At 35.6% G+C, this 72,089-nt stretch overlaps 3 protein-coding genes across 11 annotated transcripts; all 3 read left to right on the forward strand.

The window, feature by feature from the left end:
- The first annotated feature begins 3,219 nt into the window (after window positions 1-3,219).
- Window positions 3,220-11,320, forward strand: LOC120254922. 3 transcript variants are annotated; one of them, XR_005534813.1, is made up of 8 exons: window positions 3,220-6,349; window positions 6,829-6,879; window positions 7,380-7,683; window positions 7,770-8,011; window positions 8,111-8,311; window positions 8,392-8,483; window positions 8,631-8,732; window positions 11,141-11,320. XR_005534813.1 is itself a non-coding variant. In XM_039262887.1 (7 exons), exons 1-7 carry the CDS (start codon window positions 6,170-6,172, stop codon window positions 8,653-8,655), a joined length of 1,095 nt encoding a protein of 364 aa, XP_039118821.1. In that variant the 5' UTR covers window positions 3,220-6,169; the 3' UTR covers window positions 8,656-8,752. The 3 variants fall into 3 exon arrangements, 2 of the variants coding, with proteins under 2 accessions (XP_039118821.1, XP_039118822.1); XM_039262887.1 differs by lacking the exon at window positions 11,141-11,320 and having other exon boundaries at window positions 8,631-8,752; XM_039262888.1 differs by lacking the exons at window positions 6,829-6,879; window positions 11,141-11,320 and having other exon boundaries at window positions 8,631-8,752.
- A 22,749-nt stretch (window positions 11,321-34,069) lies between these two features.
- On the forward strand, window positions 34,070-34,638 carry LOC120254924 (glycine-rich cell wall structural protein 2-like). The gene is made up of 3 exons (XM_039262893.1): window positions 34,070-34,091; window positions 34,162-34,171; window positions 34,272-34,638. Exons 1-3 carry the CDS (start codon window positions 34,070-34,072, stop codon window positions 34,636-34,638), a joined length of 399 nt encoding a protein of 132 aa, XP_039118827.1.
- A 979-nt stretch (window positions 34,639-35,617) lies between these two features.
- Window positions 35,618-41,779, forward strand: LOC120254923. 7 transcript variants are annotated; one of them, XR_005534816.1, is made up of 6 exons: window positions 35,618-36,075; window positions 36,276-36,764; window positions 38,874-38,952; window positions 39,089-39,165; window positions 41,259-41,303; window positions 41,406-41,779. XR_005534816.1 is itself a non-coding variant. In XM_039262890.1 (5 exons), exons 2-5 carry the CDS (start codon window positions 36,576-36,578, stop codon window positions 41,661-41,663), a joined length of 603 nt encoding a protein of 200 aa, XP_039118824.1. In that variant the 5' UTR covers window positions 35,618-36,075; window positions 36,249-36,575; the 3' UTR covers window positions 41,664-41,779. The 7 variants fall into 7 exon arrangements, 3 of the variants coding, with proteins under 3 accessions (XP_039118824.1, XP_039118823.1, XP_039118826.1); XR_005534815.1 differs by having other exon boundaries at window positions 36,276-36,487; window positions 36,605-36,764; window positions 39,089-41,303; XR_005534817.1 differs by having other exon boundaries at window positions 36,276-36,370; window positions 36,605-36,764; window positions 39,089-41,303.
- Window positions 41,780-72,089: the final 30,310 nt, after the last annotated feature.

Genomic DNA, 72,089 nt, shown 5'->3' on the forward strand with positions numbered 1-72,089 from the left:
TAAATGGGCTGCGTTTACGTCGTGGATCGCTTTCTTCTTTAATATACGGACATGTTGGTGGAGATCTTGTTCTATATGCGACAAGTCGGAATGCTTGAATGTAGCGCCCTTGTCTCTCCAAATGGTTATACTAACTTGAATCTGAGGAGGTTGTAGCAGCATTGCCGCATCTCAAACCCAGACTGTGTCTTGGCGTTTGAACCTTTAATGAATTTCCTCCAAATTGGTGCATTCGACCCACATTGGCGTCTTTCTTTCATATTCGGCCTCACAACCTACTGCATGAAAGTAACATAACTACACACATATTAGCATTAAAACCCGAGAAAAGTAATGCTCAACATAAGGAAAGAACACTTCGTATTCTTATCGCACAAGCACTTATCAGATATTCCATATCTAATTACCTTTTTCTAAGCTAACAATTTTATTATATTCTTATCTTTTATAGTAAAATAAACTATATGCCAAACATCAGAGGAAAACAAATTGCTAAATGCCATATACTTTATCTATGCATGTCCATCATGCACATATCAGTATGTATATGTGCATGCTTGGTTTTAAGTTAACATGTGAAACATGTATGACCATCACAATGATCTCGTTTATCTTTAAATATTTATGTTAGAAAAGGAAGCATTATGGAATAATTGTAATTTCCTTCATCATTAATGTATATCTTAATGTGTTAAGGCGAAATATGCTTTAATTTAGAAGATTGTGAATAATTTTGTAATATATTAAGTAATAGATGGATAAGAGTTGGATATGTAAGTCACGATTGAGTCAAGAATACGAAGATAGAGTCAAACAATTCATCAAATTTACATTTGCCAACTCAAGTGAAGATGATAGGATCATTTGCCCTTACATAAAGTGTGTGAACATCCATTGGCAAACACGTGAAACAGTGCTTGAACATTTAGTATGTGATGGCATTCTACAAGGTTACACATGTTGGTTTTTTCATGGAAAGCATGTACCGTCACCTATCCATGAGACAACAAACACGTTTACAGCTCCATCAAGCTCTAATCCTCACTTCCAAACTTCTGGTATAAGACCAGATAGCATGGAAGAATTATTGCGGAATGCTTTCAACATCCATCAAGTTGATAACGAGGGCCTACCATCTACTGCTGATGAATTCAATATTGAGGTGAATAATGGAGGTAAAGCTCCTAGAGAATTTGAAGAACAACCTTCTAAAGAAGCGTCAAAGTTTTACAAGTTGCTTGAAGATATGAATGACAAACTTTTTGAGGGATCATAGCATTCTAGATTGTACTTTTGCATTTGCTTTTTCATCTGAAATGCATGTGCGAGATGACTGCTAAAGGCCTTGACCACTTATTTGAATTTTTAAAAGAATTTTTTCTCGCCGCAGCTATTCCTGAAAGTAGTCGTGAGTCGAAGAAAGTTATTAACGATTTGGGTCTTGGGTATGAAAAAATTCATAGTTGTCCAAATGATCGCATGCTATATTGGGAGCATAATGAAGGTCAGCAATCTTATCATATGTGTGGTCATTCTCTCTGGGTGTCCACTGATTTTGGTCAACATTTGAATGATGACAATGAAGTGGTTCACAAGCGACCTGCGAAGGTGTCACGGTATTTTCCTTTAATACCATGACTGTAGAGAATTTTCATGTCGACTTAGACTTCTGCTGATATGATCTGGCATGCTAAAGGTTGGGCCAATGATGGACTGTTACGACACCCTGCTGATGCTAAGGCATGGAAATCATTTGATACAAGATATCCTGACTTCGCTTCTGATCATAGAAATGTTAGGCTTGGTCTTTCTTCTAATGGGTTTAACCCATTCAACTTATTAAGTACTTCTTACAACACTTGGCCAATGGTGTTGATTTCTTATAACTTGCCACCGTGGATTAGGATGAAACAAACTTCTTTCCTTTTGTCAATGATTATTCCTAGAAACAAAGGTCTTGGAAATGATATTGACATCTACTTACAACCTCTTATTAAATATTTAAAGCAATTATGGGTTAGTGTAGAGACATATGATGCATCTGTAAGGAGAAATTTCAATATGCGGGTTGCCTTATTATGGACTATTAATGATTTCCTTCCTTACACAAATTTATCAGATTGGAACACTAAAGGAAAATATGCTTGTCCTTGTTGTGTTGAAGAAACTTATTCACAATGGTTAACTAATGGCCAGAAGTTTTGTTAAATGGCACATCGGCTGTGGCTAGAACATAATCATCCATACAGATCTCAGAAACATCTCTTTGATGGTAATGTAGAGATGTGTGGAGCGCCTTCAGTTACTTCTGGGTCTAATATTTTATTAATGTTGAAAGAGTTGCAATTTTCTTATGGAAAACAAGGCACAAGCAAACTAAAAAAATAAAACACTAATAATGAATCAAAGAAAAGACCACGACAAGTATCCAATATTGACTTGGATACTGATGATGATGTAGTACAGGAAGAAGAATCAACTGAAGTAGCTTTGTGGATGAAGAGAAGCATATTCTTTGATTTACCATATTAGCAGCACAACCCTACTTCACTATAATTTAGATGTGATGCACATTGAGAAGAATGTTTGTGAAAATATTGTTGTAACACTTCTTAATGTTAATGAGAAATCAAAAGATAATCTGAATTGCAGACTTGATTTCGTTGACATGGAAATTTGTCGAGAGCTTCATCCTCAATATCTTCCCAATGGCAAAATAAGACTACCACCCACTTCTTTCTCCATGACCAAAAAAGAAAAAGACCTATTTTGTCAAGTCTTGAAGACTATAAAAGTCGGATGCTTACTTTTTCAAATATATCAAAATGTAAATGCGTCGGAAGAGGCGAAAACTTGGTCTTTAAAATCACATGATTATCACATATTCTTTGCATGATTTGCTTCAATTGCTTTGAAGTCATCCATGTCAAACAAAGTGACTCATGCCATTTTGAGGCTTTGTAACATATTCAAAATTATTTGCGATAAAGTTCTTAAGGTGGAAGAAATCTTGACAACCTTCAATGTCGGTAGCAATAGCTTTTGTGTCACCCTAGAAAAGATTTTTCCAACCTTCATTCTTCAACTTGTAATACGGTGCACTTGGTTGTTCATCTACCGAGTGGAGGCCAAAATCGGTGGACCTATGTACTATCGATGGATGTATCTAATAGAGAGTATTATTTTTGCTAAAACATCAATTTATTATAATGTCTTGTCAATCAAACTTCTATGGGTTAACAATCGCAGCAATTCTGTTGTAGGTTTTTGCTCAAGTTAAAATCATATGTGCGAAATAAACGATATCCTGAAGGATCTATTGCTGAAGGATTTTTAGTAGAGGAATGTGTCACTTTTTGTTCTAGATATTTGGTTGATGTTGAAACAATATTTGATAGACCTGGGAGAAATTTAACATAAGTGCAACATGAGCTACTTGCAAAGTCGTATTTATTTGAAAGTATTGGATAACCAATAGGGAAAGTGGAAGTAGCAGAGTTAGATGATAGATCATGGGTACAAGCACATCGTTATGTATTATTTCACTATAAAGCTATTAAATCACTCCAAATGTAAGTTAAACACTTCACATTTCTTATTTAGTGTGTTAGAATTTTTTAACATTTTTTATCATTACTTGTAGTTAGTATAGAAATATCTTGAAAGATCAAACAAGAGGTCGATGTTCAAATGCTCGTGATCTCGATAGGAAATTTACGGAAACTTTTCATGAATGGTTGGGAGAAACGGTAAGCAACTAGAAAATATTATAACTTGAACAATTCTCTATTGGTATTGTTATAATTAGATTCATGTAACTTGTATAGGTTTCTCATGGAAAAAATGTGTCAGAAGAAATTAAATTTCTTGCGCAAGGTACAAATAAGATTGTTAAGAGATATAAAGGACTTGTCATTAATGGATTTCGATTCAATACTAAATCTCGAGAAGAATTTAGGCGAACCCAAAATTCTAGGTGTCTTGTTACTTCTTTAACTATGAGCTATGCTAGTGCTAGGGATACTAATCCATTGGAAGGAAATGTTGACTACTATGGGGTGCTAAATTATATAATTGAGTTAGACTACTTTAACAAGTTCAAAGTTGTGTTATTTCATTGTGATTGGGCTGATGTGAATAATAGTAGGGGGGGTCAAGAAAGATAGATATGGATTTATAATGGTAAAAATCTCTGGTATGATTCACCCTGGCAAACATATCCTCGATGAGCCTTATATGTTTTCATCACAAGTGAAGCAAGTTTTTTATTCTGAAGATCCCAAAGAACCTAGTTGGTTTGTTGTGATACGTAATCAACCAAGAGAAGTGTATGACATGGGTGATGAAATAACAGATGATGGACCTCGGACTGAATTTTTCCCTTCCTCTCATGAGAGTATCTTCAATGATAATGAATTTTTCCCTTCCTCTCATGAAGCTTTTTCAATTTTTTTTCTGGAATATATAATTGTAATAGTTTTTATGTTTAAGGCCAACAAGTATGGACTATATGTGCCCAAATTTTATCTTTTGGTGGGAAAATATTTTTTTGAAGAAATCCAGAGTGTTAATGGAGTTTTATGTACGGACTACAAGGCTCTTTTAGCTCATTTTAGTGTAACATATCCAATCATCTAATAAAGTGAGCATCACATGACATGCTGATCAAGTTCTTTTTCTTTTGTATGGTTACATTTATGGTTCAAATTCCAATATTTCAGTTTTTTTGGGAAAATACATTAATATAGTAGTTTTTTGAGTCATGATTCTATGCTACAATTAGTGAGCATCAATATTCTCCACAAGCAACTAGTAATTGATTATGTAAAGCATGGATGGAGTAATTAACCTTTACCTTTGTATATTTAACTTTAGCTGACACCGGGGGATTTTGGTGAGGTTTTGAACGATCAGATATCCAAACATGCAAGTTAAACATCATGTTTAAGAAGTCCTTTGATGTGAAATCCCACCAACGCTTGTCTGGAGCTGATAATAAACAAAAAAATCAAAAGAAAATTCATCATCACAAATCTTCCTCTATTTCTTCAAGTCTATAACCAAACAAGTACCAGCTTCCAAGGATGCACCTACTAATGTTTCAAGATCAAGGAATTGCATATATAAAGTCTTAGAACAACTTTCATTACGCAACTCATCCTCTTAATATTTGGCCTATTGTCAAAAGAAATAAAGAGACTAATATTAAGAATGAGTCTCTGCCTATTTAAGATTGTCTGCATCATGGATAAAAAGAACTTTATTTCTTCTTCTCATTATGCTTTGCTTTTATCAGAATCTTCCTTTAATGACTTAAAAGCATGGTCTTAATTATGTTAATTAGTATTTAAGTGTTCTTCATGGTGGACAATGCATTAATTTTTATGTGTTTCTGATGATGATGCTTGGATTATTGTTAGTTGGCATTTGAATTGCTCCACTGCCCTAACATTAGTCTGAAAATGATGGTGCTTGCTCTCAGGGTCCTACTAACATGGATGTCTTTTTCTAACTCACATAATGTAGTTGATGCTACAAGTGACCATTCCATGAATAAGTATATGATGATTACTATAAGGAAAGAGGATGACATAAATATGATATATTTATGCTACAAGTGACCATTCCATGAACTCAAGTTTTTGTGGGAAATGGCCTCCTGTGTGTGATGGTGAAAGCAGCTGGTTGCTTGAAAGATTTATGAGTGGAAGACAAGGAATGTGTAGATAGTCATAAAACTGGTGTGGAGACTACTTTTGATTAGAAGAAACAAAGTAGGATACTAATTATTTCTTACCCCCATCTACTCCTCCCTAAAGATTGGAAATCTTCATAGCCTGTTTAATCATTTTTCTTGCATCTATTATTTGATATACGACACAGATTAGTCATTTTGGCACTGTGACTTCTGTTTTGCATCTCATCTCTAATTTGAATCATTGTGTGAAGATGATTTGTAATGTTTCTTTTTCTCGCTAACTGTTTAAAAACTATCTACATATTTTTTGTTGTCTTGCATTACAAAAGCAACCTCCGTATTTTTGTTTTGTTTTGGCAATTCTGATTTATTGAGATATGTATGTGGTGGTGATGTACATTTAGAAAAGATGATGTATGATTTAAATGTCCTTATGAAATAAGTTGTCAATTTTGTTTTCGATAGAAACATATGCTTTATATTGAATGCTCTGTTCTATTTGTTGTGATAATGATTAATGAGCATATACATGGCCTTATCAAAAACTTAATTACTTCGTATTCATTATATCGTATTCATTTTGGCTATGTCAGCATTCAGATAATGTTGTTGTTTTTTGATATCAGGTGTGCATATAATGGTGTTCTTGTGGTAAGTTTGGCACAATGAATTGTTCTGCATTGAAGGCTTATTGGTGTCACTGTAGTGGAACTCCTTCACTGAAGAAATTGAACCCATTTACTACTCATCATGTCGTGAAAATTACTTAATCAAACTGGACTAACTTTATTCAGTTTTATCCATTAATTGTTCAACATCATATCACATTAACTTTGATATTGTATTTGTTTGAATGAAGTGCTCTTGAAGTTAGAACTAGAGATGTCCAGCTCCTCCAAGTTAATCATTCTGTTTGTGAATTTGATTAAACATATCCATATCTTATAACTTCTAAGACATAAACAACTCCAAATTATTAAAGATATTAATCTCTCCATCAGCCTAATTATGTCATTCTAAGATTTTAGGGTGGCATCACAATCACATTAATACAAGAGCCATAGAAATATCAGCTTTCGAATTTTTTTACAAAGTTTCTGATAATTTTTCTCTTATCCTTGTGGAAATAGGTTTTGTTGTTCTCATTCAGCTTATTTGCATTAGCTCCTCTTGCCAAGCGTGTGAGTTTTCTCAGTGAGTAAGTTTCTTATTATATTTCTATTGCAATCTTTTAGATTGGCTTAATGTCAAGGCTTATCACTCTAGATTTTTTTAATTTGCCACTAGATTTAGGACAGAACTATATTGTGCATGTTTGTGTGTGTGTGTGTGTGTGTGTGTGTGCATTCTTTGATATCAGTTAATAGATGTATAATTTTTACATGAACTTCATTTAGTGCCAATATTGTATAAAGATGCTAACCATGCAAGGCTTTCATGTATTTCATCATCTTACCTATGAAGTTATTCTTTTCTTATTTTCTAAGTCTAAATACTTGAGATGCTACTTGTTGAGAGTGGATACTACCAAAAAGAAACCATTTTGCATTGGAGCTTGTGTTGATGCTTCTACTTTAGTTTCGCAATGTAGATTTACTATGTATAATCTTCTATGTATAAACTTCCAAAATACATTTACTTGGGCTGAATTTTGTAACATGTTTTTGTTTATATGATGTAGATAAGAGAAAATATGCCGAAATTAAAATTGAAGTGTATGAAAATGGTCGTGTCAGAACCTGCTCCAAATAATGGTACTAGGTGTGACGCTGGTGTGGGTGTTAGAATGAGCAACACTAGCAACTCCAATTCATCAGCCTCTCTTGGTTCTAATAGATCTGCTCCAACACTTTATGTTGCTACTCATTGCTCGGTCCCATCATCTTCAGCTGATTCAAATCATAATGAACAAGTGTCAAACCAAAATAATAGTACCAGAATAGAGAATGTTCCCGCAGTTAATGAAGCAGAAAATTTAAACGCAAGTTCATTTCATATCTTAAATTTTAATCACAATTTGTTATATTTGCATTAATGTTCTTATTTTCTACTAATATGTAAATTATTGTAGTTGATAGAAATGGACAAAAAAAAAGAGGCTTAACTACTTTGAAAGACTTGTGGTCATTACCACCAGAAGAGAGGATTATGGTGAGTGCAAATCATTTGGGACAACCAATTGGGCCCGAAGCACAACTACTAGCTGGATTTCTCGGCATGCTTGCTCGAACTGGTCAACAAATTGGCATCCAATATGAGAGTTGGCATAAAGTGCCAAAAAAATTAAAGGATAAATTATTCAAATTTATTGAGGTAAACCCACATAATTAAATTGCTCAAATGTTGTTTCTATAAATATACAAAAATCAAGTTACATTAATAAAAAAAATTGTTTATAATGTCTTCAACTAGTTACGATTTGCTCTTGATATTTCAAAAGAGTATGTGCTTAAGTCTTTGGGGAAGAAATGGAGAGATTACAAGCATGATTTGAAAAAGTGTCATTTCAAACGTGAAGATGGTTTGCAAGTGAACAAAGATAAACATCCAAACACAACCATTCGATGGCAATGGGAACAATTAGTCGATTATTGGTATTCAAATAAAGGAGTGGTATGATTTACTTATTTTACTAAAATTATCATATCTTTCATATTTCTAAGTTAGTATACATGTCATTATGTACGATTTAGAAAGACTTGGAGTTGCTAGCAGAAAACAACAAAAATATACTCATACATCTGGATCAAAGATCTTTGCTAGAAAGGAAAAGGAAAAGGAAATGGTAAGCAAATATATATTAAGAATTAAATTGTTAGTGTGAATTAAAATTCTTGTTTTTTTTTTACTTTTGTTTGTATTTTAATGATGTCTTCAAGTTTATCTCTTAATGTTTGTGATTCAAACATTTTTTTTGTTTAAACACTTGTAGGAGGTTAACAATGGAAGAAAAGTAGGACGCCTCAAATTTTTTAATGCAACTCATACCAAAAAGGATGGTTCTCACATGAATGTGGAAACTGAACAAATTATGGTAATAATTATGTTCTCTAATGCATGAATGTCTACTGTTAATTTTGGTCTAATGGTTCCTAAAACCTAGTATTACTGGTAGCTTGTGCATCTTATCAGGCCTACCTGTGCCGGAATGTGTAGGTGACAAATGACTGATAGAGTCTATGATAAAGCTTTACTGTTATTCTAGATTCCAATTGTTTGGCCAACCATAGAGTCCTGGAGATGATCTAGTAGGCTATGGTGATGACCTCTTGTGTTGTTTTTAAAATAGCAGAGTAATTGGGTTACTAGATAGAAGTTTCAAACTTAGAGGCTGCTTAGTTGGTTGCAAATCTAATAAGTTATTTATTCTGAGAGATGGGTCTAAGATCTGTTCTATAACTAGAAAAGTGACTAGGTTTCTTAATAAGATCTTGGCAGTAAACAAAGGGAGGATTGTCGCTTCATAAAATTAGCTGCAACTGGAGTTGTTCCCAACACAATTACCTAGCCTAGCTTCTCATGACAATGTAAATATCCTTTTATATACACTCTGGACCCAATTGATTAGACCAAAATTCATGCACCAAATTCTCACCATTTCTTAAAGTTTCAACTCACAGACTTAAACTTTCTCTATAAATTTCACTTCCAGACTAAGATGCAACTAATACAGATGATTTTCTCCAACAATAGTTAACAGTTTCTGATTGTATATATATATCAAAGGTTTTCTTTTGATCCTTTTGATTTGCCTTTATTATTATTCTAATTTTTCTGTAGCAGAAGTCTTCATATATGTATATATATATATATATATGTATGTGTGTGTGTGTGTTTATGTATGTCATGTGTGAAAGAAACTTAACAACCGAATTGGATATGTATCAAATGAAAGTGAAATAAAGAATTAAGCTTGAGAGAGACAAGAATGTTATTGGTAAATGAAGCTTTGTACACTAGCACTGAATGCTATCATTTATATACATACAACTTGAGAACATGATGTAAACTAGTGTTCATTCAACCAGTGTTTCAAAAAGTCTAACTGTTAGCACACATATGGCACACTGAATTAAATAACTTCTCTTCAATGATTTACATGAAATAAAGCTATCTATAATCTCAAGTTCATTAATTCATCTGAGTTTCAATTAATATGTTTTTGCACCAATAGTATAAATTTACAGACAAAAATAAACATGCAGATGCACAAAGGTATATACATACAAGCATGAAGAACATTGATTAATGCTAATGTTACAAAGATAAACAACATGAGTCCAAACAGTAAGGAGTGAAGAATTATTACTAGACTAGATAAATCTTGTTTTCCCCTAATTAATAAAAATGGCATGATTAGATTTTGTTTAATAGTATCTAACTGGTATGAAAAATTCAGTTATTTCTAAGAAAATGGTTATGATTTTTCTGAATGTTTTGTTTTACTTCAATAACATATATGGCTCCAGTTTCATTGCAGAAATAGAGTATATCAATAATTGAACTTGTTATCATATGAAACTTTTGTGAGTGTTCTAAAATAATTTAAGCTTTATCTTGCCATCATCTTTATTTCAATTGGACTACAGTTGCATGCCCAAATTAATGATGCAGAGGAAAAGTAGTCAATTAATCCTCATGTCAATTGATTTAAGTATTTTGATAGGAATTATATATATACAGTGAGTGAGGTAGAGGTATGGTAAGGAGCACATCTGGCCCATGTCAGCCTAACCCTGTTGCAAGTTAACTTGATCTTGACTTGTTGGTTGAACATGTTGTTTGGGATCTAATCTTTTTGGTTCCTTTCATGATGCCGCACCATCCGCCTAAAGAGCATCCGAGCTATGAAACTTAAACTCAAAGACATTGATGTAATATTAGTCCACTTAATTATGCCTCAAAATATATGACTACTTTAAAATAATTTTTTCCATTATATACAAGATAAAGCAAATGAGAAGTTAGTTGAATGTGAAACAATAGATGAGGATATGCAAATGGTTGAAATTGAAATTCTGAACCAAGTTATTGGAAAAGAACGATGTGGGCGAGTAAGAGGGCTTGGATTGGGTCCAACACTCAAAACTTATTATGGGGGTACGACTGATAGAACTTTTACTGCCTCAAGCGCCCAATCAAGTGAGTTTGTTGAGAGGTTTAATCAAATGGAACAACAAATACAACAATTGAAAAGAGGAGCGAGAGCAAGAACCTGCACAACGTGAGCAAGAAAGTGCACAAGAATGTGCTCGATATAATGCTCTTCTTGGGTTTTTACAAACTCGATTTCCTGGAGTTACTATCCCTGAAGTTGACATAGCTGGCTCAACTTCTCAGTCACAAGTATTTCGAAAGTGGCAATGTTACTGTGTTTGTATCTATTTGTTATAATTTTAAAAGCATTGTGGAATCTTTTCTTATATTTTTTTTTAATTGAAGAATCAGCCTTCTAGAGATGAGTTGTGGCATTCATCAAGCTATGGAGGATTTTTATTTATCTTTGATTTCTTTTGTATTATTTGGAGGAAGACAAGAATCACAAACCTAACTGTGTACTAATTAATATCGAAGACTTTTGTGACTTCTAATTGGTTTTAAATTATTAAACATCAACAATTGTGTTTTTGTGCATAGATAATTATGTGTTTGAAGTACCATTGTTTTTGTTAAAAATGCGCATAAATAAAATTGCAAAATGGAAGGAACTATATTCAAAATAAATTTAGCGGCGTTTTTACTCAAAACGCCGGGAGAGCATATCATTTTACTACCGTTTTATTAGGAAAACGCCATTATTTAGTGGTGTTTTATCACAAAAATACCGTTAAAATTCATTTACATTATTTAAAAGATGGGAAAACTAGTGGGGTTTTGCCAAGAATGCCAGTAATTTAGTGGCGTTTAATTAATAAACGCCACTAAATTAGCGGCATTTTTATAAAAAAAAGCCACTAAAGTAGTGGCATTTGGCTTTGAAAATGCCACTATTTTGAAATAAAATGCTAGTAAATTCGTGGCGTTTATTTATAAAAACACCGCTAATATACATTTTTTAAAATTTACTGACCACACATTTGCACGGCATTCATGCTAATGATCACCGTGATAATAGCGGCCTTTACTTTAATAAACGGCAGTATTTGATGCCTTATATATGTTTACTTTGGTACCAATTTTGCCTGCGTTTATTTATTAAACGCCACTAATGTGCCGGAGTTTACCAAATTAAACGTCGCTAAAATATCGATGTTATCTTTAGCGGCATCATACGTGGCGTTTTTTATAAACGCCGGTCATAAATTTTGTGGCGTTTATAAACGCCACTAAAAGCCGATAAACATGCCGCTGATAGCCCCATATGGTGTAGTGAGTGTGGCACTGAAGCTTTTAGGTGAAATATGACTTGATGATGAGATTATAGCATCCTGGGATTTTAATCATAGGTTTTATGACAAAGATAATCTTGCAAAGTTATTTTTATACTGTTATGCCCTTTTAGATAGAATAGTAGGCAAATTAAAAGTTAAATTTGATCTTATGGAAAAGATTGTTTGAGGAGTTGAGCAGTTAACTGTGTATAAATTATGATGGAGTATTCTCTTGTCAGTTACTAGATGATGAATGCTCATATATGGTTGGAAGATGACTTAATAGCTTTAGCTTTGAGCCAGTCTATAATTTCAAGGTATTAATATGAACCTGAAAAACTGTGTATATTGAGTCAAGCATTTAATATCTATTATTTGATTATGATTTATAACCTTTTCAGTTTGTATGTACAATTCATGAGAGTGACCCAAAGTTAGGTAGTCATTGGTGCACTTGTTAGGAAGTTTAATCATATATTTGGCACAATATCCTCTAATAAAGGTTTCTTTTCTTGCGTATACGGAGTGAACCAGAAGCTTGATTCCCTTTTATTCTAAATTGTTCACCCATGAACTTCCTCTTTGTTTGATACTCTGGATCTTTATCATCTTGTCCCAAGATTCTTTTGTCTCATTTTACCTTGGAATTTCCGGTTTAATATGTTGTCTTTGTGAACTAACTTGCTGACTTTATTCTTCTATGAAATTGTACATAAATTGCAATATGGCGTGCAACATTGTAATGATGCTCTGGATATTAATTTTGCATTATCTTATGAAATTTGCATGATATGCAATGACATTGAAGAATCAGCTAAACACTCTCCAATTCCGAAGAGAGCTCGTGTTTCTCTTAAGATGAAGTATAGGGTTTATGATGATGTATAGGGTTATGTTAGATTAGATCTTATTGTTGTAATAATGCTATGATTGTAATAACATTTTGCATATTTTATAAATATTATAATTTATATTTTGATAAAATTAAATGCATGGTCTAATATTAAATAAATTTATTTGTAATTTATTTTATTTTTTCAAATAAAATTGTGCCAAATTTCGTGACAAAAAATCATGTCAATATCATCAGTAAATTCAAAACCGTGAAAAAAATCGTGACAAAAATGTGTCAACAATCATGTTAAATTTAAAACCGTGACAAAAATTGTGCCAAAAATTATCTTTGTGACAAAGCACTACAAGAAAATTATAGTTTAAAAACAACATTTTTCGTTTCTAATCCATTGCTAATTCCATTTAGAAACGGATTTAAAATGGAATTTATTTGTTTCAAAACCCCTTGTTTCTAATTTAAATAGAAACGGTAAACTGTTCCGTTTCTAAATTTAACAATGGACTAGAAACGAAAACCTAACTGTTTCTAACTTTTGAAATTAAAAATGGAATAATTATATTTGTAATTCATTTCTAAATGTCGATTGTAATTTTGTTTCTAAATTTAGATACATATTTGAAACAAAAATGTTACCGTTACAAAAATTAGGAACAGATTTCAAACGAAAATTTTTTTGTTATATTTTCGTTATGCAGCTTTGAAAATAGAACTAATTTTGTTTCTAATCCGTTTCTAAAATTAATTTTTTTAAAAAAAATATTAAAAAAATCAATCCCTTTTTAATCAGTTTCTAAAATTCAAGCAAAATAAAGAAAATTAAATCCCTGTAAATTATACAAAAACCTGCTAAATTATACAAAACCCTACTATGTGAATTCACTAAAATAAAAAGACCTACTTACACTATCCAATCTACACCATTTCTAGCAAACACAAATGAAATTGGGGCGTCTGATTCCATTGAAAGATATGGCACCAGGCCAACAATGACAATAGACACCACCATATACAGTAAGCAGCAAATGGTCAGTGCAATTCCAATACCTAGTGTTAGCAATATAATTGCACGCCTTTGGAGAAAAATCTTCAGTAAGATACACGGAACCGGAGTTTAACTCAGATATTGTGAATAAAGGGTGGAGTTCAGTGTGCAAATATTTTAGTCCACAAGCGATACCAATAGCTATTTTCATTCGTTTAGCCAAGAGAATTGACATCCTCCACCATCTATAATGAATCCACACATATTATTGTAAAGATCATAAAAAGTATCAGTCACTAAAGCAACCATAACAGAACACTTACAGTGAAGATGCTCATATAACGTTCTCTTCGATGCGTATTCGAAGACAAGCATCCTTGAGAATGGTTCACTTTCTCCGCAATATCCCAATAACTTGGCTATGTTCTCATTATTCAACCTTGAAAAAGATGCAACCTAAATTAAAGTTCCCTCACACAATGATCAATTTATTCTTTTCTTGCAAAAACGTGTTAAGAAATAATTACCTCATTTTGAAACTCGAGCTAAAAATATGTTGTCCATTGAATCTCTGAAATACTAAGTGACAGAACAGTGATTTCGGCACCACATTGGAGTATTCATAGCTTTCCTTGGTTGCTTGGCTTTCACAGAGTAACCTAAAGACAAAAACAAAGGCTGTTAATAGAGTATACTTAAAAAAATTGAAGAATGACAAGAAATCCTAACAAAAGGCACCCTACATTGCTCAGTAGAACGCAATTTGATGGACTCTTTATCTTGAAAACAATTCCCCCGAATGTTGAGTCTGTACAAATGATCCTGTAAAGCTGAAGGAAGTTCAGTGAAAACAAGCTTAAATTTAAATTAATTTAACACATTGTACCTTGGCAGATACTTAAGACAAGTAGGTATCTTCCCAACAAAAAAGTTGCATGAAAAATCAACAAATTTCAATTAAGTTTACCCATATAAACCAGTCTGATTATCATAGGAGGAAGTCCTATCACAGAAATACAACAGTATGAAAAAAGAAAAATAAAAGAAAAGAAAAAAAAGCTAAAATAGATAAATATGGCATACAAACATATTAAAAGCATCAATATGTTCTAACATTAATGCAGTGTCATCTGTTTCAAAGTTCATCATGCACTATCACTAAATTTAATTAAACTATATCAATTCCTACTCATAGTTATACTAGTTATCAACAAAAAAAGGCATGTTCCTCACCATAAACCATCATAACCAATAGAATAACCTCAACACTTTTGTCCCTATTCTTTTATTAATGCAATCATGAGTTTTCAACTCAAAAGTTAAATAGTTTGAATTGAAAGAAAATCAATTGCAGCCTGGCCTTATTGCAGTAGTAAATTAAGATTAAAATACACACACACACACACACACATATATATATATATCAATTATTCAGAAGCTAAGGATCTATCACAACAACATAAAGGATCTATCACCATGATCTTCCAAAAAAAAAAAACAAGAAGAATAAGATGCATCTCATAGTTCTCAAATTAAGTGCAATCTAAACAGTTTGGTATTCATGAAAATCAGCATGAAGATTTGGTAAACCGGCATAAAGATCCAATCCCTTTGAGTAGTTCAAAACCAAAACAAATTTGTCACAATCTACAACCAAAATCAATCAATCAAATAAACACAATAATGTTTTTTGCGCTTCTAAAAAATACCAAACAAATATACAGAAAGCAAGGAAAGAACACAAGGAAGAAGGCAAGTGTTGAAATTTTACTAGTAAAGCAAGCAAAAAATCCACCTAGAAAAAATATTTGACGGCCCTAAAAAGCAAAGCATAAATGTCACTATACATTTTTGATGGGTTATCTAAAGATTAAAATGAAACAATATCCCTAATGCTCTCACTGAAGCTTATAAATCCGATGTTGAACTTGCAATAACAATTATCAACCAGAACTACCTATTGGCACACATTAACTAAATAAAGTTGATGAAAACAATGCTAACTCCTAAAAAATAGGCATCATCACCATCAAAAGAACATCCAAAACCCTAGAATTTCAGTAGACACCAGATCATAGCAACTAATAGCATCAATTCTCAAGGAAAAAAGTGTTAAAAAAAACCAGAAGGATTGTTCTCCAAAAACAAAGGGCACGATATATGCAAGCACCAAAGGAAATAGGGAAATCAAACTAGGGTACCTCAGCAGAATGGTCAATGGCCACAGAGCTGCATATGATGGGGATTCGACCGGCATCGGTGCAGTACCACCAGATCTTGTAGATCGACTTGAGGAGGATGCAAGGGTTGACGAAGAAGATAGGAGACGAAAGGATCGGTTGAGCTGGGGTGTGTAGTCAAGACGGATGCAATCACTCTCACTGCGGACTTTGTCGAGGGCTAGGAAGCGGAGGAGGCCGTAACGGCAGATGAAATGGGAGAGGGTGAGGTAGGAGAGGGTGGAGGCTGAGATGAGAGAGAGATCGACGATGGTGTTGAAGGAGCGGTGGGTTGGGGAGTAGGAGAGGAGGAAGTGGGAGATCGCGGGGACGATAATGGAGAGGATCAAAAATAAATCCCAAGATGTTAGGGTTCGCCAAATGCGGAGGCAGAGACGGAAGCTCCAGAGGTCATCACAGGTGGATTGAGACTGGGATTGGGATCGGCCTGGCTTTCTTCTCAGTAGAAGCGGCACCGATTGAAGGTGGTTTGCCATTATTAGGGTTTCTAGGGTTTGGAGTGGGAGAGCATTTTGATGGCGAAGAGGCGGTGGGAATAAAATATGAATTTTATTCATATTTATACTTAAATAAAATATTTATATTTTATATTTATATAAAATATGAATTTTTAAATCGGTTTCTAATCCATTTCTATTTAAAACGGACTAGAAACGGATATTTTGATAATATTAATAATATTTAAATAAAATATCAATTTTTAAATCCATTTTAATCCCTTTCTATTTAAAACCAACTAGAAACAGATATATTTTTATAATATTAATAATACTTAAATAAATATAAATTTTTAAATACGTTTTTAGTGTCTTTGTATTTGAAACGGACTAGAAATGGATATTTTATAATATTTAATAATATTTAAATAAAATATGAATTTTTAAATCCGTTTCAAATCCCTTTGTATTTGAAACGGACTAGAAACGGATATTTTATAATATTTAATAATATTTAAATAAAATATGAATTTTGAAATCCGTTTCTAGCCGTTTGTATCAAAAACGGACTAAAAACAGATATTTTATTATATTTAATAATATTTAAATAAAATATAAAAATCCGTTTCTAGTCCTTTTCTATTAGCAACGGATTAGAAACGGATAATTAGTAATTTTTTAATAAATTATATTTTGAAATGGTCGTTTCTAATCCGTTGTTATTAGTAACACATTAAAAACAAGTTAGTGTTCCGTTTTTAAATTAGAAAGGAAGATTTATTCCGTTTCTAATCGGTTGCAATTAAAAAGGGAAGAAATTCCATTTCTAATGTTGTGTTTCTAAATATGCATATTCTTGTAGTGAAATCAACTGTGCCAAAAACTGTGACAAACTCGACCGTGCCAAAGACGGTGACAAAATCAACCGTCCCAAAAATCGTGCCTAAAACTATGACAATTTTGTCACGGTTTTTACAATTCCATGACATATTACATTTGTCACGCATGTTATAGCCACGGTTATTATTCCGTGCCAAAATCAGTTTGTCACGGTTTTTTGGTTCATTTCCGTGCCAAAATTACCATGCCAAATTCTTGTTTTTCTTGTAGTGATATCTATCTAGCACCTTCACTAGAGTACATAGATTACATAACAACATCTCCTCAAAGTTTTGTAAACATACAAACAATACACCATAGCCCTTGGTATATAAGTCAAGAAGAGTCACAAATTTCATCCCCCGTGATGCAAATAAAGATATTTGAGACAAAGTTCTCATCAGATTATGAACAAAAATTTGTTGGCATGGAACAATGATGAGAGGGAGACTTTTTTTGTTTTACAAATCCCTGCAGGACATGAATTACAACCTTGACGGCAGGACTTGGTTTGCACTGGGGAAGAGGTTCGTAGATGACGAAGGGCGTTAACGTCAGCATCATCGATGATGTGGTCAGCGTCGGCAAGGCTTGGATGGCACCGGAGGGCAAAAAGTTCGGAGATGACGAAGGGCTTCGGCGTCGATAGGACTTGGATGGCATCGAAGAAGAGAGGTTTAGAGATGATGGAGGGCGTCGGCGCCGGCGTTGGTGATGTGGTTAGGCGAGAAAAAGGAATTAGGGCCAAGGTCTTCAGACAAGAGAGAGACGAGTGATTTTTTTTATTTATTTTTTTGTTTTAAAGATGCTGATTAGGATAGAGAGAACATGATCTATGTCAGTCGTGCAACCATTTTTGACAAGAGTTTCGTTTTATATAGCATTACTTAACATAAAATGATGATGTGCACTTTTGTATAAAGAGATAATGAGGTTAAAAGAACAACATATTCACATGTGCTAAGATATATATATATATATATAATGATGATGATATACGTACAAGAGTTTCGTTTTAAAGATGCTGATTAGGAGAGAGAGAACATGATCCATGTCAGTCGTGCAACCATTTTTGACAAGAGTTTCGTTTTATATAGGATTACTTAACATAAAAATGATGATGTGCACTTTTTGTATAAAGAGATAATGAGGTTAAAAGAACAACATATTCACATGTGCTAAGATATATATATATATATATATATATATATATATATATATATATATATATATATATAATGATGATGATATACGTACAAGAGAATATTAGCATTCTAATTACATATCCTACTATTTTTTAATTAAGAATGAATTTATAAGTAGATATTTGTAAGAGTCAGTTGAGACAGTTGTGAGTTGAACTAGATATAAAACAACATTGAATGAAACGACTACATATAAATGGCATGGCCATAACCACTGGAAATTGTTTATAGATGATTAATCAACGATAAATGTATAGCATGGTTAAAGTGGACGGAAGGATTACATGTGTGGTGAGGCCATAGTTCACTGATGGTTACATGTAGATGACATTAGTGAAATTATTTGTTTCTTGTATTTATAATTTTTTATTTTTAAATAAATAATTATAAATTGAGAAAAATGTAGAAAAAAAATAATTAAAACGTTGGAAAACACTAGAACAAGTCCGGTCATGTCTGAGAAGAGTAAAATATAAATGAAAAAGAAATCTCACCTAATGCAACACGAAAAAAAACCCCTACTTTTAGTTATTTATTTGTTTACAATTATTTTTTTTTCTTATTTTGTTTATAAGCATCATTATTTGGGTTTTTATTCGGATATCTATGTTACGGAATTAATGTGTTATTTGTTTTTTATTAAGATAAAATATAGACCATATAAACTGTTAAAGAAAGTAGCAACTAGCAAACAAACAATGCAATATCTATAGCCTTCTGGCCAAAAGTCAAGTTTAACTTGACTTATTAGACCCTAGATTGGCGGAAAATCAGTTAGGTAGCATTGAGATGACTTTCATTAACCTGATAAAAATTCGAGCAGTTGTTGTTCACCAAATAAATGATAAATAAATATGTTGTATAATAATATATAACTGTAGTCTTTAGGGTAATTATGATGAACATTTCTTATATCAAAACATACCATGAGCATATATTGTTGTTATAAGAGCATATGAAAGGCGCTTGTTGAATTAGCTTGAGCTATAGTTGTAATTTAGGCCCGGCCCAAGATTTGTAACCTAAATTAGATTATTCTGTCTGGGTAGATCCATACCGGGCTGTAGTTCGCGGGACTTGGTGAACCCAACACTGTAGCTCGGAGCCAGGTAGGCTCTCGCACTGTATAATTCCAGTATTTCTAGCAATAATTATTATTTAATTATTGCATTGTTTGATAATTTTTATTTATTTGCGTTGTATTTATGTTTATTTATTTATTTTTCTTATTTCCATTATTTATTCAAGAATTCCTCCGTCTCGTATTCCGTATTTTTCAGCGGTTTTTAGTACATCTCCATTTCGGCTCGCCCGACTAGGGAGGAGTAAGTCCCAGCCATGTGCACATGTTTTTCACGTAGTAGCGCTACCCCCGATCGCGGTCGAAGATCCGGCCACGACTGCTGATATTCTATTCCGTTTACGCTCGCTCCGACTTCATAGTCGAAGATCCGACCTCGTCGTTGATTTCTGCTATTAGCCGTGGAGATGTATCTGCGTGTTTTCCGTGTTTTTGGATTATTCCAGATTACTGCGTATTTTTCACGTATTCTGTATGAAGCATGAGCTATTATTCTGCAATATCTGTTATACCTGTTGTTTATCTGCGATCCTACTGGGCCCTTGTGGCTCATGCAGTCTGTGTATTCTGTTTTCGCAGGAGAAGATCAAGTTTAGGTCCGGGGGTGTCGAGAGTCGTATTGTCTGCGTTATCAGTATCCTGTTATTACCTGCTTGTGAGTGTAAGACTTGTATTCTGATTGTATTTGTAATTTGCGAACTGTTGGGTTGTATTTGTATTCGTAGAGGGTCGCTAAAGTCCGTGACTTTGTAGTATTTCAATTTCGAGATCCTATTTGTGCTTTTGTGTTCTGTTCATATCTGCTTGTTAGGGTTGACTCTGACCAGGTTTTTAGCTGAAGCCTTGCATCCAGTGGGGCCCAGTCCCATTGGATGCGGCCGATCTGTCCGCGGGCCCGGCTGTGGGGCTGGGACGTGACAGATTGAAGTGGTATCAGAGCATTTGTTAGATGTCACCCTACTGATTTAAATCCTGTCAATCTTTGAGTGTTCTTTCTGAGAGTGGGTCTGGGTAGTGTAACCTGTTCTAAAGCGTCGTCTGTCTTTTAAACTGGGGCTGTGTCTATCACATCTGATCGTGATTCGAGATTCATCTCAAGATTTTGGAGGAGTCTACAGTCAGCTTTGGGCACCAGATTGACTTTCAGTACAGCATTTCATCCACAGACGGATGGCCAGTCTGAGAGGACTATTCAGATTCTGGAGGACATGCTTCGGGCATGTGCCCTCGATTTTTCTGATTCGTGGGACCGCTATCTGCCTTTGGTGGAGTTTGCTTACAACAACAGTTTTCAGGCGAGTATTCAGATGGCACCGTATGAGGCTCTTTACTGGGCGGAAGTGTCGATCTCCTGTTTGTTGGAGTGATGTGGGAGAACGGAAGCTGTTGGGTCCAGAATTGTTGCAAATTGCAGAAGAGAAAGTGGAAACTGATCAGGGAACGATTGAAGACTGCTCAGAGCCGACAGAAGAGTTATGCAGACAAGCGTCGCTCAGACATAGAGTTCCAGATGGGCGATTCAGTCTTCTTGAGGATATCTCCTATGAAGGGCGTTGTGAGATTTGGAAAACGTGGGAAGCTCAACCCGCGTTATATCGGACCTTTCGAGATTGTGGAACGAGTTGGGGCTGTCGCATATCGCTTGGCCCTACCATCAGATCTAGCTCAGGTCCACAATGTCTTTCATGTCTCTATGCTGAGGAAGTATCTGTCAGATCCATCGCACGTCATTCAACATGAACTAGTGGAGCTTCAGAAGAATCTGTCTTATGTGGAGCAACTAGCGGAGTTTCTGGCCTACAAAGAGCAACAGCGAGGGAACCGAGTGATTCCATTGATCAAGGTCAGATGGAGTAACCACTCGAAGGATGAAGCCACCTGGGAGCGAGAGGCCGACTTGAGAGATCGCTATCCCGAGTTGTTCCCCGACTCTTGATGCGAGTTTAGAGGACTAAACTCTTTTCAAGGGGGGAGATTGTAATGTTTGTAAAATTTCATTTTCTTCAACTTTGACTGGTTGACTGAGCTTTTGGTGAGTGGGCCCCCGTTGTTTGTCTCTTTGCCCTTAAAAACCGGATCTTGATGAGCAATTATTGGCATGTGTTGCTTTGTTTAGTTTTAAGGGGAGCGACTCAAAAGCTTGTTGTTGTGGCATCTTCGGGAGGATGAATTTCCGTGTTTTTTTCTTCTCTTGAAGCTTGGAGTTGGAGGGAGATTCTCTTCACCGGGCGGATCCTAGGAGAGATTAGAGGTAGGTGCCTTGCCTTGTGAACTATGTTTGGTTCTTGAATCTTGGTCGCCCATCTATAGTTTTTTCTAGCCTCTTAATTGTGGAGATAATCTTTCTTGAACTTGTGTTTGTTCATGTGCTTTTTAACCCTGGTGTTAAGCTTGTCTTTGTAAGCTAAGTTAAGTAAATTACGGTATGTGTGGTTTCAACATTTGTTGTTGTAACAATTTATTTGATTTTTTTGTACCTTGTTTTTGCTTGTTGATGATTGTATTTTAATGGTGTTAGTTCACTTTTTAAATTCATGCACTGGGTAAATGCATGTTGGTTTGTCGACATGTTTCCTTAGTGAAAATCGGCATGATGCATTTGTTTTCTTATTAATTAATTTGGTGAGATGAGCATGCAACTAGAGTGTGTTCTTTTGATACGTGTAAACATGATGTCTGCAAGCATGTCTCTTAAACATTGTCCTTTTTAATTAAGTTCTTAATCCCGTTGATCATGAGATCTTAAGTTTTAGTTTGGTTTTTTTAATTGATGTCTTATATATATATATATATATGTGTGTGTGTGTGTGTGTAGTTCAGGTTTTAGAAATTCTTTTTCGTTGAGAATTCATCCATTTCTTGGCTTTTTCATGTCGATGTTTAGTTTATTTTTAGTTTTACTTTTAAAATAAGAAGTTTATTTATAAATGCTTGTGAGTGCATGTTAGAAATATAGATTTATATAATTTGAAACATGTGTTAATGATGATTATTAGTTTTGAAAATTTTTGATGTCTTTGGTGCTTATTTCATAGCCTTCCCCGGAGTATATGTATATGTATAGTTGATTTTGTTGGCTTAACTCCTTATTTCTCCTCGTAAACTTTTTAGTTGCTAGTATGTGCATGATTGTTACATTGTCTTGCTAGCTTTGAACTCTTTTATTTGTTGAATTAGCTTGAGCTATAGTTGTAATTTAGGCCCGGCCCAAGATTTGTAACCTAAATTAGATTATTACATGCGGGTAGATCCATACCGGGTCTGTAGTTCGCGGGACTTGGTGAACCCAACATCGTAGCTCGAGCCGTGTAGGCTCTCGCATCATGATAATTCCGTATTTCTAGCAATAATTATTATTTAATTATTGCATTGTTTGATAATTTTATTTATTTGCGTGGTATTTATGTTTATTTATTTATTTTCTTATTTCCATTATTTATTCATGAATTCCTCATGCGTATTCCGTATTTTTCTCGCGGTTTTTAGTACATCTCCATTTCTAGCTCGCCCGACTAGGGAGGAGTAAGTCCCTAGCCATGTGCACATGTTTTTCAGTAGTAGCGCTACCCCCGATCGCTGGTCGAAGATCCCGGCTCACGTACTGTTGATATTCGCATTACGTTACGCTTGCATTCCGACTTCATAGTCGAAGATCCGAGCTCGTCTTTGTTGATTTGTTATTAGCCAGGAGATGTATTTCGTGTTTTTTTCGTGTTTTTGGATTATTCCAAAGATTCGCATATTTTTACGTGATACTGTATGAAGCATGAGCTATTATTTTGCAATATCTGCTATACCTGTTGTTTATCTGCGATCCTACTGGGCCCACTACAATAAATTTGATGATTAGTGGCGATTTTCTATATGACGTATTTTTCATATGTCACTAAAAGAGCATATAATGTGACAAAAATCAAATATCGTCACTTAATTCCACAAACTGAATATTGTACATGACAATGCTTGATAATGTCACATAGAAGCGTCACACAATGTGTTGCGCCAAATTTTTCCCTTCAACTCGGAGATGGAGGGAAACATTTTTAGTGACATTAATAATATCTCGATAACGCTCTCATTTTTGTCATCAATCTTTTTGCAATTTTTTGTGACGATTATAAAGCACAATTTTTTAAAAACAATTTTTTTGACATTATGTCACTAATACCATTGTATATTATTTGTGACCATTTGGTTTTTGTCATGTATGTTTTTAATTATTTTCGTGACATGTATGTATGTCACTAAAATATAAGTATTTGTGATACTCTCATTGTGTCACCTATATATATATATATATATATAGCATTAATGGAATGAATTACAAAATGTCACATTTGTTTAATTTGTGCATGACATAAAGTTTTCCTCACAAATGAGATATCATTTTTATTCTAATGTGAGCATTTATTGTTGGGATACCTTGAATTATTTCTTTGTGCTTTGCTTTGAATTATGACCTAAATCAAAATTTTAGGAGAACGATGAAGAAAAAAAAATTAAAGGGTGGGTACAAATTAACCCTTTTTTTATTTATTATTTAAAGCAATCCAAACCAGATTTCTTGGGGGTTGTATTATTTATTTTGGCTTTAAGGTCTCTTGTGCTTGTTGCATCAGTTTTTCTCAAGAAAGAATAAAGTAAATTTGCCCCTCTACATGTGGATGCAAGTCACATTGACCGGAGCACGTGAATTTTTGTATGGTTTTGGCAAAGATGGAAAGAGGGGGTCAAGAGTGTGTTTGAGCATCCCATTATCTCACAAGTTGGGTGTTCCACTTTCCCCATCCCCTTCCCCTCTTTTTCCCCCTTTTTTAAAAAGTCAAGTTTCACTGAGGGTACAACACCCTCAATTTATTTTTTTCGAAAATGTTAAATGTTTTTATAAATTAATGCATATAATTTAAAATTTTATATTTTTAACAAAAATATTTTGGAAAATATATTATTACATCCGTTTTTTTGCAAATTTACTTTTGTAGTATAAAAAAATTTTTATTTTTTTAGAAAAAAATAATATTTATAAACATATATTATCTCAAAAAAATTTATATTTTGCAAAATTAGTATATAAAATATTAAAAAAATTATATTTTTTTAGGAAAAATATTTGTTGATAGTTGAGTCTCCCTAAAAAAATTCAACTAAGTCATCTGGTTCACCAGCCCAAATCGCTTAGGTCAACGATTCAGCTCTAGGGTTATTCCAAATCGGGGTTTTCTAGTCGAACAAGATCGGTCTTAAAAATCAATTCACGAGTCAACAAGGTTAGACTAACAAGTTTGGTCCGAGTTTGAAAAATATCGGAAATAATACTTAAAAAAATAATACTTGAAATTTTTTTCTCATTATATTTATTTTTTTATTTTTGTTTTATATTTGTATGTTTAGTGGAATATGATTAAATTATTATAATGTTATAAAAATTTAATTTGAGATTTATATTAAAAATTTATAGTTGATTTAAAACAATCAAATGTTATAAATAATCTAAATCATTTAATATGACAATTATAAAAAAATATAATAATTTATCTTACAAATTATAAATATAATAGGATGCTAATGAAAAAAACAATTTGGATAAATTAATTAATTAATTAACTCACTAACTTATGTAAATCATTTAACCCATTATCTTGTATAAATTACTTTGTTAGATATAACTTATTTATTAGAATATATAAATTAAGATAAATAATGTTAAACTAATAACCAACATTTTAAATCCAAGAACAAGTAATATATAAACTATAAATTTTAAATTTTAGCAAAGTATAAATTTGTTAACCCCAATGTTCAAAAGATTGATTAAAATGCATATTTTCTCCCTTTTTGCCAAAAACGGTAGATAAAATTAAGTACAATTAAGATCCAAAAAATTTGTATCAATTAAAATTTACCTTTGTGGCTCCTCCAACTTTCACCAAATCTCTTCAAATCTCTACTTAATTTTACTATTTTCTTCACTCCCCGCCAAAAAATAGTTTTTAAAAATTTGTACCAATTAGGAGCAATCACTCTCTCTTCCAAATTTCACCAAATCTTCTCACAACTCATTAAAGAAAACCTTTGTCTCCATTGTTCATCTTCTTGATTTACTATCCGAGTGAGAAATAATATATAAATTTCTTCTAAGACGACCATTAGGCTTCTTCACACAAAGAAGACAAGGTATGTATAAAATATATCATTTTGATTTAGAAAAAATATATATTGCATGTTTTAGGTGAATTTAATTTTTGTTTTTTTAATCACGATTGCTTTATTTTATTATTGAATCAATTGACTAAAAGATTCTCTGTTTGGATATATATAATTTTATTTTATTATTATATTAAATTAGTTATTTGAATGTAAATAATGACCCAAGCTATGATTGATTATGAAATACACATGCCTATGCCATAATTTTTTTGGGTAATAGTATGTTTTAGTTTTTATTTTTACATTGCAATGTCATTTTTTTAAATTTACTTATCACGACATTTCTTTTTACTTTTTTTATCAATTATTTATTTGTTTTTATTGAATATTTATTACGGTTTCAAGTGAGCGGGTTCTTCATCAAAGCTGAATCTTTGTCATAAGAAGAATCAGATTGAAAGCTAGTGAATAAGCTGCAACATATGTCAACTAGATTGGTTTTTTTTTGAAAAAAAATTTAAATTTATCAAGATGTAAGGATATTTTATATTTTTCAGGATCACTTTTCCATTTAGATACTTTATGTTTGAAATCTAAGTGTGGAAATTGTATTGAATTCATTTTATTATGTGTTCTTTTTATATTATGATATAAAAATATTATATATTTTTAACAAATGACCGATGAAAAAAATGATATTAAAATATTCATGACGAATGGTAAATGGGTCAAAAAAATAATTATGTCATATTTTCATTTAGCAAACATCACGAAATGTTAAATATTAATAAATATTTGGTGAGTCTATAAATGCCACCTATTTGAGTGACAAATATATTAATGTTACGATCAATTTCACATTTAGAATATTTTTATGACATTATTTTTCACGAAAATCGGTGGCAAAAAAATTACACCACCATTTCATGTGACGTTCATGTTTTTTTGTCATAAATAGATGCACATTTACCTCGTATTTCTTGACGATATAAGTTATCTAGTGACATTATTTTTAAAATAATCGGTGACAAAAAAATTATGTCACTAATTTGGGTGACGTACCATCTTTTTCGTCATGAATTGTTGAATATTTTTCTCATATTGTGTGACAATTCATGACAACTTGCGACGTTGTTTATTTAATAATAGGTGACAAAATATACGTCATCTATTAGTGTGACAAGATAAATTTTGTCATTAATAGTTGAATATTCAACTCATATTTTATGACGATCAATGATTTTTTGTGACATCTTATAATATGTTTTATGACAAAAATAAATGTCACAAAAACATAGCTATAATGTGACATTTGTATATGTCGTCACGTAAATTTTAGCATTTAGTAACGACAATGTGCATATCGTCATAGTATATCTTTAGCTACGGTGCAAAGGTGATGATCGTTGTGACGGGGTGTTTAATGTCATCAAATATTATACATGACGAGAATTTCTCATTTTGTGACACTAAATGGTGCGCCATTAATCATCAAATTTGTTGTAGTGGCCCTTGTGGCTCATGCACTCTGTGTATTCTGTTTTCGCAGGAGAAGATCAAGTTTAGGTCTGGGGGGTGTCAGAGAGTCGTATTGTACTGCGTTATCGATATCTTGTTATTACACGCTTGTGAGTGTAAGACTTGTATTCATCTGTATTTGTAATTTGCTGAACTTGGGTTGTATTTTGTATTCCATACGTACTGCTAAAGTCCGTACTTGTAGTATTTCAATTTCCGATGATCCTATTTGTGCTTTTTGTGTTCTGTTCATATCTGCTTCTTAGGGTTGACTCTGACCAGGTTTTTAGCTGAGGCCTTGCATCCAGTGGGGCCCAGTCCCATTGGATGCGGCCGATCTCGTCCATGAGCCCGGTACGTGGGAGTGGAACGTGACAGATTGAAGTGGTATCAGAGCATTTGTTAGATGTCACCCTCTCGATTTAAATTCACCGATCTTTGAGTGTTCTTTTTCGAGAGTGGAGTGCGGGTAGTGTAACCTTTGTTCTAAAGCGTCGCTGCATCTTTTAAAGCGGGGATCTGTGTCTATCACATCGATCGTGATTCGAGATTCATCTCAAGATTTTTGGAGGAGTCTCGATCGACTTTGGGCGCGGGATTGACTTTCGATGCTGACGATTTCATCCACGGGACGGATGGCGATCGAGAGGACTATTCAGATTATGGAGGACATGCTTCGGGCATGTGCCCTCGATTTTTCTGATTCGTGGGACCGCTATCTGCCTTTGGTGGAGTTTGCTTACAACAACGAGTTTTCGAGGCAGTATTCGGGATGGTACCGTATGAGGGCTCTTTCTCTGGCGAAGTGTCGATCTCCTGTTTGTTGGAGTGATGTGGGAGAACGGAAGCTGTTGGGTCCAGAATTGTTGCAAATTGCAGAAGAGAAAGTGGAACTGATCAGGGAACGATTGAAGACTGCTCAGAGCCGACAGAAGAGTTATGCAGACAAGCGTCGCTCAGACATAGAGTTCCAGATGGGCGATTCAGTCTTCTTGAGGATATCTCCAATGAAGGGTGTTGTGAGATTTGGAAAACGTGGGAAGCTCAACCCGCGTTATATCGGACCTTTTGAGATTGTGGAGCGAGTTGGGGCTGTCGCTTATCGCTTGGCCCTACCATCAGATCTAGCTCAGGTCCACAATGTCTTTCATGTCTCTATGCTGAGGAAGTATCTGTCAGATCCATCGCACGTCATTCAACATGAACCGATGGAGCTTCGGAAGAATGCATCTTATGTGGAGCAACTAGCGGAGTTTCGGCCTACAAAGAGCAGCGGCGAGGGAACCGAGTGATTCCATTGATCAAGGTCGGGATGGAGTAACCACTCGAAGGATGAAGCCACCTGGGAGCGAGAGGCCGACTTGAGAGATCGCTATCCCGAGTTGTTCCCCGACTCTTGATGCGAGTTTAGAGGACTAAACTCTTTTCAAGGGGGGGAGATTGTAATGTTTGTAAAATTTCATTTTTCTTCAACTTTGACTGGTTGATTGAGCTTTTGGTGAGTGGGCCCCGTTGTTTGTCTCTTTGCCCTTAAAAACCGGATCTTGATGAGCAATTTTTGGCATGTGTTGCTTTTGTTTAGTTTTTAAGGGGAGGCAGCTCAAAAGCTTGTTGTTGTGGCATCTTCGAGGAGGATGAATTTCAGGTTTTTTTCTTCTCTTGAAGCTTGGAGTTGGAGGGAGATTCTCTTCACCGCGGATCCTAGGAGAGATTAGAGGTAGGTGCCTTGCCTTGTGAACTATGTTTGGTTCTTGAATCTTGGGTCGCCCATCTATAGTTTTTTTCTAGCCTCTTAATTGTGGAGATAATCTTTCTTGAACTTGTGTTTGTTCATGTGCTTTTTAACCCGGTGTTAAGCTTGTCTTTGTAAGCTAAGTTAAGTAAATTCTGGTATGTGTGGTTTCAACATTTGTTGTTGTAACAATTTATTTGATTTTTGTACCTTGTTTTGCTTGTTGATGATTGTATTTTAATGGTGTTAGTTCACTTTTAAATTCATGCACCTGGGTAAATGCATGTTGGTTTGTCAGCATGTTTCCTTAGTGAAAATCGGCATGATGCATTTGTTTTCTTATTAATTAATTTGGTGAGATGAGCATGCAACTAGAGTGTGTTCTTTTGATACGTGTAAACATGATGTCTGCAAGCATGTCTCTTAAACATTGTCCTTTTAATTAAGTTCTTAATCCTGTTGATCATGAGATCTTAAGTTTTAGTTTGGTTTTTAATTGATGTCTTATATATATATATATATATGTGTGTGTGTGTGTGTGTAGTTCAGGTTTTAGAAATTCTTTTTCGTTGAGAATTCATCCATTTCTTGGCTTTTCATGCTGATGTTTAGTTTATTTTAGTTTTACTTTAAAATAAGAAGTTTATTTATAAATGCTTGTGAGTGCATGTTAGAAATATAGATTTATATAATTTGAAACATGTGTTAATGATGATTATTAGTTTTGAAAATTTTGATGTGCTGGTGCTTATTTCATAGCCTTCCTGGAGTATATGTATATGTATAGTTGATTTTGTTGGCTTAACTCCTTATTTCTCCCTGTAAACTTTTTAGTTGCTAGTATGTGCATGATTGTTACGTTGTCTTGCTAGCTTTGAACTCTTTTATTTGTTGAATTAGCTTGAGCTATAGTTGTAATTTAGGCCCGCCCAAGATTTGTAACCTAAATTAGATTATTCATCGCTGGGTAGATCCATACCGGGTCGTAGTTCACGGGACTTGGTGAACCCTAACACTCGTAGCTTTCGGAGCCGTGTAGGCTCTCGACCCTGTATAAATCCGTATTTCTAGCAATAATTATTATTTAATTATTGCATTGTTTGATAATTTTATTTATTTGCGTTGTATTTATGTTTATTTATTTATTTTTCTTATTTCCATTATTTATTCGATGAATTCCTCCATGCGTATTCCGTATTTTCTGCGGTTTTTAGTACATCTCCATTTTCGGCTCGCCCGACTAGGAGGAGTAAGTCCCTAGCCATGTGCACATGTTTTTCGTAGTAGCGCTACCCCCGATCTAGCGGTCGAAGATCCGACTACAGTCGTTGATATTCCGCTACGTACGCTTGCATTCGACTTCATAGTCGAAGATCCGACCCTCGTCGTCGTTGATTTCATTATTAGCCGTGGAGATGTATTTCGCGTGTTTTTCGTGTTTTTGGATTATTCCAGATTCTGCGTATTTTTACGTATTACATGATGAAGCATGAGCTATTATTACGCAATATCCGCTATACCGTTGTTTATCCGTGATCCCATCGGGCCCTTGTGGCTCATGCACTCTGTGTATTCTGTTTTCGCATGAGAAGATCAAGTTTAGGTCTGGGGGTGTCAGAGAGTCGTATTGTCTGCGTTATCAGTATCTTGTTATTACCTGCTTGTGAGTGTAAGACTTGTATTCGATCGTATTTGTAATTTGACGTATCTGGGTTATATTTGTATTCTGTAGGGCTGCTAAAGTCCGTACTTGTAGTATTTCAATTTCCAGTATCGTATTTGTGCTTTTGTGTTCTGTTCATATCTGCTTCTTAGGGTTGACTCTGACCAGGTTTTTAGCTGAGGCCTTGCATCCAGTGGGGCCCAGTCCCATTGGATGTGGCCGATCTGTCCGCGGGCCCGGCTGTGGGGCTGGAACGTGACAGATTGAAGTGGTATCAGAGCATTTGTTAGATGTCACCCTACTGATTTAAATTCTGTCAATCTTTGAGTGTTCTTTCTGAGAGTGGGTCTGGGTAGTGTAACCTGTTCTAAAGCGTCGTCTGTCTTTTAAACTGGGGCTGTGTCTATCACATCTGATCGTGATTCGAGATTCATCTCAAGATTTTTGGAGGAGTCTACAGATCGACTTTGGGCACCCGGGATTGACTTTCGATCAAGACATTTCATCCAGCAGACGGATGGCGATCCGAGAGGACTATTCAGTTATGGAGGACATGCTTCGGGCATGTGCCCCTCGATTTTTTTCCGATTCGTGGGACCGCTATCCGCCTTTGGTGGAGTTTGCTTACAACAACGTTTTTCAGCGTAGTATTCGAGGATGGTACCGTATGAGGCTCTTTCTATCGCGTAAGTGTCGATCTCCTGCTTTGTTGGAGTGATGTGGGAGAGCGGAAGCTGTTGGGTCCGAATTGTTGCAAATTGCGAAGAGAAAGTGGGAACCCGATCGGGGAGCGATTGAAGACCCGCTCGAGCCGACGAGAAGAGTTATGCGAGACAAGCGTCGCTCGGACATAGAGTTCCGGATGGGCGATTCGGTCTTCTTGAGGATATCTCCTATGAAGGCGTTGTGAGATTTGGAAAACGTGGGAAGCTCAACCCGCGTTATATCGGACCTTCGAGATTGTGGAACGAGTTGGGTCGCGTGACATCGCTTGGCCCTACCATCGGATCTAGCTCGAGTCCACAATGTCTTTCATGTCTCTATCGTCGAGGAAGTATCTGTCAGATCCATCGCACGTCATTCAACATGAACCAGTGGAGCTTCAGAAGAATCTGTCTTATGTGGAGCAACTAGCGGAGTTTCTGGCCTACAAAGAGCAACAGCGAGGGAACCGAGTGATTCCATTGATCAAGGTCAGATGGAGTAACCACTCGAAGGATGAAGCCACCTGGGAGCGAGAGGCCGACTTGAGAGATCGCTATCCCGAGTTGTTCCCCGACTCTTGATGCGAGTTTAGAGGACTAAACTCTTTTCAAGGGGGGAGATTGTAATGTTTGTAAAATTTCATTTTCTTCAACTTTGACTGGTTGACTGAGCTTTTGGTGAGTGGGCCCCCGTTGTTTGTCTCTTTGCCCTTAAAAACCGGATCTTGATGAGCAATTTTTGGCATGTGTTGCTTTGTTTAGTTTTAAGGGGAGCAGCTCAAAGCTTGTTGTTGTGGCATCTTCAGGAGGATGAATTTCCAGGTTTTTCTTCTCTTGAAGCTTGGAGTTGGAGGGAGATTCTCTTCACCGGCGGATCCTAGGAGAGATTAGAGGTAGGTGCCTTGCCTTGTGAACTATGTTTGGTTCTTGAATCTTGGCTGCCCATCTATAGTTTTTTTCTAGCCTCTTAATTGTGGAGATAATCTTTCTTGAACTTGTGTTTGTTCATGTGCTTTTAACCTGGTGTTAAGCTTGTCTTTGTAAGCTAAGTTAAGTAAATTTCGGTATGTGTGGTTTCAACATTTGTTGTTGTAACAATTTATTTGATTTTTTTGTACCTTGTTTTTGCTTGTTGATGATTGTATTTTTAATGGTGTTAGTTCACTTTTTAAATTCATGCACCGGGTAAATGCATGTTGGTTTGTCGAGCATGTTTCCTTAGTGAAAATCGGCATGATGCATTTGTTTTTCTTATTAATTAATTTGGTGAGATGAGCATGCAACTAGAGTGTGTTCTTTTTGATACGTGTAAACATGATGTCTCGCAAGCATGTCTCTTAAACATTGTCCTTTTAATTAAGTTCTTAATCCCGTTGATCATGAGATCTTAAGTTTTTAGTTTGGTTTTTTTAATTGATGTCTTATATATATATATATATATGTGTGTGTGTGTGTGTGTAGTTCAGGTTTTAGAAATTCTTTTTTCGTTGAGAATTCATCCATTTCTTGGCTTTTTCATGTCGATGTTTAGTTTATTTTTAGTTTTTACTTTAAAAATAAGAAGTTTATTTATAAATGCTTGTGAGTGCATGTTAGAAATATAGATTTATATAATTTGAAACATGTGTTAATGATGATTATTAGTTTTGAAAAATTTTTGATGTGTCTGGTGCTTATTTCATAGCCTTCCTGGAGTATATGTATATGTATAGTTGATTTTTTGTTGGCTTAACTCCTTATTTCTCCTGTAAACTTTTAGTTGCTAGTATGTGCATGATTGTTACGTTGTCTTGCTAGCTTTGAACTCTTTTATTTGTTGAATTAGCTTGAGCTATAGTTGTAATTTAGGCCCGACCCAAGATTTGTAACCTAAATTAGATTATTCTGTCTGGGTAGATCCATACCGGGCTGTAGTTCGCGGGACTTGGTGAACCCAACACTGTAGCTCGGAGCCAGGTAGGCTCTCGCACTGTATAATTCCGTATTTCTAGCAATAATTATTATTTAATTATTGCATTGTTTGATAATTTTATTTATTTGCGTTGTATTTATGTTTATTTATTTATTTTCTTATTTCCATTATTTATTCAGTAATTCCTCTGTCTGTATTCCGTATTTTCTGCGGTTTTTAGTACATCACCATTTCTGGCTCGCCCAGCTAGGAGGAGTAAGTCCTAGCCATGTGCACATGTTTTCTGTAGTAGCGCTACCCCCCGACTGCGGTCGAAGATCCGACTACGTACTGCTGATATTACGCTCGCTCGCTACGTCCGACTTCATAGTCGAAGATCCGACCTCGTCTGTTGATTTGCTATTAGCCGTGGAGATGTATTTCGCGTGTTTTTCGTGTTTTTTGGATTATTCCAAAGATTCGCGTATTTTTCCGTATTCCGTATGAAGCATGAGCTATTATTCCGCAATATCCGCTATACCGTTGTTTATCCGTGATCCCATCTGGGCCCTTGTGGCTCATGCACTCTGTGTATTCTGCTTTCGCAGGAGAAGATCAAGATTAGGACTGGGGGGTGTCAGAGAGTCGTATTGTCTGCGTTATCGATGATCTTGTTATTACCGCCTTGTGAGTGTAAGACTTGTATTCGATTGTATTTGTAATTTCTGTGAATCTGGGTTGTATTTGTATTCTGTAGTGCTGCTAAAGTCCGTACTTGTAGTATTTCAGTTTCCAGTATCCTATTTGTGCTTTTGTGTTACTGTTCTTATCTGCTTGTTAGGGTTGACTCGACCCGGGTTTTTTTAGTCGAGGCCTTGCATCCGTGGGGCCCGATCCGATTGGTTACGGCCCGATCATCCATGAGCCCAGCTGTGAAGTGGGACGTGACAGTAGTAGTGGACACGGCGGTGGAGGTGAAGGTGCTGGAGGAGGATATGGGAAGGGAGGTGGAAGTGGTGGTGGACAAGGTGGTTTAGGTGGTGGAGGATATGGAAAAGGAGGTGGAGGTGGCGGTGGACATGGCGGTGGAGGCGGACAAGTTGGTATAGGATATGGAACAGGAGGTGGAGGTGGAGGTGGCGGTGGACAAGGTGGTGGAGGGCATGGTGGGAGTGGGTCTGGGTATAGAAACAGAGGTGAAGGTGAAGGTGGAGGTGGAGGTGGACATCCTTAAAAGTACGTGTAGCTCCATGCATTAGTAGCTCCATGGCTGAAGGTGTTGTGTCGTATTGTTATAATAGTACTACTGTAAGGGCCTTTGCCTTTACGCTCTGTCGTGAGAATGTAACCAGTTCCATCATGCAGCCGCATGATAAATAAAACTACTGCTTTTTATGCTTGCTTTAATATGTATAGTGTGTTTTTCCTCCTCACCAATGCTGCAATACAAACGTTGCACTTAACTTACAGCTTCAACTTAAGTTCATTAAAAAGGGTAATTTTTGTTATGGAAATTAATGAAAGAAATAATTTAATTATTCCAAATAATTGTGATACAACAAACACTACAACAAAAACTGCTATTTGCAACACATAAATTTGCGACTCGTAAAAGTGTTGCAAATTTGTGACACAAATTGCAACAATGGGTGACAAAAAAACCAAAAACGTTACAAAAAGAACCTAGTTGTGTTGCAAAAAAAGACCATACGAGAACGTCGCAAAATATGTTGCAAAATTTTTGGACCTATTATGTAATTGGTTTGCGACACAGATTGCGACACATTATTTGTAATGATCTACTGGCGTTGCAAAATGTGTCGCAAAAGTTTGGGCTTGTTATTTTTTAAAAAATAAAAAAATAAAAAAACTTAAATAAAAATAATAATATAATAGAAATGAAAACAATAATCAGAAAAAGAAGCATTTGTAAAAAAAATAATAATAAAAAAAAGGAAAGAAGATGACATATAAGGAATTTTATCATACCAAACATTAAAAGCCTCCAACTCAATCCATAAATATCCCCCTTTCCATATAATTTTTCTTATATTTAATAATATTCATCCATTTATATATATGTATACATTATTTTTTTAAACAATGTTTAATTAAAACAAATTAGCTATGCATAATTAATTTAAATTAATAATAATTTAATAATATAATAAAAAGATATTATATAATCTCCATCTTCTCAATCTCATCTCAAGCTTCATCAACATCCTTGTCTTCCTCCTCTTCGATCTCGCTTTGCTACTCTCTGCCCTCCACTCTCAGTTCCATTCTTGGAGATCTGAAGCTCTCCATCTGTGGCCTCTCCCCGTATCCTCCCTTCTTCTCTTATTCAGAAGCTCGTCGCCTTCAAAGACCCTACCCCGATTCTTCCGATCTCATCCTCCTCCCCTCTCGACTCCTTTGCCTCCGATCCCATCTTCTCCGCCTTCCTCTCGCCGGACTCCGACTACGCCCGCTTCTAATCTAAGGCCCACAGCTCCGGATCCACGACGCTTGCGCGAAGTCCCTCCACAAAGCCCATTATCGACTACATTATCAACGTCCTCGCTGACGATGATTTTGACTTTGGCGTCCACAGCGATGGCGCTTTTGAGTCATCGGTGACCTCCTTGTTGATTCCGGCTGCGTTGAAGACTATGAAGAAGGCCGATTGGTATATCCCTAGCCATCATGGATTTTGATTCTTGATTTTCATGATTCTTGTTTTTGATTTCATATTGAAACTTTTTTTGCTTTGCTTTGCTTTCTTTGAATTTTGTATTAGGGCTTTAGAAATTCTAGAATCAGAGGTTTTTTGTAACAGAAATCCAATAATTGGAGGTTTAGTTTTGTTTTGGTTGTTTGGAAATGTAGGTTTGCAGCAGAAGCCTAAGGAAGCCGTGTAGAGCCTAGCGACACCTCCGCGGATGTTTGATGGGATGGATGATGATGAGGCTGTAAAGGAAAAGGTTAAGTTGTTGGATGGTCCTGTGCTAACAAAACATGATAGAGTGAAGCTCGAGAGAAGAAAGCAGAAAGAGGAGAGACAGAGAGAAGTTCGCTTGTGCCATACTGATTTTTTAGTGGTAGCAGTTTATCTAGATGGGAGGATGATATGGAATGCAAATTTGATTTTCTTTGGATGTTTTAGGTGAAAATTATGTTTTTTGATTTATGCTCTGTAATGGCTTATGCTTTTTTAGGGCCAATATCAAACGCATTCGAAGGAGATGGAAGCTGTTAAAGCAGGAATACCAGTTGTGTCTGAAAGATGCTATTTCCAAAAGGCTTGAAGAGGTGTATAAAAGGCTCGAATTCATTGATGCATATTCAGCAGAGGCACGTCCTGCTTCAATTCTTGCGGTTAGTTTCTCGAGCCCTTAAAAATGTTAAATTCACCATGTTAATTTAACTTTGATTGTACTGTTGGCCATTACATGCTATCTGTTTTAAACTTTTATTGGTGCTCCAATTGAAATATTTTCTTGTTTTTTGGAAGGTGTAAATCAAATGTATAGAAGGAGACATGGTATAATTCCTCTTTTAAAATTTAATAGGTTTGCTCCGCATCTCACATCCACAAGATTTGAAGATTAACCATCTTCGGAAGAGCACTACGTCTAGATGTAACTATATAACCTTGTGTCTATGAATGTCGTTCAAGTGCTATTAAAATGAAGCATATATGATTTGCAGAACCTTTCTAGGCATTGCACAACCTTTCTTGGCATGTGCAAGAATACTATATTTCAAGCCCATAATTTTTTTTTATGAAAGAAGGTTTGGAGGCAGAGAATTAACTTCTAACAATTGATTTTATGCTCTTACGCATTCCCTTAGGTGGCAGCAATACTTTCTAAGATTCTTTGGAGACAGATACAAGGACAGCTGTTCAACATAGCCAGTTCTAGTGTTATTAAAGTGTTAATTGACTGACTCTTCATTCACTTTACAATCATCCTTTGTGTTAATCAGCTAAAGGAACTGATGTGATTGTTGAAAAACAACCAATCGGCAGCAAACCTTGATGGTTTGTTCTTGTTTCTTTGGCCTCACTTTGATTTTAGCCATCTGATTTTTTATCATCTGTTTCATGATTTTGTTTTGTGATTTTCTAGTTCTTTGATTTCACTTTTATTGAATTCCTAGTCTCATAAACCGCACCTTGTTTAGACCTTTGCTTTTGGGTGTCGTTGAATTATGTTTAAACGGGTGTGGAATTCAATTCACTATATAGGTGAGTTAGCAAGTTTCACTACTTCAAAAATGAGTCATTCTTGAATTTGGTAGATGTGACTTAATTTTCATGACAATACTTTATGTGGACTATTATCCATGAGAGTTTCTATGGTATATGTAATCCCTTGTTCTCTCTCCTATATCATTGTCTTTTGACCTTGGGCGATTAATTCTTGGTTTTCATATTCCAATGTGGGATGGTTATTTTTTATTTGTTATGAATTTAAAGTGATTATTATATCAATAAAAGGAAAATTTTAGAAACTACTAAAAAAGTTATTGTTTATTAAAGTAATTATTATTATTGTTATTTTTAAGTTATCCAATGAGTGTTGTAGATTCAACATGTAGAAGGATTATCTGAGGAGTCATTGTAACACTAGAATGCTTACAAAGTAGGAACCATTGTATCATTGGAAACATTAAATTCATGTTTAGCTTAAAATTCTAGGAAGCTCTTAGTTTATATCTGAATATAATAATACCTTAAAAGTTAAAATATTTTTAGGATATCTAATATAGGAATTAAGCAAACAAGGGATGTAGATTTGCACTTGGACTCTTGAATGATTAATCTGAAGTTGTGGTTTATTTGACAATTTTTTTTGAAATCATCAGCATGGTTAAGAACTTCTGTTGAAATGATTAAGTGATGAAGAAATGTGCTAATTCATCTATTTTCTTTTGGCTTTTCTATTTTTCTCTATCAATTTTGTTTTATTGTTAATACAAAGTTCAAAAAAATTAAACTTCATTTATGGTATTTTGCTGAGGATTATGGGTTAAAACCTAAACTTCTGACATTAATGGAAGTCTGAATTTCACCAATGTATATGTTACACGTATTATAAAAATATAGTTGTTATGATGTCAACTCCTGTATCTTACTATCCCCATGTTGGTTCTTTGAGGAATATATTATGAAAAGAATAATGATCTTAATAGCATTGTTTGCAATGACAATCCATATGTAAAATATAAGGAATTCTTAATTATGGTATTGCAAGAGTTTATTGTATGTTGCCCCATATATAAGTGAAGTAAGGCCTTAGAAGAACTCTAATTGAAGCCTTGAAACTATCACAGCTCAAATGGATTAGAGCACATTTGTTCTCTTGTTTTTTTTACACATACAAGACGGATTTTAAAAAATTCATGAGAGAGCTTTAAAGGATGGTTTTTGTGGAGCTTATTGAGGAAAATAAACTTTGTTGAATAATTTGTGCTTTTCAGGTGAGGTTGAAAAGGAATACTGGGACTTGCTCCGAGGAAATCAGGAAAGGTTTAGGGGAAACAAAGGCGGTAGGGGAAGGTGTGACTATTCTCTGAGCTCAATTGTTCAATAATCTCAATCAAGGCTAATGCTAAACTCAACCATGTTCAGTTGACAAAGTAATTATCTATGATCCAAGACCTTTTTTCTTAACTCAAAGCTTTGTTTGCCACAGAGGTAGAGGCAATAAGGGAGGTCGACCATTTGATGGCAAGCGTAATAGGCATACGGATTCACCTGCTTCAAGGCCAAGTAAGGTTCCTAAAGTCTAAGTCATGATACAACTTTCCGAACTATGTTTTCCTCCCTGCATGGTGCACGACAAATGTTTTTGGCATTTGTAGTCTGTGTTTGATGCTTGGCAGTGAAATCGCCCAATTTTGAATTTAGACAATTTACATGGGCAATTTGATCTTTCTCTTGTTGCAGGACAGGGTTATGTTATATAATTAATTATTAAGCCTTGCTTACCATGGCTTTTGAGTCTAAAAATTTAAGAGTGTTTTCTCATGCCACATATTTTTTTTTTTTTTGCATAAACTTATGTTATATATGAAAATTGTAGAGCTTCTATTATTGACTTCTATGTTGTAGATAATTATCATGTTGTTAACTTATGTAGAGTGTTTAGAGAATGCTTGCATGCTTGTATAATTTTCTGGTTTTCACTGATTGTATTTGGTTGAAATAGTAAGAATACATCGGTAAATCCTACAAATTTACGTTCAATATGAACATTGTAGAGCTCCTAATATTGACTTCTATGTTGTAAATAATTATCATGTTGTTAACTTACGGAGTGTTTAGAGAATGCTTGCATGCTTGTATAATTTTCGTGTTTTCGCTGATTGGATTTGGTTGAAATAGTAAGAATATATCAGTAAATCCTACTTTCACAGGGTATGATAAATAATTTTTCTGATAGTTGCTAATATTGTTTGAGTATATGTGCATGATGTTATTGGATAGTCCAAATGCATTTTTTTTATTTTCTCAAAATTTAATTAGGTATTAAATTCACTTTTCATTTTAATCATATTAACTGATGAAAAAAAAAGTACTTTCTTTCTTGTGCTTTCTTTCTTCTTGTTTTCTTATGGAATAGAAAAGTTTGGTATGCATTTGGCACCCAAAAATAGATACAATTTGGAATTTTTCTTGGTTTTTTCTCAATGGAATAACTAATCTCTTGGCATCATATGTTTGTCTCTAACTAATTCCTTTTGTTTCTAGTCAAATTTGATCTAGAGAATTTCATATTTATACCACACAAAAAGTGTCTTTTATTGTTTGGTAGAATTTTTCCTTTTATGGCTCAAAATATTTTTTTTCCTTCTTTTGGCTGGTTGAAATTCACACCCATGGTTGGACCTTGGAGGGTAAAAACCAATAATTTCTAAATTTTAAAATATATATAAATTTAGAAATTATTTTGATCATTGTTGTCGTTAGATTTCTTTTTGCATCTTTATTATTGTTAACAGAAATGACTCACAAAACTTCGAAAATAATTTATATAAAAAAGACTATCAAATTTTTACCATAGTATTGATTTAATACATATTTTTGAGTAAAAGTTTTCAAATATAATTATAAAAGAGCAAGATTTTATAGGTTTGGCCTTAAAATATATATAAAAAGAGGCAGCGTTAGGTAAAAGCAGAAGCTGAAGGCACTAAAGCCCACAAAGCTCTGCAAATATTCTTTGCGTCTTATAATGGAACACTCTCATTCTTTAATCTTTAAAAGCTTTATCTTTTTTTTTTAAGTTACATAAAATGCATCCTTCTTGCATTTAAATTCATTTACATTTCCATTCATGAAAGAAGCTATTTTTCCTTTTTTTTAAAAAAAAAGTTAAAAAGCTAACATTATTAGATACAAACGAAACATATTTGGATTCAACTCAACTTAAATGCTTATGGTGATAGAATAAGAAACTCAACTTTATTTCAAACTAACCAATCTTTCGTATCCAGCTAATCCTTTAAGGATATACACATTTCCTCGCATGGGCTGGGTTGAGTTATCTTATAATTTCAGTTTCACTGTTCCTTGTTTAATTTTCTCTGCAATGAGGCAAGGTAAGCTGGGTTAGAAAATCACTGCCACTGATAGTGGCGATGCCATTGAACTCTGTACTACATGGATGCTTCTCATTGTGCTGTTGATACTTTGTCTGTGTTATTCCCGAGTATTAATTGTTTGTTCTCAAAGATTGCTCTTTTCAATTGTTGGTTGTAGCTGTCTTTGTTATCATCCCAAAAGTTTATAGCTAGTTCATACAAATGAGAAGAACCTAATTTAAAATTTGTGCTGTGTTTCGGGACTTGGATGCTGTTAAGGCACTTATCTGAGGCTTAGTCATTTTTCAAGGAGAGGTTCTGATGGTATATTCTTATCTCACTGAAACTCTTCATTTGAAGACCCAAAACTCAATTCCTTGCATAAAATCACACAATTTCCTGACCTATTTTCCCAATGTTTTGCAGGTGAGCTGTGGGTGGCGTCTGAGGGAAAGGTTAACCCATATTCAGGAATATTTCAGGATTATAAGAAGATGTTCAAGTAATATTCTTGAGCAATCTCCATGGTTTCACCTTCACTCTTGCCCATACAAAGACATTCTGAAATTCATTGCAATCATATATACTCGAGTTATTACTAAAATCTCTCTGTTCACCATGCTTATGTTTCAAGATGGACGACAAGATTATACAAACTTGCCATTCTACTTCAATGTAAAATGAACAGAGATTTTGTTCCATTAGATGTTTTGACTATTATATTTTGTATTGGATTGTTATTTTGAATACTTATAGATCGGAATGTTCATTTTGCAATGTATTATAAAAGTTATTGTTGATGATTGTAAGTTTGGCTTTAAAACAGGTTTGTAAAAATTGTTTCAAAATTATGGCAAATAATAAAAAATCGTATTGCAGTTTTTTGTTATGAATAATTAATTTGCGACATAATTTGCGACAATAAAAATGTGTCGCAAAATGTCTCAAAATGTTGCAACATAATTTGCAACACGATTTGTGACAATATAAATGTGTTGCAAAAATTGTCACACAGTTGCAACACAAATTATCACTAAAACAGTTTTTATGACAACACAAATTGTATCTACATATTCAAAAAGTCTAACACATTTGCAACACACTTGTGACACACAAATGCTGTCGCAAACAATGTCGCTTATCGTTGCAGTATATCGAATCGCAAATATCTGTCTCAAAAAGACCCATGAATTGCGATGAAATTTGCAAAGTTTTTATTTTATGTCGCAAATTTGCGACACATTTTTCCAAAAGTATCGCAAAAATTTGCGACATCTGAAATGCGACACATTCTACTGTGTCGCAAATGATGTTGCAAATTACGATTTGCAACACATTCTGGATTTATTGTGTTGCAAAAATGTGTCGCAAATCGTGTTTCTTTGTTGTAGTGAAAATTTAAAGCTTCTATCTATAAAGATTCTAAATATAATATTTTGGATAAAATGCTTTAGATTGCACCTTAAAATTATATTATGAAATTAATAAAATTGATGGTTTTAGAATTTTCTTTTTATTTACTTACTTTATTTTTCTAGGATTTATTGAATAATATTATAAACATTCAACTATACAATTTTTTGATTAGATAATTAATAATTCTGTGATAAAAATATCATGATATAAAATATAAAGTTTACAATTTTAACAATAGTGAGTTGTTATAAAACTTATAAGACTAGATTCGACCCGTGTCTATGCCCAAGTGGTTTCCCGCATGTATATAAATTTTTACATGTTCAAATAATATTTTAATAAATACATGAAAATTGGAAAACTATATGAAATTACTTGAAAGATGCAACCAGTGGGATAGTAGTTTGATGTGTGCCTGAAACACTAAAACATGTCATTTGAATGAATCAAACTAGATGGGACATAGTATGAACTGTTGAAGTAAATTCAAAACCAGGCACAACTGCCGGTCATGGTGTATATACAATCCTTTGTTCTCTATTGTCATATGGGATATTACGTTGTGTAAGTATTTGTTGATCACAAAGTGGTAGTGTAGACCATCTTAATGTTGGATGAGTTGATGTGTGCATAAAAATTTTAAAAACCCAATACATGTATTTTAGTTTTACAATGTAGAGGAGAAAGAAATCTATATATTTGGGTTTTAGGAAAAGTATAGATCGAAGAAGAAGAATTTGGTGGATTTTGAGGTGTGTAGGAACACTGTCTTTTAGGAATTTATCGCCCACAAGTCTGCACCAGGTTTTGCAATAATTCCTTTAGGATACAACAAAATTCCAAGATTAAACTTTGCAGAAAAAGTAGTAATCTTCTTTAAGAATATTTCTGTATTTAAAAAAATGAAGAGTTGTGAACCAACGGTTGGATTTGTCTGTTAGAGAAAACAACTGACAAGTGACATCTCTTCTTAAAAATAATAATAATAATAAATTATTTAATTCAACCCTAAGATGCCCCAAGTGCCTATTCATAGATTAAATAAATAAATATATATATATATATATATTAGAGGGCCCACTTGCACTCTTCTCAAATCAAAATATTTGATTTGTTAATTATCTTGTATTATATAAACATATGTTCATTCTTCTCTTTATCCGATGTGGGACTAAACTATTCACAACTATTCGCAACTTTCTTTCACAGACTTCACAACAATAGAGAGGTGTTTGGCACTTACGTCCATACAAAGCTTCGTAAGGAGCCATACCAATACTTGCATGGAAACTATTGTTGTAAGCGAATTCCACAAGAGATAGATGCTTGTCCCAACTTCCTTGAAAATCGAGAACACAAGTCCTCAACATATCCTCAAGTGTCTGGATCGTACGCTCTGATTGGCCATCTGTCTGAGGATGGTATGTAGTACTGAATCCCAAAGTCATCCTAAGAGCCTGATGAAACTTTGGCCAAAACTGAGATGTAAATCTCGGGTCACAATCTGACACAATTGAAATAGGTACCCCTTGGAGTTTAACAATTTCGCTTATAAATAGCTTTGCTAACCTTTCCAAAGAATATTTGGTATGAATGGCCATAAAATGGGTTGATTTCGTTAAGCAGTTAACAATTACCCACACAGCATTATGTCCCTGCTGAGTACGCGGTAACCCAACCACGAAATGTATAGTAATATGCTCCCATTTCCACTCTGGGATAGGCAAAGATTGTAATAGTCCCACTGGTTGTTGATTCTCTACTTTTACTTGCTAACAAACTAACCATCTTGCAACAAAATCTACGATCTCGGGTTTCATTCCAGACCACCAATAATTTTCCCTGATCGTACAATACATCTTATTGCTGCCTAGATGTACTACATAGGCTAATGAGTAAGCTTCTTCTAGAATAGCACTTCTGAGTCTTACATCCTTTGGAATACAAACTCTTCCCTAACATACAATAATACCATCATAGTGAAGCCCAAATTCGCTAGGTTCACCTTTTTCCAACCTCTGTATTTCTTTCATTAACTCTTCATCTGATATATGAGATTCTTGAATCCGAACAAGTAACGACAGTCTTACCACAACAGTTACCAACAGAACTCCCTTCGGTTCAATCTTAATTCTCATATCCATGTCTCAAAGAATTACAGGTTGAGACCGATAAGATGCTGTAGCAAAAGCTAGAGAAGTTGAAGTCTTCCTGGTTAGAGTATCTGCTACCACATTGGCCTTCCCTGGATGGTAGTCAATCAACAAATCATAGTCTTTGATCAACTCTAGCCATCTACACTGCCACAAGTTTAGCTCCTTTTAAGTGAACAAGTACTTCAAGCTCTTACGATCAGTACAAATCAAACATCTCTCTCCATAGAGATAATGTCACCAAATCTTCAGGGCAAAAACCATTACTGAGAAGCATAAGCTAACACCCTCCCATCTTGCATTAATACACAGCCAAGACCCTGTCGTGAAGCATCGTTGAACACTATGGACTCTTAATCAATGGTAGGTAGAGTAAGCACTGCCGTTGAAGTCAGGCGGTTCTTCAACTCTTGAAAATTATTCTCACATTTCTCATCCCAGTCAAACTTTACCTCCTTACTAGTCAATCGTGACAATGGTGCAGTAATCTGAGAAACCTTCTACAAAACATCGATAACAACCTGCCAAACCAAGGAAACTTCTAACTTTAGATAGGCTCTTTGGTTGTTCCCAATCAATGATTGCTTCAACTTTCTTTTCTTCCTTCTCCGGACACCACATGTCCAAGAAAGACTACTTCCTGCAACAAAAAGTCACACTTCCATAATTTAGCATATAACTTCTCTTCTTGAAGGATCTGCAATACTGTACACAAATGTTGCACATGATCTTCTTCAGTTACTGAGTATATCAAAATATCGTCAATGAAGACAATCACAAACTTATCAAGATATGGTCTGAAGACTCTGTTCATTAAATCCATAAAAGTAGCTGGGGCATTAGTCAAACCAAATGGCATGACCAGAAATTCATAATGCCCATATCAAATATGGAACGCTGTCTTCAGCACATCGCTCTTCCTGATCTTCAACTGATGGTAACCCGACCGAAGGTCAATCTTCGAAAACACTCTTGCCCCATGCAACTGGTCAAACAAATCATCTATTCTGGGTTAAGGATACTTGTTCTTGATAGTCACCTTATTTAACTGTCGGTAGTCTATATACAATCTAAATGAACTATCTTTCTTCTTCATAAAGAGAACTGGTGTACCCCAGGATGACACACTCGGGCATACGAACCCTTTATCCACCAAATCCTGTAACTGTATTTTTAATTCCTTTAGCTCTGTTGGTGCCATGCGATACGGAGGAATGGAGATTCGAGCAGTGCTCAGTAACAAGTTAATAGAAAGCTTAAACTCTTGATCTAGAGGTAATCCAGGAAATTCCTCAAGAAATACATCCTCAAACTCTTCAACAATGGGGATATCCATGAAGTTTGGTCCAACAATTCTTGTATCCACTATATGAGCCAGGTATGCTTAACATCTCTTACGTACCAGTTTCCTTGTTTCCACATAAGATATCACACACCTCAAAAGAATCCTCTTTTCACCCTTATCCACAATGCCAGATCTATGAGAGGTTTACAGGGTTACTTCTTTCCTGAAGCACTCAATGACAGCTTTATACCTATTCAACCAGTCTATCAATATTATCCTTCTGACTGTTAACATGCCCTAACGGTGGTTTGTCTGAGCTAGATCCTGATAAACCTGAAGAAGTGTCCTTACTCTTTTTGCGCTTGGATGCCCTTGAAAAATCTAGGTTTCTTCTCTTGGCTAGATTCTCACGAAGGTGTTTACCTTCAATGACCAACTTCTTAGCCCTCAAAACCAACTGAACCACTTCTTTGAAATTTTGATTCCCAGTAACTGCCATCTTCTCTCGAATACTAAGGTACAATCCTACCTCGAACTTGGAATATAGGGCTTCTTCACCACCAACAATTTCAGGTACAAAATTAGCTAGGTCCTTTAACTCTGCTTCATACTCTGTTACTACCTTATTTCCCTTAACCAACATCATGTACTCTTGTCATTTCTAATCACGGTGAAACTGAGTATAGTATTCTTCATCAAACTATTGTAAAAAATCTGGCCAATTTAATGGTACATGTGAATGACCCTTAAGAGTTTCCCACCAGATCATTGCTCTTTCTCCAGAAGTCTAACTGCAACCTTTAGTTTCAGCTCATCTTCTATACCTATGTCCTCAAAGGTAGCAAGCAACCTTTTCAACCTTTCTTTAGTAGTCATGGCGTCTCTCGAGCCATCAAAAGCATTGCATCCCAACTGCCTTGCTTTCTTCAGTAACTTAGACAAAATTAAGCTCTGACTGATCTTGTTGTCTTCTGTTGGTGCTTGTTGAACTGAAGGAATTAGAGGTGGTGGTGGTGGCACAAATACTGGCTCAGTATGGGGCTGTCCCCGAAACAAACTCTAATAACCTAGGTAGTCATGGTATTCCTTATATGTCGTATGACTACCTTGGGCATCCCAATATGCCTTAAAGCCTTGGAGAGCTTCAGGGGCTGCTACTACTCCTGGAGTTGCAGTATTAGGCACATGGTCTGGGACTCCATACTAATGCTGCCACAGTCAGCTCATATCCTGAACTAGCCTCTTGCCTAAGGGGGGAAGAAGGTTGGACAAGAGGGGGTTCCTTAGAAGGAACACCACCTTCTCAACGCGTACGTGGACGTGTGCTGGCATTACTAGGTAAAAGAAACAAAGAAAGACAAATTTCAAACTTAACTCCTAGATGCATTTATGCTAAATGAAAATCAATAATTAGATCCACTAATCAGCTATGAAAACAATAGGTTTAGGATTTGGACTAAGATCAACCTAAACCTCTAGCTCTAATACCACTAAAATTATCATGCCCTGACCCTAGCTGGAAATGTGGCAATTGCCATGACAACAACGAGTGGACCCTATAGCGTCCCACCTCCTAGTCACCGTAAGGCTCAAAAACAAACCTGCTAACATAGCTCACTAAAGAAGGAAACAATAACAACAACAGAACTAGCCATGCTTCCAAATACAACCAGAAGTACAAATACAAGAACATTACACAAAAGTCATGTCTAGCGTATCCATAAAGTTTACATGCACTCTGGAAACTAACCTAGACAAGGAGAAAAGGTTGGTCACTCTAATGCTTGCTCAGCACAACCTAGTCCAACATCACAGCCTGAGAAAGAAGAAAGGAGAGTGGTGAGTAAGAGGTGTTACCCAATGAGTGATGACAGCATAGATATAACATAGTAATAAAGCATTTCAAATAATAATTATCACAATAATAATATAAAAAGATAGCTCAAAAGTATTCAACGGATTAATAGTTAACACAATGATTTATAAATAGTACAACTAAGTAATATTTTCCAACACATTGAGCACAACTCAAAATACAGGCTGACCACAAACTATTCTCGAGCTAATCGTAGCTACGACTAGCTATGATACCACTAAGGTGTTTTAAAACTGTTTAATATTCAAAAATCTTGCCTTCCTTGGTGTTGGCCACTGAGATCCCCGTGTGGTGACCCTGGATTTCTCACATAAAAGAATCCCCTGTCAATGGCTCCACGCATCTCTTGACCAGGATGAACTCAGGGTTGACCATGGGATCCTTATTGCAGTGTCAGACTAAAGTCCGTATCCACCATCAAAACCAAATGTCATAATGTAATTCTTTCCAATTCCAACTTAAGGAATCCACCATACGATGTTTGAATACGAAAATGCACATCAAACCATATTCCATTTGCATGTAAATATGTATACATGTAAATATGCTTCTTTCGAGATAAATGCACATAAGTATACTAGGTTCAACCATTCCAAATAAATTCATGCTCAAAATATACATATATCAATGGAATCTGATTTATCATAAATTTATGTTATGAAACACAAAAAAAAAATACTATAATACTCGTATTAAATCTACGCAACTATGAATTGAACCACTCACAGAACCAGTAGTCTGGCCTTGAGACGCGCTCACTGGTCGGCAATTTTCCTCCCCTTCGAGGATACTTTACCACCTAGAATGAAGCAAGGAATCCAAGAACCAATGAACACAATAATGGAAACTAAAATGCATGACAATGCAATATTACCTGTCGAACATGTAACACTGGGGTTTTAGGGGAAAACAATGTCATTTTGGACCCAAATGACCTCAAACTAGAGTAAACCTAGTTCCAATGAATTCCAAGAAAAAAGGGCTCAAATTTCGACCAAAGAAACACAAGAAAATGTCAAAAAAATTTGGTACTGTAGTAAACTCGGGATTACTACAATAACCAAGAAAAATGCTACAATAAAACCAGCCCTTAAACAATGTTTCTTCCCAATTTACATCACCAAATCATGAAATTTCTTTACCAATATTCAAACAAATGAATAACCATGACAGTGGTTTTGATTTGAGCCTAAAAACAACCCAAACCAAGAAGTAATTCTAGGTTTTTAAAGATTTTCATAAACGATTAAATAAGAGAAAAAATACAAAAGAAAAACCTTGGATCGAAGCCTCATCGAGCTCAAGAGGATGAGAGGAAGAGAGTAGAAGCTTTGATTATCCGGAAAAGCTCGTCAGAGAATTTTTTTTCCAAAGCTTTGGAAGCTCGGCCGAATATTAATAAAGAAAGAAAAAAGGAGAAGAAAGAAAGAATGAGAAAAAGAAGCAAGCTGGTGCTTCTTATACTCTCATTTTTTTTTGTTTTTTATAAAGGAAAAAAAGGGAAATGACCAAAATGCTCTTCTAATAGAAAATAAAAAGAAAAGGGTTTAAAAGAATTATTCGTGCTTGGTTTTCAGCTGGTTTTCACAGCCAACCTACTGTGCGATCATGCAAGGATGCCACTAGTGCTAAATAAACATTTTACCCCTAATACATGCACAAGAATCTAAAAAAGCCTGAGGTCTAAATCCAGGACAAGGTACAACACATTCCTCTCTTGTTGTTTAAAACTCGGTCCTAGTCTGCTTGACAGTTCCACCCTTTATCTTTTTATCTTATTTAGTGATTCTTCCTACCAACCATTTCATGACCTACTAGAGATTAGAAGAGTAATTAGTACTAGAAGTCCAGTCCCTGTGGTTCGACAACCCTACCCCTCATGAGGTATCACTTTATTACTTATTACGATCCATACACTTGCGAAGAGTGCATCACCCATACATAAATACTTCTGATTTTGTTATAGTCCAGCTTACGACCATAAGCGCTGGACCATAATCTTCACTGTTCCATTTCTTGCTACTGCCCTTACAAGCGTACGCTATGGTCATAAGCTCTTCTAGATGGTCCTTACGGGTATCCTTACAGGAGTAAGCCTTACCCGCAAGGTCATTTGAATTGGCCCTTACGGGTACAAGCATGCCTGCAAGGTCATCTAAAATAGATTTACGGCCGTAAGTATGATCGTAAGGAGCCTGTAAGCTACCTAGTTTTCCTTGTCCTTGTTCTAATGTTGTTGAGTGAGCTCCAAATTCATTGTTTTAGGTCTAAAAATACTTCTTTTGGCTCTCCCTCATCTTTAAGCACTTCTCTAAGCCTGTTAATACAAAACACACAATATTTAGCATCAATTTTCACATTATGGTTCTAATATATGCCAATTAAGTATACAAGTTGATATGAAATATATGAACATTGTACGCTCATCTTATATAAACAAAGACTAATTATAACAAATGCTTTTTTTATATCAAAACATATAGTGAGACATAAATTGTGAGAAACATCAAAACATACTGTGAGTATATGTATTGTGGAAATTAAAATAAAATTAGAGAAATAAATCATGGTCTTCTCTGGTGCAAATTCATCTTTTAATCAAAATATTTTTTATTGTTGCACAATATTATTTCAAGTTTATCTAATATTATCAACTATTATTATTTTTTTTTCAAGCTCATCAGTATTATCATTTACAAGTAATATATTACTCTAATCACTATGACATCATTAAACTCACAAATTCAAGGCTTTATAAGTCCCTTGGTTGAGCTTCAAACAATAATTACATATATATGGATGAAACTATATGATTAAATGCATATAAAAATCCTATTTATATGTATATCCCCATGAAAAACAAAAAATTATTGCTATATCTATTGTAAATCAATTGTCAACATAAATTTTTCTTCCAGACAATCCCTTTCAAGAAGGAGCAGTAATTGAGGTTGTTAAAAAAAATTTAACTATTAGTCCACATTTCACGCTTAGGGAGTAGTTAAAATCTAACATTCATAAAAGACTAGTCCCATGCAAAGAAGCCCTATAAATATCCACTATGCACTCTGCAAGTCCACATCCCTTGTAGCTTCTACTTGTCTTACTACTATTATTATAGTCACAATGGCTGAGAACACAGTGGTTTTGGTTCTTGGCTTAACACTTCTCCTTGCTATAGGCCTGTCCTCTGCTGAGAGGACCTTGAATGAGGGTTACACGCCCGGTGGAGGTGAAGGTGGACATGGTGATGGAGGATATGGAAAAAGAGGTGGAGGTGGACATGGTAGTGGAGGATATGGAAAGGGAGGTGAAGATGGGCATGGTAGTGGGGATATGGGAAGGGAGGTGGAGGTGGAGGAGGACATGGTGGTGGATATGACAAAGGAGGTTTAGGTGGACATGGATATCCTTAGAGGAAGGATGAGTAGATCCATGGATGAGGAAGAGCACTAGGATGAGGATGAGCAGCTCCATGGATTGATATATATGTTTGAGCAGTGGTTGTGTAATAATATTATTGTGTGAGTATCATTATGTTGATGGAGAACAATCACTTGAAGTGTGAAGAAACAAGGTGTTTGATGAAATGCTCAATAATAGAACCAGTGTTTGATGAAATGACTGGGTATATCTCTCAGTTGGTCAAGGGGTCAAATGGAAAATAGATGAGGAGAAAAGTAATGAGACCCAATCAAAACACAGCACAAACAGTAGCTTTATAATAAACTATTACAGACCAGCATACAAAACACTAACACCCCATTGGTTAATACCAAATATAGTCACCCATTGATCACATTATAACCTTAATGTGAACCAGCATTGGACAGACACTGAAATCAACAGATTGAGTGAATTAAATACTCTTTTCTTCAAAAGTCTTCAACTGCTTTAACTGTCATTCTTCAGAGCACCATACTTTACCTTCTCATTACATGCTGTTTCCACCATCCCGGACCAGAACAGTGCCATTCCGGCGTCCATACTTCCCGTCTTTCTCCGCACCTTGCCACAGCTTCACCCTAGCCATGCTGTGATCCCCCATTCAATGTATGCCCATGTTCACTGCCAGCTTGCCATCTTCAATCATCTCTCCAACATATGTATTGTGATAATTAAATAAAATTACTACTTTTATATATGCTTGCTTTTATTGATTTTTTACTTTTCTCCTTAATGCATGCTGCAGTGCCAACGTTTTATTTCATTTACATCTTGAACTCAAGCTCATTAAAGGATTAAAATTTCTTAATGGAAACAGATGAAAGAAATAATTATCATTTTCAAATAATTGTTATCATATAAGAAAATAAAACTTTTATCTATCAAGGTTTATATTTTGTGAATAATATTAACAAATTAATGAAAATAGCTGTTTGAGAAGATTGTTTTATTTTATTTTATTTTGAAAAAATGGATAAACCACATTCATTATGCAAAAGAAAGATACAACATCTATCAGAATAAATGGTCTAGTCTAACAACAATTATAACAAACCACTAGCCATTGCATGAAATAAACAACCAAAAACAAAGACCATACCACCTAGAACTCCTTGGAATAATATTAACGAATTAATAAAAATAGTTGTTTTAGAAGATTGTTTTATTCCTTCAATTGTTTAAGTTTATTACATAATATATATCAAATATTATATTATTATATATTGCATTCAATTGTATAATATTTTGACTGGATAACAATTACTGTGGTAAAGTAAGTTTTATATATAGTACAAAATATAAATTTTATAATTTTAATAATAGTGACTTGGTATAACACTCATAAGCCTAGAATCAATTTACGTCTCTGTCATAGGATCTCTGCCATAGGGTTCCCCACACGTATATATGCATATATATAAATTTTTTTTTATTTACATCATTTTTTAACAAATACATAAAATTGAAAAATTTTATGAAAATTGTTTGAAAGATACGATTATTGATAATTTTTTTATGTGTGCGTGAAACTATAAAATCTGCAATTTGAAGAATAGGATTAGATGGGGAAATATTATGAATTGTTGAGGTGATTTAAAACTAGTTATTTATTGCAAGTCATGACACAAAGAATTCTTTGTTAGCAATCATCATATTAGATGTTATGTTAAGTGGCATTTGAATTTTGAGTCGATCAACACAATTATAATTATTAGTCAATTATAAGTGATAGTGATGCGGGGCGTATTGAGGAGCTAGCTTGTGCTTTTTTGGAATAATGGGACATGTCTTAATAAGGGTATTTTGGTAACTTTCCCAGTGGTAGATTTTTGGTGTTTTGAGGGTCCCACTTGATGGAAAACGTGTCAACGGTCATGCTAGTTTTTGGCCGAATTCCATCATCTTGGCCTCGAAAACAAGGATTTTGCCGTTTTAGGAATGATTTGATTTGATTATATCTTTGATTACAAATCTCGGATTTATACGTCGTTTTGGGCATTAGCTTTATTTTGTTAAGTATTTTATTTTTCTACTATAAATTGAAAACTTGTCATTTTTTGCAAATTTTTGATTTGTCTCCTTTTAGGGTTACTTTACTGATTTTCTTTGGTCTATTTATTGTAAGCCCCTGGGCTAAGTTGAGTAGTTGATTTTGATGAAATAAAAGTGTTTTTTTTTGTTTTTCCTCTAAATCCATCGCTATTCTTAGACTAAACAGGGTTTAGGTTTGTTATTTTGTTGTTGACTTGGGCATTCTCAGACTAAACAAGTCTGCAACCTTATCCCACTGCGTCAGTTGGTACCAAAGCTTCGTTCGTCCTTGGAGGAGACATGGCTCCTAGGTGTGAGCAGAACCTTCAAGACATCTATGAGCGTGATTAGATGAATGAAATGGAGCAGAGATTGGTTCAATTAATAGATCAGTGATCTGAGGGCATGATATATGTGATGACCCAAAGGATGGCGGCAATGATGAATAACTAGGTACCAAACGTTACCCAAACTAATGTTGGTTCTGGTGAGGAGGTAACTCAATATAGGATAGGTCCTATGGAGCATGATCAGAGGTGATGGGAGACGGAAATGCGCACCGAGATTCCAGAATTCCTTGGAGGCCTTCAACCAGAGGAGTTTCTCGATTTGTTGATGATTGTGGAGGAGATCTTAGAGTTCAAAGGCATGCAAGAAGATAAGCGCATGTCTTTAGTGGCTACCAGGCTTCGGAATAGAGCTTCTGCATGGTGGCAGCAATTGAAGCTAACTTGGAACTGGTTGGGAAAGCCAAAGATCTATACCTGGGAGAAGATGAAAAAGCATCAACGCATGCAATTCCTTCCTTATAACTTTCAGAGGTTGATCTATCAAAGGATGCAGAACTTGAGGCAAGGTACCAAGTCGGTGGATGATTACACCACGGAGTTTTACCAACTTGTGGCCAGAAACAAGATCCAGGACACGGAGGATCAATAGGTGGCGCGTTACATTGGAGGGTTGAGGATGCAGGTTCAGGATACTATTAATATGTTTGATCTTGTTTCTGTATTTTTAGCACATTAAAGGACGCTACAGGTGAAGAAGCAAGGGAGAAGTAATCCTAATATGTCACACCCCGACCCTAGTCGAGAATGTGGCAATCACCATGATAACAAGGAGTGGATCCTACAGAGCCTCACTTCCTAGTTACCATAAGGCTCAAAACAACTCTACTAACACAGCTGACTAAAGAAAAAGTCAACAACAACAACAGAACTAGCCAGGGTTCTAATTACAACCAAAAGGTGCAAATACAAAGTACAGGAACAATACACACAAAATCAAGTTTAATGGATCCATAAAGTTTACATGCACATTACACACTAACCTAACCAAGGGGAAAAGTAGGTCACTCTACTGCTACCCAGCATAACCCAGTCTAACGTCGCAGTTTGAGAAAGAAGAAAGGATAATGGTGAGTAACAAGCGTTACCTAGTGAGTGGTGTCAGCATAGATATAACAGAGTAATAAAGTATTTCAAATAATAGTAACCACAGTGATAATAACATATAAAAGTAGTTCCAAGTATTCAACAAGTTAACAGATAACACAATAATTCAAAATCGTACGAGTAAGTAACATTTCCAACACATTGAGCACCGCTCAAAATACAGGCTGGCCTCAAACAATTTTCAAGCAAATCATGGCCGCGACTAGTTACAGGACCACCAAGGTGTTTTAAAACTTTTAAATTCATAATGCAGCCTTCTTTGGTGTTGGCTACTGAGATTCCAGTGTGGTGGCCCTGGGTTTCTCACATAAAAGACCCCCTGTCAATGGCTCCACGCACCTCTTGACCAAAGTAAACTCAGGGTTGACCACGCTGCCTCCCATGAGGCTGGACCATGGAACCCCACACACAGTGTCAGAATGAAATCTGTTGTCACCATCAAAATCCAAATGCCACAATGTAATTCTTTCCGATTCCAATTCGAGGAATCAAGCATATAATATATAAGGAAATAAACATCAAACCATATTTCATGCATGTAAATACGTTTACATGGAAACATGTTTTTTCAAGATAAATACGCATAAGTATACTAGAATCATTTTGCCAAAAACTCCATGCTAAAAAAAAGTCATCTCGCCTCAAGATGCGCTCACTGGTCAGCAGTTTCCTTCCCCTTAGAAGATGCCTAGCCACCTAGAATCAAGCAGGGAATCTAAGAACCAAAGAACACAAGAATGGAAACTAAAATGCATGCGAATGCAATGTTACATGTCGAACATGTAACGCTAGAGTTTTTAGGGGAAAACAACATCATTTTGTACCCCCAAAAGACCTCAAATCAGAATAAAATTAGTTCCAACGGATTCCAAGTAAGAAGGGCTTTGATTTGAGCCAAAGAAATACAAAAAAGGGCCAAGGATTTTGGTGACACAGTAACTTCGGATTTGTTACAATACTACTACAGTAAAACCGACCCTTAAACAATGGTTTCTTGCCGATTTACAACACTAAATCATGAAATTTCTTTACAAACATTCACATAAATAAATAACAACGACACTGGCTTTAATTTGAGCCCAAAAACAACTCAAACCAAGGTTTATTTCTAGGTTTTCAAAGATTTCAAAATGATGGAAATACGAGGAAAATACGAAGGAAAAACCTTGAATCGAAGCCTTACCAAGCTCTGGAGAATGAGAGGAAGAGAATAGCTTCATTGATTTGCCTAAGAAGCTCGTCGACGAATTTTGTTTTCAAAGATGTCTCTCGGCCAAAATGAAGAAGAAGGAATGAAAACAAAGAAGATAAGAGGGGAATGAGAAACCGAGAAGCCACGTTGCTTCTCTTATCTTCATTCAATTTTAATTTTTTTTAAAGAAAAGGGAAATTATCAAAATGCCCTTATAAGAGAAAATAGAATGAAAAAGGGTCCAAAAGACTGTTTTGCCCTTGGTTTTCGGCTGGTTTTCACACAACCTACTGTGCAATCATGCAAGGATGCTACTAGTGCAAAATGACCATTTTTACCCCTAATGTTGCACAAAACCTAAATGGGCATGAGATCGAAAATCATGACAGGGTACTACATAGTATTTCTGGGATGCAAAGCAGCGGTGGTAGCAACAGCAATTCCCCTAGTGGTGTGAGTCGTACTGAAGGAAGCAACGGTCGGGCGCCTATCCAATCTGGGAAGGCAATCAGCAGCACATTTCGGTGTTTTGGCTGTGAAGAATCGGGACATAGGCTATCTGAGTGCAAAAAGGTGGCCAGGAAGAATGTACATCTCATTGATGTGACCGATCATGAGGATGAAGAAAAAGAAATGGTTGTAGATGAGCTGATGGGGAAAACAAGGAGTTTATCGAAGGTGATGTGGGTGCTGCATTGGTTGTTAGGCGGTCTTGTCTAACAGCAAGGGCTGTTGAGGAGGATTGGTTGAGGACCAATACATTCCAGTCAAATTGTACCATCTTGGGAAAGGTATGCCTTTTTGTGATTGAAGCAGGTAGTTGCGAGATATCATGTTTGCAACAACCGTTCAAAAACTAGGAATTAAAACCGACAAGCATCCTAAACCTTACAAGCTTGCATAGCTAAAGAAGGGGGAAGGTAATTGTGTCTCACATGCTTTGATCTGTTTTCTATTAGATCTAAATATAAAGATGCCATGAGGTGTGATGTGGTTGCTATGGATACATGTCATTTGCTTCTTGGGAGGCCTTGGTAATATGATCGGAACGTTGTTCAAGATGGTAGGACCAATACTTACAGCTATACCAAAGATGGAGTGAAGATTGTATTACTACCTAGCAGTGAGACCGTTTAATTGAACCCTGCTGATGAGTGCATTTCATACATACATTTTCATACCCTTTTCATGTATTTATCGTGTCTTCAAGCATTTATTTATTGTGATTCGGTGTTACTTTAGGTATTATAGTGTATTTGTGCAGGAAAACAGGTCCATGTGCAAAAGAGCAGGATTCGGCGCAATTACAGTGCGGAAAGATGAGAATCTATAGTGCTCTTAGGCCTAACATGGTCTCAACACGACCGTACATGTTCCACTGATTATTCTAGTAGATTTGTGAAGATGAGTACTGTAGCAAATCATTGTAGCACAAGTCTAGAGAAGGGACATGGTCTGTATGCTCCTAGAATGATCATGTCGAGCCTGACACCCTTGTGTCGCAGGGTGTGACAGGCATGAAAATCTGGTTTTCAGTAATTCCACTTTTCAGTGATTTTCAGCGGATTGACACCCCCATGTCCAGGGCGTATCGTGCCTGGAATTCACGTTTTAAGTCAGATCTAGGGCATTCTTGGGGCATTCTTCTCTTCATCTTTTCTCCTTCTACTTGGCGGTGGCTGCCACGGTCTTTCCCTTAACATTTCTGGGGCCTGACTAAACTTTGGTGCTAGAGCACAAGTAGTGTAGGCACAAGAGAAGTGGGGCTAGCAATGGAGCTCAACATTGGAGGCGATCTTGAAGAGAACGGAGTCTTATTTTCTTTCATTAGATTTGTAGTTGTTTTATCCATGTTGTACCCATCCCTCAGGGGCTAACCATCCATGGTACCCCGGGATGTTGAACTTTGATGCTTTGTGTGTTTTGAATGCTTTCTTCTAATGATCTATGGAGTTCCTTTGGTTTCTTGTGTTTAATGATGTGTTTGATGTGCATAGATTCTTTGGTAAAACTTAGTGTATGGATGACCATAGTTGTGATTGCTTATTGTGGTTGCAAAACTTGATGTGTTTGAGATGCACAGTTACCCTAGTAGACCATGGTGTATTTGAGAACCATAGATACAACATTGATTTTGAGAACACTCAAGAACCATAGAATGTACCTGGTAGGCATTAGAGGTCAGTAGGCATACCATAGCTCATAAGAATCATCCCGGGCATTGCTCTCTTGTTGTTAAAATATTAGATTCTATAATTTCACCTGCTCTATCTCTGCTTCTCTCACCTAGTTTAGTTTCAGCCCTTACCTGTCATCCTTCCTTCCTTTAAGATCTAGTTACCAACCATTATTTACCGGTTAGAGATTAAAAGATCAATTAGTACTTTGAGTCTAGTCCCTGTTGTTTGATAACTCTACCCCTCACTGGGTACCACTTTACTACTTGTGTGAAATCCGTGCACTTGTAGAGGAGACATCACCTGACAAGGACACTACCAATCTACTAACCTTGGCAAGATTTGAGGAGGAGATACAGGAGTTAGATTTGAGGAGAAAATATAAAATAAGTACTAACAAAAGATATAGGCATCTAGAGTTTGAAGTTAGCGATTATGTGTGGGTTGTCCTGACTAAAGAAAGGTTTTCTGTGGGGGAGTACAATAAGTTGTCCGCTAAGAAGATTGGGCCATTAGAGATCATTGACAAGATCAACCCTAATGCCTTCCGACTCAAGCTATCAAGTCATATCCGGACGGCAGATGTGTTCAACTTCAAGCACTTGGTACCCTACTACGGTGATTCCTCAGATGATGAAAATTCGAGGATGAATTTTGTTCAGCCTAGAGTGAATGATTCGGAGCTTATTGAGAAGCTAGGCTGTGCTTTTCTAGAAAAATGGGATATGCCCTAATAACGGTATTTTGGAAATTTTCCAAGCGGTAGATTTTTGGTGTTTTGAGGGTACCACTTGATGGAAAACATGCCAACAAGCACAAGTCACTAGCTTTGCTTATGTGTCGCGCTAGTGTTTGGCCGAATTCCATCATCTTGGACTCAAAAACAAGGATTTTTCCGTTTTAGGAAAGATTTGATTTGATTTGTACGCCATTTTGGGCATTAGCTTTATTTTGTTAAGTATTTTATTTTCGTGCTATAAATTGGAAACTTGCCGTTTTTGGCAAATTTTCGATTTGTCTCCTTTTTAGGGTTATTTTACTGATTTTCTTTGGTCTATTTATTGTAAGTCCTTGGGCTAAGTTGAGTAGTAGATTTTGATGTAATAAAATTTTTTTTTCTGTTTTTCCTCTAAATCCCTGGGTATTCTTAAACAAACCAGATTTAGGTTTGTTATTTTGTTGTTGACTTGGGCATTCTCAGACTAAACAAGTCTTCAACCTTATCGCACTGTGCCAGATAGTGTCAATGATCTTTTCTTCTTAATTTGTTCGATGAGTTTATGAGCTCAAGAAATTTTAAAAAGCCTATGAATGGATTTTAGTTTTCAAATAGAGGAGAGAACAAAGAAAACCTATGTAGAAGTTCTAAATTGCTAGTATGAGTATGCTGCACTGGAAAGAGATATCAAGGGGAAAAAAGGAAGAATTTGAAGGAAATATTGTTTTAACTAAAGAAAAGTTGTCTTTTATATATATATATATATATTTGAACCTACTACAAAAATTTTGGATTGAAAGTTTTTTCCCTAATTGAAATATGGACAAGTCAAGGACTTATTGTGTAGATGTGGAGTTAATTTCTCCAGCCATTTGGGTTATCACTCTACGTGAGTTGATATTTGAAACATGCACTATAACAAATTGTATTTTGATGCGGGTCGGATTGATGAACTAGTATGTGCCTACATGGACAAGTGGGACATGACCTAGGCAGGGTCATTTTGGTAATTTCTCTGAACGGCTAATATTGGTGATCAAAGGGTCCCATTAGATGGAAAATAGGTCAATAAACACAAGTCACAAAGCTTCTTTGTGCACGTGAGTCATATCGGTTTTGGCCCAAATTACATCATCGGGCCTCAGCAGACAATTTTGCGGGTTTATGGAAAAGATTTCGTCGACCATATCTTAGGGCTATGAATCCGTGATTAAGTCGTTGTTTTTGGCATTTGCTTTGTTTAGTTATGATTTTTATTTCTATAATGTGAATTGGGAATTTTTCAGTTTTGGCAACTTTTTGCATTCAGGCTATGAAAGGGATTTTTTTTTTAATGAAATAACATTTAGTTTGTTATTTTCTTTAAATCTCTGTGTATTCTTGGACTAAATAGGATTTAGGTTTGTTACTTTGTTGTTGACTTGGGTATTTTCAGACTAAACAAGTCTTTAACCCTATCCCGATGCATCAGTTGGTATCAGAGCTTCATTCATTCTTGGAGGCGACATGGCACCTAAACATGGGCAGAACCTTCAAGGCATTTATGAGTGTGACCAGATAAATCAATTAGAGCACAAATTGGTGCAACTAATAGATCAGCGATTTGAGGGCATGATGGATGTGATGACCCAAAGGATAGTAGCGATGATGAGTAACCAGGTACTAAATATTCCCCAAACTAATGTTGGTTCTGGTGAGGAGGTGACTCATTATAGGAAAGGTCCATAGAGGCCAGGTACCAGAGGTGATGGGAGACGGGAATGCACACCGAGATTCCTAAATTTCATGAAGGCCTACAACCAGAGGATTTCCTTGATTGGTTGATGACTATGGAGGAGATCTTAGAATTCAAAAGCATGCTAGAAGATAAACGCGTTCCTTTAGTGGCCACCAAGCTTCTGAAAAGAGCTACTGTGTGGTGGCAGCAATTGAAGCTAACAGGGAACCGGTTTGGAAAGCCAAAGATCTGTACATAAGAGAAGATGAAGAAGTATCTACGTGAGAAATTCCTTCCTTATAACTTTCAGAGGTTGATGTATTAAAGGCTGCAGAATTTGAGGCAAGGTACCAAGTCAGTGGACGATTACACCATGGAGTTATACCAACTTGTGGCCCAAAACGAGATCTAGGAGATGGAGCACCAGTTGGTAGTGCGTTATATTGGAGAGTTGAGGATGCAGGTTCAGGATACTATTAACATGTTTGATCTTATTTCTGTATCTGCAACACATCAGAGGGCTCTACAAGTGAAGAAGCAAGGGAGGCGTAATCTTAGTATTTCTAGGATGCATAGTAGCGGTGGTAGCAATAGCAATCCTCCTAGTGCGCGTGAATCATGCTGAAAGAAGCAGTGGTCGGGCGACTATCCAGTTTGGCAAGGCAATCAGTAGCACATTTTGGTGTTTTGGCTGTGGAGAATCGAGATATAGGCTATCTGAATGCAAGAAGTTCACCGGTAAGAAGGTCTTTCTAATTGAAGCAGCAGATTTCGAGGAAGAGGATGAAGAAGTGGCCATGGAAGAGCAACCTGATGATGAGGAGATTATCGGAGGAGATGTGGGTACTGCTTTGGTTGTTAGGCAATCTTGCCTAACGCCATGGGCCACTGAGGAAGATAGGTTGCTGAGCAACATCTTTCAGTTCACCTATACCATCTCGGGAAAGGTATATTGCTTTGTGATTTAAGCAAGAAGTTGTGAGAACATTGTGTCTGCAATAGCCATTTAAAAATTAGGGATCGCAACTGAGGAGCATTCTAGGCCTTACAAGCTTGCATGGCTCAAGAAAGGGGGTGAGGTTACCGTATCTCAACGTGCTTTAATCTTCTTTTCTATTGGATCAAAATACAAAGACACAATTTGGTGTGATGTGGTCGCTATGGATGCATGTCATTTAATGTTTGGTCGGCCGTACTAATATAATCGAGGCGTTGTGCATAATAGAAGAACTAACTCTTACATTTTTAACAAGGATGGAGTCAAGATTGTGTTACTACCTAGCAGGGACACACCTCAATCAAACTTTGCTAGGGACAGTACCAATCTACTAACCTTGGTCAAGTTCAAGGAGGAGATTTGATTGATTGCCCGCAAGTGTACGGGGTCGCCAAGTAATACCTTGAGCAAAAGCCCAAGGATCGTATTCCACGGGGTTAAGGAGCTCCTATTACTCCTCCATCACTCATTTTCTAACCTTACAATTCAAGCATGGTATACTAATCTAATACAAGCAAGATTGTAAATAAAACACAAGTGTAACAACTCCAAGTCAAGCAAGAAAATCACAAGAGCAATGATGATAAGAATAGGCCTAGGGATGAGGATTCCCCAAGAGGGTCATCAAGATATAAGGATGCATGAAAAATACATGGCACGGGTGATTTAGACCGACGGACCTCAACAATAGTTCAACCCCAATTTCTCATGGCTAAACCCTAATCCCATACAAATGATGACAAGGATCTCTTCTTAGTCATATTCCTACGATTGCATTAAGTGAATGGAGATCACGCAACGAGGACACACTTAACCTAAGTTTCTCCTCATGGTTCGGAGGGGCTACCTACACCCAATTTCTCGGCATGTTGGTCAACAAATACCCCTATTAGCTCATTAACGATCTAGTACACGCGAGTAGGTCACGTCTACATGTACAACTCAAACAAGAACTAAGGATTTCTCCACATAATAGTTCTAAGCATGAAACACAATGAGCCAAATCATAAATCACACCAATGCATATCAAATATAAATGTAGCATCCAAAATACAAGATGAACCCCCCAAGGTTCACCTACATCCGGCGGCCTTGGGGGTCTAGTGTGCCATCATACAAATAAGTATCTCAAACACAACAAAAGCAAGAAGTAAATGCATAAATGACACTCCCTAGTCCGAATGATGAAGAGGAGAGAGAATGTCGACTGAATGATGCTTCTTCTAGCCCTAGAGATGCCGAATGCTTCTCCTACTTTGATGATGAGGCTTCCCCTTTAAGTTCAAGCCCTTGATCTTCCCAAGCTTCAAGCCAAACTCTCCCAAATAATGGTGTCTTCGTTTCTCTCCTTCCTCCAAGTGATGGCTGCCAAAAAAACTTCAAAAGTTTGCCCTAGAGTCTCCAAGAAGTCCAGCCAAAAAGTCCCCCATCTTTCTCCAAAAATCCCTCTATATACCACTCATCATACCCCCTTGATGGCCTCCATCCCGAGTGCTATACCACTCCCTATAACCCCCTTGATGGCCTCCATCCCAAGTGCTATACCACTCCCTATGGCCCCCATCATGAGTGCTATACCAAGTGCTATACCACTCCCTATGGCCTCCATCCTGAGTGCTATACCACTCGCTATGGAGCTCAACATTGACACTATTTGGGGTAAGCAAACTCCATCAAGTAAATATCTTCTATTATAGCTACAGTGATCATCCCGGGCTTTATACCGGGCAGCATTGAGGCCGTATGCCATGATCCAAATCCTGACTTGAAACTCTCCAGGTGCTACAGCGACAGCTACAGTAATCTTGCTACATTGTCTATGCTACAGTACTTCCAGCTACAGTACTACACCCTGGTTTTCTTCTCTTTTTCACCCGAATCATATCCTCATGTCATCCATGGTGTTTCCGTGCCCTGCAAAGCAAATAACACATGATTAAGCACAAAACGGGCATCAATTCTAATGAAAATACATGCTAGAGGTAACAAATACATACACTCAAATACGTACATTTAGACACTTATCAAGATTCTAAAGTCAGAGGTGGTCTTCGCACTGATAGGGAGGGGAGTTGCAGCTGAAGAAGCGATTCTAGAGGTGGCAAAGCCTATTGTGGATGAGTTCAAGGATATATTTCCCAAAGAACTACCTGATGACCTACCTGGCGCATCTCATTCAAATCGACCCCACTATCGAATGAGTCATATAGAGCATGAAGAATTGCCGCGACAAGTAGAAGAACTACTAGTGAAGGGATATATTAGGGAGAGTTTAAGCCCTTGTGCGGTTTCGGCCCTTCTGACACCAAAGAAGGATGGTTCCTGGAGGATGTGCATGGACAGCTGAGCCATCAACAATATTATGGTCAAGTATAGATTCCTAATTCCCCGTCTTAATGACTTTCTTGACCAACTAAGTGGAGCGGCCATGTTTACCAAGTTGGATTTGAAGAGCGGATACCACCAGATATGGGTGAGCCACGGTGATGACTGGAAAATGGTGTTCAAAACATGATAAGGAATCTATGAATGGCTGGTGATGCCCTTCGGATTATCTAACACACCTAGCACCTTCATGCTGGTGATGAACTAGGTTTTGAGGCCATTTATTGGCAAACGTGTTGTTGTATATTTTGATGATATATTAATTTATAGTGCTAATCCGAAGGACCATTTGGAGCATTTGCAGAAAGTCCTTGAAGTTCTTTGTAGGGAGAGATTTTTCATGTGTGACAAAGAAGTGCTTGTTTATGATATCCAGAGTATCATTCCCTGGCTATGTGATTTTTGGGGAAGGGCTACAAGTGGATAAATCCAAAGTGGAAGCAGTAAAGCATTGGCCTCAACCCACCACCATAACAGAGGCTCATAGTTTTCATGGGCTAGTATCATTTTATAGCCAATTTATCCCACATTTTAGCAGCATTATGGCCCCATTAACGTACTGCATGAAGGACTGAAGGCTTCTGTGGATTGAGGAGGTAGAGAAGGCGTTTGAGATGATCAAATTGCGCCTCTCTTTGGATCTAATCCTAGTGTTACCAGATTTCCACCAACCCTTTGAATTACACTCGGATGCCTCCAAGGTGGGGATTAGAGCAGTCTTAAGCCAAAACAACAAGCCCATTACCTTTTTCAGCGAGAAGTTATCAAGTGCCAAGACAAGATATAGCACATATGATTTGGAGTTCTATGCTGTCATGCAGATTATCAGGCATTGGCATGCTTCACAGGGAGTTCTATGCCGTATAGCACATATGATGTGGAGTTCTATTTCAAAGGAAGTTTATCTTGTACATCGACCATGAGGCGCTGAAGCATCTACATCGTCAAGATAAGGTGTCAACATGGCATGCTTCATGGGTGTCTTATTTTGAGCGTTTTACTTTCGTGGTGAAGCACAAATCTGGGGTGACAAATAAGGTAGCTAACACATTGAGTAGGAGGAAGATCCTTTTGACCAGAATGCTTGTTGAGGTAACCGGATTTGACTCTTTCAGTGACTTCCTTGCATTTTACCCCTATATTTCTGGTGTTCTGGTTAGAGTTAAATGTGGGGAGGAGAACGATTTCTTGCTCCATGACGGGTTCTTGTTCAAAGGAAATCAGTTGTCCATCCCTAATTGTAGTTTGTGGTCCCTAATCATTAAAGAACTCCATGGGGAGGGTCATGTCGGGAGGGACAGAAACTTGCAATTGGTTCAAGCCAACTACTACTGGCCACCTATTCATAAGGAGGTAGAACAATTTGTACAAAGGTGTCGAATCTACCAAGTGTCCAAGGGAGCAACCACCAATATAGGGTTGTACATGCCACTTCCGATTCCTTCTCAGTCTTTGACAAATATCAACATGGACTTTGTGATGGGGTTACGCCAAACACAGTGAGGTAATGATTCTATTTTCGTAGTTGTTAACCATTTCTCTAAGATGGTTCATTTTATTCCTTGGAAGAAGACCACAGATGTTGTGAGCGTGGCTTAGCTATTCTTTCGCGATATATATCGTTTGCATGGTCTTCCTTTGTCCATTGTTTGTAATAGAGACACTAGATTCTTGAGTCATTTCTGGCAAAGTTTGTGGAAGATGGTGAACACCATGTTAAATTTTAGCAGTGCATATCACCCACAGATAGATGGCTAGACAGAAGTCGTCAACAAATCCTTGGAAAACTTGTTGAGATGTCTAGTTGGGGAACATGTGAAGAGTTGGGACCAGAAATAATGCCAAGCAGAATTTGCTCATAATCATGTAGTCAATCGCAACACGAGTTTCAGTCCCTTCTAAGTGGTGTATGCTTCTCGTCCCAAGGGTCCCCTAAGACTTGCTTCCAGCACCAAGCATGACCAGACTACATGGGAAGGTGGAAGACTTTGTGGGCGGGTTGTAGGAAGTTCACAAAATAGTTCAAGCCAATTTAGAACAAGTTGCGAGGAAGTACAAGGAAGATGCGGATAAAAAGCATAAGCATTTAGAATTTGAAGTTGGTGATTATGTGTGGGCCGTCCTGACCAAAGAAAGGTTCTCTGTGGGAGAATACAACAAGTTGTCCGTCAAAAAGATTGGGCCCGTGGAAATCATTGAGAAGATCAACCCCAACACCTATCGACTTAGGCTACCAATGCATGTTCGAACACTTGGTGCCTTACTATAGTGATTACTCAGATGATGATAATTCGGGGGTGAATTCTATTCAACATGGGGGGAATGATGCTGGCCAGATTGATGAACTAGCATGTGCCTACATGAACAAGTGGGACATGACCTAGGCAGGGTCATTTTGGTAATTTTCATAAACGGCTAATTTTGGTGATCAAAGAGTCCCATTAGATGGAAAACAGGTCCACAAACACAAGTCACAAGCTTGCTATGCACATGAGTCATATCAGTTTTCGGCCAAATTCCATCATTTGGGTCTTGAGAACAGCAATTTTGCCGTTTATGGAAAGATTTCATCCAGCCACATCTTAGGCTATGAATCTCTGATTGAGACGCCATTTTTGGCATTCACTTTGTTTAGTTATAATTTTTATTTCTATAATGTCAATTGGGAATTTTTCAATTTTGGAAAATTTTCAATTTGTTTCCTTTTTTAAGTTTTTTTAGGGTTTTCTTGTTGGTCTATTTAATTGTAAGCCTTCGGGCTATGAAAGGGAGTTTTTTTAATGAAATAACATTTAATTTGTTTTTTTCTCTAAATCCTGGGTATTCTTAGACTAAACAGGATTTAGGTTAGTTACTTTGTTGTTGACTTGGGCATTCTTAGACTAAACAAGTTCAACCCTATTCCTGCCGTGTCATATTTTTAGTGATAACAAAAGTTATCACTGGAAGTAGTAATTTTAGTTACAATTAGTAATAGTAGAAAATTTTAGAAGTCGTTATCTCTCTTCACAAATACCTCCAATGCTAATACAAGAGTGACCATTTTAGACAAATGGTCACAATTACATGATAATTTTGTGATCAATTTTTACAACACTAACAAATTTAGTATTTGTGACAAAGCGATGTGGCTACAATAACCTTAATTATTTGTGTCAATTTTGTTAACACACAAATTTTTTAATTGTGAAGAATAAAATGATCACAATAATTTATTATGTTGTGTTAATTTTGTTTCCAAAAATATGCTAAATAGTGACTAATAAGCCGTTATAATAATCCATTTTATTGAGACAATATTGTTGACACAAAACAAATACAATAGTGACAAATGTTTTTGTCGATAGTAATATTTTTATTAGTGACCAATACTTCGTCACTAATGTTATTTTGAGATATTATCATGTGTTTGTTATTGTCAAAAATAAAATTATTAATTTAACAATAATATTGTCACTAAAATAAAAATTATGTTACGCTAATTTTGTCACTCATAATAAATTATTTGTGATAAATATAAAGTTATATTTTAGATACTTCTATAAAGACAATTTTTTAGTTACAAAAATATTGTCACAGATGTAAATAAAGTACTTAATAATATATGAAAATACAAAATTCAATTTTGAATATATAAAATTGGAAATTCTAATATCCAAAATACAATTATAAAATTATCCATTTAAAAAAAGAGAATAAAATTATCCCAACTTTGGAGATGAAGTACTCCGCTGTACATTTGATACTTTATAGCCTCAACTTCTGCTAGAATTAGACACCTTTGTTAGGACTTAAATATTATTCCCTTTTCTTGATTCTTATTCTGCATATTTAGGGTAAAAAATAAAAAGCTAATGAAATAATAAAAAAAATAAAAAATTCTAATTTAATTACAACTTTCATACCAGTATTTCTTCTCAATTGAGACAAGTTCCATGTTGTATTTGACTTTTGTTGTTTTCAATAGATAAAAAATCATTATAGGAAAATCACATAATCAAAATCTAAACAACATATTCCTATGATGAACCTAAACCTAAGATTCAAAGTATTGAAAAAGAAAACACTAAAGCTTTGCTTGGATGGGGGTTATTGGAGGTTTTGTAAGGTAGGGTTATGGGTCTAACCTTGTTTGGGTCCATGGTTTTATAGGGGGTAAGGTTTGAGAGGGTTATTTGGAGGGTTGAGAAACCTCCACTTACCCCATTTTCTCAACCCTCCAAATTGGGGGGTTGGGGAGGTTTTGCTTTTTAACTGGACTAAAATGCCCTTGAACTTTTGTAGAAATTACACCATTTTGTTAGGGTTACAAATAATCAGAAATTATCCTTCACCGTGAGAGAGCTTCAGCACGAGTGCCTGGTGATTTCGTAGACCGTCCAAGCCACCATCTCCCAGCTCTCCTTCTTTGTTTCTCGTGAGATCCCTCTCCATCTTCATTAAACTTTGCATTTTTTGCTTTGTGATTTTGCTATGATGTTGTATTATGTTTTATCTGATGTTGTATTTTTATAGATCCAATGTTTGATGTGTTGTTGATCTGATGTCTCAAACCTCTCCACTAATTTCTATCTGGTGAATTCCCCTTCTTCAATCAAACCAAGAAATGATTTGATCTAAAGATTTTGTTAGCTTTCTCCCACTTTTACTTTTTGAAATCAAACCAAGAAATTATTTGATCCCACATTGTTAAGCGGTTGAATTTTTTTTTAATATATTTGCATTAATGTCACTGGTGCAATAGTAAATTGAGGATTTTACTGGAATATATTGTCAGTGTTCTTAACAAAATTCAAACTTTTGTTGTGAATGAGGTTTAAGGTTTTAATTCACTGTTTGGTTCTTGATTTTCACTATTTCTATATAGTGGTTGTGGTATTTATTTAGCCACTTCTTTCAGACTATGTCATGATTTTTTTTTTCTTATTCTCTTCTCTATTGATAGTAACCTTGCAGAGTAGTTATATACAGAACATGATTAGCCAGTTTAGTTTGAAAGATATTATGGCATCTTTTTTGTTGTTTTATTGACAATGGTTTACCTTTTTAATTTAGTTATGTGCATTAAAACCTTATATGGTTCCAATCACAATTACACCTGTGTTAATTTGAAGATATTTTTGCTGTTCAAAATTATGTTGAGCTTAGGCAGCTTGTTATCTTCAATCACTTGATACAACTGGCATTGATTCCATCTTCATGGGACTATAGATATATTTTTCTTATGAATGTAGATATGTATGTATAGACTTTGGCTTACTTCCTACACTGATTCCATGGCTTTAATTGTTGGATAAGCTGTCAATTATTTCCTGTGCTAATTATATCTGCAATTGTTTTTTCCACATATAATTTTTTCCACCAAAACTGCGTAATAATGCAATTGTTTTTTGACATAAATTGTTCCTACTTGTATCATGATGATTTGGTAGTGACCAATTACTGTGCTAATTATATCTGCAATTGTGATTGAGATCGTTATGTGAATTTGATGCTTTTAATGCATAACTACTAATCTAATCTATTATGACTCCCAGCTATAAAGCCATTTCTTTTCCAAAAAATGGTCTTTTTTTCTAAGGTTCCTTTTGGATGGCATATGTGGGATCCTCTGATTCAATGTTTAAGGAGAACCATACATTTGAGAGAGATTTTTTTATTAATTTTATATTACATAATCAATTTCTTTGATAGAATCACAATTACACTATAGAAATAATATGAAATAAACTAATGTTTATAATATGAAATAAACTAATGTTTTTGGGATTAGAATCACAATTACACTATAGATAATAATAGGTATTTTCAGTGTATACAAAACAAATACCCCTATTAGAAATAATATGAAATAAACTAATGTTTTTGGGGTTAGAATCACAATTACACTATAGATAATTATAGGTATTTTCAGTGTATTTTTTTTTTGGTGACAAATCAAAGTCAAGATTAAAAGTCAAAGATTTACAAGGAGCAGGCTACAAAGAATTATTATTAACATCATTATCAAATGTGTAATCTCTAGAATTTAAGTTTCATGAAAGTGGAAATATAAATTTCAAGCACAATACTCTTATAAAAAAAAATAGCAATGTTTTATATAATGCTTACGTTCATGTATGTTTAGTATTCTGCCTTTATTTATTCAAATTTTGATAAATAATTTTTTTTAGATGGCCGACGAAAAAAAGCTATTGGACAATCCATTCATAAAATTGCAACGGTTGCACCATTTAGCAGCAGCTCAAGTTATTATTCTAGTGATTAGTTGGATTGCGAGGCGTAAAAAGGAACATAAACATGTTAACATTCAAATTGCGCGTGAATTACGCCTTCATGGAGACCAATCAAGAGATGAACTAATGCCACATTTGTTGTCAAGTGATCTGTGTCATAACATGATAAGAATGAGTCCTAGAGCTTTCCTAGGATTATGTGAAATATTAGTTAGGAACGGAGGTCTTAGACCAACTTTACACGTGTCTATCGAGGAGCAAGTTGCAAGAACTCTATATTTATTAGGTCATAATGTCTCTCACCGTGAATTGTCTTTCTTCTTCCGTCGCTCTCGTGAGACAATCTCCCGTCATTTTCATAATGTATTGCAAGCTATAGTTGAGTTATAGGAAAAATACCTAGTACAACCGGATGGCTCACAAATACCTTCAGAAATATTCAGCAGCAGTAGATTTTATCCATATCTTAAGGTAATCAAATCCTCAATGAATTTTAATTTTATTACAATTATATGTATGGCATGAATACAATATTAAATTTATCCCAGGATTGTGTTGGTGCGATTGATGGTACACATATCCGTGTAAAAGTTTCCAATGTCGACGCTCCTAGGTTTCGTGGAAGGAAGGAATACCCAACCCAAAATGTGTTGGCTGCATGCACATTCGATTTAAAATTCACTTACGTGTTACCTGGGTGGGAAGACACAGCATCTGATTCAAGAATAATGAAAAATGCGTTAAGTAGAGCTTGCCCACTAAAAATCCCTCAAGATAATTGTTGATAAGATGCAATATTTTATTAATGACCATATATACATAAACAATATTATAATATAGTTCATTTGTTATTTAGGAAAATATTATCTTGTTGATGCTGGATTCGTGTTAAGAAGTGGGCTTATTACACCATATAGAGGAGAGCGATATCACTTGAAGGAATATTCAAGGAACCCACCACGAAATCCACGTGAATTATTTAATCTTCATCATGCATCTCTACGAAATTCCATCGAGCGTGCATTTGGCGTCCTCAAAAAGCGTTTTCCTATAGTAGGAAGCTCAACAGAGTCACATTATGGTTTGGAAACACAAAAAGAAATTATTTTTGCATGTTGTATTTTACACAATTATTCAATGGGTATAGACCCTGATGAAGCCCTGATTGCTCAAGTTGATAACGACCTTAGTGATGAAGTCCCAGATGAACATGATGGCATCGGGGAAAACAATGAAGAAACAATTGCAGGAGAAATTATTAGGGATACTATAGCAGCTGAAATGTGGATTAATTACGTTGAGTGATGTATTGGTGCGTTGTTAAATGGATGATGTTGTCTTCGTATTGTAGTTTATTTCTTGTAAGGTTTTGTTGAGTGAATTGTTGATGTAATGGATGATGTTGTTTTTGCAATGTTGTTAAATGGATGATGTTCTTAACTGGGTGTGGTTGTTTTTTTCATTGTTGTTAAATGGATGATGTTGTTAAGTCGATAATGTTGTTTTTGCATTGTTCTTAAATGGATTTATTTTATTTGATGGTGTGCCTTCTTGCAAACTTTTTTAATTACATATATCCATGGATTTTAAATAAGTCATTGTTATTAACAATTTTGTGTTCTTATTGATGTAGTTTAAAATATGTCAAGAAGGAAATCAAGTTCAAATGTTCATGATGGAAGTAATAAGTGTGTATGGACGTTTGCTATGGATGATGCTCTCATTGATGCATACTTTCATCAACAAACAATAGGAAATAGAGTTGGTGGAACATTCACCACACATGCATTGGAGAACATAGTAAATGAAGTGAGGAGTAAATTTTTGGATAATCCTATAGACAAAGAAAGGGCCCAAAACCGCATGGAAAATATAAAGCGAGCTTTTATAAGGTGCTATGACATTTTCAAGAATGGAATGAGTGGGTCCGCATGGAATCCAACTAGCCAAATGTGGCATGCCGAGTCTGAAGTATGGCAACATTTAATTGAGGTAAGTTTTTATATTTTTGAATAAGGAAGTAATG

This window comes from Dioscorea cayenensis, unplaced genomic scaffold (genome assembly GCF_009730915.1).
Source record: "Dioscorea cayenensis subsp. rotundata cultivar TDr96_F1 unplaced genomic scaffold, TDr96_F1_v2_PseudoChromosome.rev07_lg8_w22 25.fasta BLBR01000740.1, whole genome shotgun sequence".
In the NCBI taxonomy this organism is placed as follows: Eukaryota; Viridiplantae; Streptophyta; class Magnoliopsida; order Dioscoreales; family Dioscoreaceae; genus Dioscorea; species Dioscorea cayenensis.

What these genes read in the sequence shown, in the direction of transcription:
- LOC120254923 (XM_039262890.1), top strand. Translation starts at nt 36,576, where the DNA reads ATGCTCTGTAATGGCTTATGCTTTTTTAGGGCCAATATCAAACGCATT. An exon ending in GTCCTGCTTCAATTCTTGCG is followed by an intron (nt 36,765 to 38,873) that starts GTTAGTTTCTCG and finishes TGTGCTTTTCAG; the next exon opens with GTGAGGTTGAAAAGGAATAC. An exon ending in AACAAAGGCGGTAGGGGAAG is followed by an intron (nt 38,953 to 39,088) that starts GTGTGACTATTC and finishes TGTTTGCCACAG; the next exon opens with AGGTAGAGGCAATAAGGGAG.
- LOC120254922 (XM_039262887.1), top strand. Translation starts at nt 6,170, where the DNA reads ATGCTTTATATTGAATGCTCTGTTCTATTTGTTGTGATAATGATTAAT. An exon ending in AATTATTCAAATTTATTGAG is followed by an intron (nt 8,012 to 8,110) that starts GTAAACCCACAT and finishes GTCTTCAACTAG; the next exon opens with TTACGATTTGCTCTTGATAT. An exon ending in AGGAAAAGGAAAAGGAAATG is followed by an intron (nt 8,484 to 8,630) that starts GTAAGCAAATAT and finishes AAACACTTGTAG; the next exon opens with GAGGTTAACAATGGAAGAAA.
- LOC120254924 (XM_039262893.1), top strand. Translation starts at nt 34,070, where the DNA reads ATGATCTTGTTATTACCGCCTT.